General features: G+C 45.0%; 1 protein-coding gene across 1 annotated transcript; it reads right to left on the bottom strand.

The window, feature by feature from the left end:
- Positions 1–40,870: 40,870 nt before the first annotated feature.
- On the bottom strand, positions 40,871–43,568 carry Phox2b (paired like homeobox 2B). Its single transcript, XM_038317722.1, has 3 exons — positions 43,328–43,568; positions 42,306–42,493; positions 40,871–41,386 (listed from the first exon to the last, which is right to left on the bottom strand). The coding sequence occupies exons 1-3, from the start codon at positions 43,566–43,568 to the stop codon at positions 40,871–40,873; spliced, it is 945 nt and encodes a 314-aa protein (XP_038173650.1).
- Between the last annotated feature and the right edge of the window lie 28,521 nt (positions 43,569–72,089).

Below are 72,089 nucleotides of genomic sequence, written 5' to 3'. Positions count from 1 at the left end.
GCTGGCCCTCTGCTTTCTCAGTTCAACTGCAGCCAAGGCTAGCAGGACAAGGATTCCAAAAGTCCCAACCTTACTTGTTCTCAGTGCTCTTGGGTGGAAGATCGCTGGTCGTGGGGTAATGACACTGTGGGTAAAGCTGGTGTTTCTTAGCATCTCCCGGAGAGATGATTATTTCAACATGCTTTGTGAGTTCAGAACATGTTGACGGAGAGACAGTTGTCAGAACAAGCCCTCAGAGGCTCCTATGGACACGCAGCTATCTGGAGCCCATGGCTGTAGTCCCCTCTTTAATTGGCTGAGGGGGAAGTATCACTAGAGGGCAGGGCTTGAAGCTCAGTCTGGGCACCTTGGCAAGACTCTGGCTGAAATGGGAAGAGAGAGCCCGTCCTGCAGAACACTGCACTTGTGCTCCGTACAGATATTGAATCAGTTACCACCCATGCTCCAGTCTGGGAGCAGTTGGCTGTTCCTCCTGACCCTGAACAAAAGTAATCATAACTGATCCTGCTTTTCAATACCAAGAATCCGGAAGCTTAATCTTGTCTGTGTTACAGCACGCTAGGAACCAAATGGAATGCTTGGTAACAGAATGAATGCCTCTCCTGGTATGGTCCATAAAAGTTCAACAAAATGGGGGTAGGGGGCCGGGCTGTGGTGACGCACGCCTTTAATCCCAGCACTCGGGAGTCAGAGGCAGGCGGATCTCTGAGTTCGAGGCCAGCCTGGTCTACAAGAGCTAGTTCCAGGACAGGCTCTAGAAACTACAGGGAAACCCTGTCTCAAAAAAAAATGGGGGTAGGAGAGAGATGGTCTTACTGAAGAGTAAAGTAGCTAAGAAGATAACAATAGACAGAATGTTTATGGGGAGGCATTGCCAAACTAACTGTATTTAATGTGGCAAAGAATAAAGGTCAGAGACACCCAGATAAACAGCATTTTGGAGTTCTATAATATTCATAAATCAGTGTGACACAAGGAGTAGTTGATTAATGTCATCTCTTCTACAATAATACCAACTCCACATGGGTCAATCCTCCAATGCTTTTTAAAAATCAAAATAAGAATAAAGGGTTTAAGTATGTTTAAACACAAACTTTGAAGAAACTTAAGTAAACTCTCAAAACTAATGATAAACTAGAGGAATATATTTCCAGTAAATATGACAGAAGATCGCTATCAGTAATATGGAGACATACGTTAAATTTTTGAAAGTCCCACAAATACAAATGGGCAATAGACATAAAAACAATCCTCGGCATTTTTAGTGACCAAAACAAGCACAAATTCAAGTAACATTTTAGGGGCTGGGGAGACGGCTCGCATTAAGAGCACTGGCTGCTCTTGCAGAGACCTGAATTTGGTTCCCACCATACACACAGTGGTGGTCAGCCGTCTGTGACTCCAGTTCCAGAGGATCCAACACTCTCTTCTGGCTTCTGGGGGCACCAGCCATGCAAGGGGCAAGCAGATATGCATGCAGGTAAAACACACACACATAGAAATAAATATTTTTTAAACAGTTAAGACAAAATCTCCCCAAATAGGGAATCATTTCACTCTATTAAGAACTTACTTATTGCACAATGAAAGCAAAAAACAAAGGTGGCAAACAAGATATTTGTTGCACATAGAGTTAGCAAAGATTTAGAATAAAACATATATCAAGAATTCTAACATAACAAAGTTTAAAATATCCATTAAAAGCATAAACCATTAATTGAAAAAGACTGAAGGCTGGGTGTTTCGTGGAAAATATGAATCATGGTCTGACGGTGGTGGTGCATGCCTTTAATCCCAGCACTCAGGAGGCAGAGGCAGACGGATCTCTGTGAGTCTGAGGCCAGCCTGGTCTACAAGAGCTAGTTCCAGGACAGCCAGGGCTACACAGAGAAACCCTGTCTTGAAAACAAAAACAAAGAAAATAGGAATCACAGAACAGACACACTTACTTGGTTGCTAGAAAGGAAATGCAAATTACAACCAATAGGTGTTCCATTTTATTCCTTTTTTATTTTTTAACGGTGCTGGGCATTGAACCCCTGGCTCTGAGCATGGTGGGCAATCACACCACTACTGAGCCACATCGCCTACCACAGTGCCATCAGACTGTGGAGAACTCGGGCTTTGTTGGAGCCAAAGTTCAGCCTTTGGTGAATGAGGAACAAAAGGACAGAAGCTCTCTGCTGATAAGAATGCGTATTGGCAGCCAGTCATGGTGGTGCACACCTTCAATGCCAGCACCCAGGAGGCAGAGGCAGGTGATTCTCCATGAACTGAGGTCACAGGGTCCTAGGACGGCCAGGGCTACATATTGAGACCCTGTCCATTTGGGGCAGGTAATCTGATGGCATTGATTGACATGAAGAGTTCTCTTCTGGAGCCATGCCTAAGCCTACACTCAAGAGAAGCTTAAGAAGCAGCCACACATGGTCCAAGACACATGGCCAGTAATGTTCTCATAGCACACTATTTGCATATAATTATGAGGGGAAAATTAGGAAAAGCAAGTGAAGATCAGATCACATATTCAGATGTATCAGGAAAAATATAAAGGACTACAATAAGACACCTATTAATATGTATATATACTATATATATATATATATGCACATAGCATCATCGATGGAACACCCAGAGACAACAGAACAAAGCATGTAGTCTCCATACAATGCAGGCTGAAGCAAGGGAAGAACTCAGAACTTGGGATAGGAGAAGGGGGATGCTACTGAGGACCCTGTGAGGGACCGCCAACTTCATTGCCTTCTTAATTTTTCACATTTACTTTATTATGAGTTCCTTCGGAGACCAGCTAACACAGAGTGATGTTGAGGCCAACATGGGCTACATAAAACCCTGTCCCGAAATAAATTAGATAATATATAGCATACCATATAGTGTTCTTAAGAGGATAATGCATTTAAAATAGGGTACATTCTAGCTTATAGGAAAATGTTGGCCACTTATATTAGGATTTCTGTCTATTACTATATGTGTATGAGTATGTTAAAATGGTATAATAATAGAATTAGTTGCCCATTATTTACATAGTTTTACATTTTATGTGTATGGGTATGTATGTCCGATAGAGATGTATATCTGATACAACATGGTGGTGGGTGATGGAAATCAAATCCCAGATCCTCTGAAAGAACCCCTTTTGTACCACTCATAACCACTGAGCCATCCTTCCAACTCCTCTACTTGCTTTTTTTTTCCAGTATGTAAAAACAAAAACACAACAAAGCAGAGCAACAAAAGAAAAAAAAACTCAATTTCTCTCCGTGTTGCTGGACAGAATCACCAGACTAGATCCTCTCGGGGAGAGTGACCCCCAAACAAATCCTAATATGCAGCATTTGGGAATACCAAGAGTTCAGCAACATGCTCAGAACACTGCCACATAAATACGTGAGTGAATGGCATTGATGCCCTGGCAATGCTGAAGCACGCATGGGCAGTTCTGTTGAACCTGTCCATATTGGGTTTCATGGTCTAAATTGATGAGGACAACTTGTAGTGTGGAGCTGTGGGCCAGCTTCTCGCCGCCCAGCTCCCAGCCACCGGCTAGCTTTATCTGAAATAATTACACGGAAACTGTATTCTTTTAAACACTGCCTGGCCCATATTAGTTTCAGCCTCTTACTCACATCTTGACTAACCCATATCTAATAATCTTTGTAACACCACGAATGGTGTCTTACCGGGAAAGATTCAGCATGTCGGACCTGGTGGCTGGCTTCATCGCATCTGGCTGTAGAGGCAGGGCAATTGTCTGAGCCATCTACCTCACTTCCTTCTTCCTGTTCTGTCTACTCCACCCACCTAAGGGCTGGCCAAGGCAGTTTCTTTATTAAAACAGAAGGCCCTCCCACATCAACAACTGACCGGGTCTCCTTCTCAAAAGGGCACCAGATCTCATTACAGATGGTTGTGAGCCACCATGTAGCTCCTGGGAATTGAATTCAGTACCTTTGGAAGAGCAGGCAGTGTTCTTAACCACTGAGCCACTTAAAAAGGAAGAAAACAGAGACAGATCAACCATAATACTTCCAGCAGTGGTTACTGTTGGTGGACTTGTGGCTGGCTTACTATAGCTATATGCTTTGGTGTTTGCTGCTTGGGAGGGTTGTGGCTGACTTACTCCTAGCTGTGCACTTTGTGTTTTACCCATTGTGTCTCTCTATTGCTCTCACATATGCCAACATAGAGATATTATAAAAATAAAGACGACTCTGTCTTCTATATCCGTGCAGATAGGAGTGTCTGCTGGAGCTGGTTAGACAGTCAAATCCTACAGGGAAATGTAGCAGAGGCTTGAATGGGACCGTATTTATCTGAACCCCGAGCCCTGACAGAGCCTTGCCATCCTTGGGCCGTGTGGCTGCGCTCAGAGGCTCGGGCCTGTGAGCTCTCCAGCTGCAGCCCCTTAGTGTACACGGAGTTCCGTCCCACAGGGCAGAACAGAACTGCATCTTAACAGAACTTGGAACTGGCACGAGATCCTCATCTCATTTGCATCTTACATGGGCAGCTTCCACCCGGGCCTTAAGAGCGGGTCACAGGAAATGCTTCCTCCTCAGGAACCTGGAGCGGCAGCATCACTGCTGTCTGAGGTCACTGTGGCCTCCGTGTATTTAGATGGCAGGATACACCATTAGGTGGATAAAGGAATCCAGTTAAAGGTGCATGGAACGTGTCCTCTGCCCTTAGAAAGACAACAGGAACGATGGATCAGTGACATCCTTAGATCAGATCTGCTATCCTGGAAAGAATCACCTTCAGGCCTTTCCCCTTTCTGTTACTCTTTAACGGGGGTTTCAAGCTTTCCTTGATGGATTTCATTGTGGAATAGCATCCTAGAGGCCTCTAATAACACAGGCTGACAAAGGGCACGTAGATAATTGACTTAACAGAAAGCACGGGGTTTGGCAGGGAGGCGAGGAGCGTTTCCCAGTGTGCGCTGGTGTGCTCTGTGAAATGCTGTTCAGGAGGATCTCAAGGCCAACATGTGTCCAAACATAGCATGTTCTTTTCCTTGGGACTATATGAGGCATATTAAAAGATGGAGTGGTATGTATAAATTTGTCCAACCCATGTTTTCCTAAAGCTATCTCATCAAGAAATTCTATTTCAGAGTCGTCTCAATTTGGGCTCCACAGGCTATACTTTGGAAATGATTAGATGTTAAACACATTTGGGGAAAAAACACTCTGATTCTTTGGTAATGTGCACTCAATGTTTTTAAATTCTTAGGGCCATTTTAAATTCTGAATTCCCAGCCATAAGATTGTCACCAGCTTGGAAACGCCTCTCTGGAACTAGGAAAGCAGGACTGGGGGGTGGAGGGCGGGCTCCTGTGGCAGGGAATAGGCAGCTGTGGGCCGAAGGAGTATGGATTGCACAGACCCCTTGATTCCAGCCCTTGAGAAACATCCAGTGGAATATGGTGCTTATCATAACTAACAAGATGACATTGTTCTTATCTAACAACAACTAATGACGCCATAGTTTATTTAGGTAAAAATAAAAGTAAAGTAAGAAACTACCTTTTGCTTTTGTGAATCATTCATTAAAGCGTTTAGTAATGTGAACAGAAACATGACAGTTCCTGACTTCTGTGCCCCCGCTCTTCACCCTTTGATGTTCAGTTCTGGTTTGTTGACTCTGCTTTGGGTCACTGTGTGGTTCTCAGTTCTGAGTCACGGGAGCGCATGAGGAACACGGAGGTTCTGCTGAGCATCTCAAAATCGCATTTGCCCAACGTGTGTCTGAACAAGACCCCAGTAAAAGCCCCAAGAGTCCTGAAAGCTTTAAAGTTACTATTGTGCCATTCATTGCCTATTTCTGGGAGTAAAAACCTACAAAACTAGGGACTCTTGAATCCACTGCCTCCGGGAGGGGGTACGGGGACACCCGGTGGTCTTCCCATCACCCACCCCACAGTGGTCATGTTATTGAGTGGGATTAGCAACCCCACTTGGTTCTAGGGCCTGGTTCTGATTGCAATAATCCATCAAAATAACCTCACCCCTTTGCCATTCTTATTGGTTTGAGTTAAATCAGTGGACTCCCGAACCTTCTGATAGTGTTGAGGAAAATGTCCCCTTTCTCTAAATGAGGAAGAAGCTTGTGTATCTGCTTGTACTCGGCCTGAAGATGTGATGATGTGAGGCATTCCCATACCCAACTCTAAGTCCACATTGTGATTCCTAAAACCTAGAAATTCCTTTATCGCTTATTTCAATGTTGGCCACGTTTCCTGTTCCCTACCAAGAAAAGCTTCCTAAGCGAAGCAGAAGTTAGTGTGTGGCTCAGACACAAAGCCACATCAGAATGACCAGAGCTCCTGTGATTCTGCCTTTAGCTGTGCCTAGGTCTGAGGTTTTGTATGGATATATGATTAAGTTCAAATCTTAATAGGTCCTGGGTTTTTCTCCTCGTGACATCCTACCTTTGATGTAGTTGGTTTGCAGTTTATTCTCTATCCTCTTTACAGCGGGAGCAATAAAAACAAGGGGGGACTTTAGTAACTCTTCTCAAGTTGGCACAATTACCTTCCCCCATAGAAACTCTGGGAGTTGTTTTGGTTCACAGATAAGGCAGCTCCTTTGATTAAAAAGGGGCCCAGGTGATAGTGGACCCCCCCCCCCCACACACACACACACTTCCTTGGGTCAGCCGTATAATGGAGAAAGGGTTTTGTCCCAGGGAAGTTTTTTTTTTTTTAAAAAAAAAAAAAATGAAATGCAAAACGAACAAATAAAAACGGGGTCAGTTGAGTTCAAATTCAAATCCGTGGTCCCTGTCTTTATTAATTACTTTTCTTGTTGTCATCAAATGCCTGTCAGGGAGCAGCTCAAAGGAGAAAGGGCTTGCAGTATAGGAGGGGACTCAGAATGCCCGAGTTCTCCTTCAGTGTGGACCTGGTATCTCTTTGTGAAAGAGCAGCTAAGGAGCTGAGGAGACCCCAGGGCTCACCTTGGGCAGCAAGAAACCCAAGGGAGGAATCAAGACTAAGTATTTGAAGGTGGTGGGGACGGATGGCAGTGGTGCAGTTAAGATGAAAGGCATCTACCATTTGGTAAACCAGTGAAAGCTTGTTGTGAACGACAGGCTAGGTCAGGGAGGCAGGTCAGGGTCTGATCTGATGGGCAGCCTATCACAAAACAGACACAGCTGCGAAGATGGAAACGGAGGATGGAGATGCAGTGTAATGGCACATTCCAGTCGCAGGAGCATGGAGATGCAGTGGAGCACTTCAGTCACAGGAAGATAGAGATGCAGTAGCGCAGTCCAGTCGCAGGAGCATGGAGAAGCAGTGGTGTACTCCAGTCTCAGGAGGATGTAGATGCAATGGCGCACTCCAGACGCAGGAGTATGGAGATGCAGTGGTGCACTCCAGTCGCAGGAGCATAGAGATGCAGTGGTGCAGTCCAGATGCAGGAGCATGGAGATGCAGTGAAGCACTCCAGACGCAGGAGGATGGAGATGCAGTGAAGCACTCCAGACGCAGGAGCATGGAGATTCAGTGGAGCACTCCAGACGCAGGAGGATGGAGATGCAGTGGTGCACTCCAGTTGCCCAGTCGCCCACAGGAGGTGTCTACTAAGAAGTGAACCTGCTCCCTTCCGCCAGAGTTATTACGGACCAAGAACAGTCTCATTTAGAAAGTGCAGTCTGGTTCCAACACGTCCTGCTCACTATAGCACAGTGTTCTCTAGTCCTTTGTCTCCCCTTCCCCATTCCTTTACTGGACATAAAGTAACTGCTGTGCTTGCAGAAACATATTGTGCCTTAAAAAAAGAAAGAAATGGCTGATGTTTTGTTTAGATTGACATCAAATGAAGATGGTCCAGGGAAGTACTGGTTTGGGGCAATATCTCCTTTCTTCATTAGTGGCATGCTCACTCACTTCTTATCTTTATATTCCGGTGAGTTATTTTGTTTTAACACCAACAACAAAACCCAACAATGTAAAATTCTTTACATATCATGTTCAATTGGAGAATTTTAATGTTTTTCATTTATCATCATAAAACCAAAGACAGACAATTTTATAACTTTTGTACATAGCTGTTCCACACAAGGCAATCTGTCTTTAGGCGGGGTGAAATTACTCTACAGGCAGGGAAAATGGTGAATCCTAGATAGTTTTCCTTTCAAGTCAAGTGTCCTGTTGTTTAAATAAATTTCTCATTTAAAATTTTTAAAAGAAGAGATACAGTCTGCCCTGGCAGTAGAGGCATGGTAATAGGAGCTTAAAGGAACCAGTCACATTGTGTTGACACCACAGAGAAGAAAGCAGACCGCAAGTGAGACCATGGTGTGTACTAACTCACCTCCAACCAGGCTCCCCCTCCTAAAGCAATGGCTCTCAACCTGGGGGTCATGATCTCTTATGGGTGGAGTGACCCTTTCCCAGGCATTGTCTGAGACCAGCAGAAAATACAGATATTTACCTTACAATCCATAACAGTAGCAAAATTACAGTTATGAAGTAACAATGAAGGTAATGTTATGGCTGGGGTCACCACAACATGAGGAAGTGTATTAAAGGGTCCCAGCATTAGGAAGGTGGAAAGGCACTAACCTAATGTTTCCACACTTCCAAAGACACCATCCCTCGCTGAGGACCAACTGTTCAAATACAGGAGCCTATGGGGACATTTCACATTCAAACCACAAGATCCTCACAAATGGGACCTGGGACTCCTTTGATCTTCCAAAACCCATATCAGTTCTTCAGTTGACCTTCTTAAGATGGGGGCAGACTTCTATGGGAAAAAGATTCTAATGTCTAGTAGTAGTCACATCTAGAAGCTTCTCTAACTCTGCTTCCACTGTGCCCTTTGGAAAGCATGCTGCCCATCTTCCCTCATCAAGTCACAGGGCAAGTCTCTGATGGACAACGGTTGAACCAAAGCCCTGGAACAATGAATTGTTGGGCATAAGAGGACACATGGGTACTTAACACTGGGGAGTCCTGCTATTTATTTCCAAGCCAAGGTAATTCCCATCAGCACCCTGTGCTGAAGAGGGGAGGCTAAAGGGCACGGTTAGCAAGAAAGTAGGAGAGCTATTTCTACTTGGTGACTAACTCCATTTGATTGTCCTAAGTGCATGTGACTTTTTGAGTGTGCTTTTATTTCAGATGATTATGAATGTTCTGAGTGGGCTCTTTGCAGCCACCTGGCTTAAGGACTGTGAGGCACTTTGGAAATCTAATTTCAAGAGAGAAGATTGGTTCGAGAATCAGTGAACAAGGAGAACCCCTCCCTGGGAGGAGCTGCTGTGTCAGAGTTTCCCTCATTAGCTTATGGCAAGTAGAAAAGAACAAATTAAGACATTTAACTGCCTAAAATTTGAGATCCAATTGCTTTTAACACCGCAAATCTTGTTACCAGAGCTGTGAGCTTACCTTCCCCTTGTGTGAAGTCTGCTACGTACCAGCAAATAACATTTCTTAAAGCCAGAGTCTGAACATGGGGTAAGTGGATAAATCACTGGTCCGTGCTCTCTGCTGGATACGAGAAGGTCCTGGAAGACCCAAAGATTTTTTGATAGTAGATTTTTAAAATTTCTGGGGGGGGGGGGGGGAGAAATGGTTCTGCGATTAAGAGCACTGACAGCTCTTCCAGAGGACCTGGGTTCAATTCCCAGCACCCACATGGCAGCTCACCACTGTCTGTAACTCCAATTCCAGGGGGTCTGGCACCATCGCCACTGCACATAAAATAAAAATAAATCTTAATAAAACAAAATCTCTGTGAGAAGAAGACGTTAAAATCACCTTCTCGCCTGGCTGCCATTGCTAAGGCCAACGTGCTTAAATTAGCAGCAATTATAGGACTGTTCACGTTGTACGCTTTACTGTACGAGACCGTTCAGACGCTGGAATTAGCCTTCCGAATTGGCTCTCATAATGAAAAAGCCATTAAGAGCTGAGTGGTGTTCCAAGAACTCTTCAAAAATAAAATAAAAAAATCAAAGGGTGGGGGAAGTGGCTACTTTCTCTTTAGCCAGTCACTCATATTTTAATCAAATTTTGATGAGACAATGACGGTTGTACTGTCTTTCCATCCTACAAGCTAAATTAACAAGACCGTCTTGTTTCCTCCTCTGAAGGCCCACGGAGATGGGTTTCTGCTAATTCGACATGAAGCAAGATGTGAACATCTCCAACGTCTTGCTTGGTGCCTGGAGTCACCATTTTCCCCAAGCGGGTGCTAGGCTGGGTGCATATGATTTGTGGAAGAGCTCCGCAATCATGTTCAATCAGGTAGCAAAAGTCAATCTCAGTACTCCTAACACATCCGCTAAAGCATTTTCAGCTTTCTAACACTGCTTTTTAAATACTTATTTGCGTACCTTTATGGCGAGAACACGTCTCTAATGCTGAGTGCAGGTAGTTCGTATTTGTCTGCAAAGCCATAGTGATGAACGAGCAGTCGGGGGAAACGGATGATCTCAGCGGAGCCTAGCACACAATTACTCATCCACTTCCCAAGCTTCATGTGTCTAAAAGACTTGGAAGGAAAACCATAGCCTAAACTTTCTGGCATTCTGAATAGTTTTAAATTCATCGGTTTGGATTGTGACCCACTTGCTAGTAGTATGAAGGGTCGGGAGAGAGGAAAGGGATTCCAGCTTTTCTTTTCGGAGTTTGAATAGCTGGACATTCATGGCCATTTTTGCTTTTTAAATTTCCAAGTGTAGTAAACCAGCACAATCACTAAAAACATGGTGCTTCAGTAGTCTGGTGCACAGAGAAGCAGGATGCCACCTACCAGCCATCTGCTTTCTACTGGCAGGAGGGCTCAGATGCACAGCCCTCAGGGCACAGCCCTCACAGAAGCCTCGTGATTGTCACAACACCCCTCAGTTTCAGGGGAAGACGCGGGGCCAGAGTTTATGTTTTCTCTAAGATGAACTGAACTCCAGACATCCTGAGAGCCAGACCTAAATTTTGGATGTGAGGGAGGGGAGGCACGTGGTCCATGGGAGTCATCTTTGAAGAGCAGATGCAACACGTAGTGACATATTGACTGAGGAAAGAATGATAAGAGGAGAAGCAGGTTTTGAGGAAGGAGAGCTCTTAAACTAGATTTTGGATAGGTTGAACTCGGGATCCACAGGAGACATCCAGTAGGCACGTGTGTGTTTGGGGAAAGTCTGGGCTACGGACCTAGATTTGTGAGTCCTCATCAGGTAGGACGAGAACAGGGTGTCAAGAAGAGAAGAGAGCTCAGGGCAGGCAACTGAGAACCTCCAGTAAAGACGGGGAAAGGACAAGAGCATTTTCCAGGAGACTGGGGATGTGGAGCTAAATCAGTATTAGGAGAGTCAACTCCGAATCACATAATCTGAGGCAGATTGACAGTCAGACCTCCAACGATGCTGGGAGCCAGAATAAACTGGCTGCCAATGCAGTGGCAACCCAAGCCCCAGTCCTAGTGACTTGGTACCACCTGGCTCCCTTGTACTCAGTCTGCCGCAGGACTCGGCAGCCCACTTGCCTCCTAGTGGTGATCCAAGAGCTCAGACTTGTTCCAGGGTCTCTGCCACATAGGATAGAAGCCAGCAACCATGAAGACGATGCAGCAGAGTGTCTGGGTTTATGTGCTTTGCTTCAGCGCAGAGGACATACTTGCCTCTTGCCCTTCAAGGTTCTAGGCAGAAATGGGTTTTAAATTGAGTACAGGGTTACAAAATATCAAAGTCCTTTTATACATCCAGGAAGAAGATGATAGAATTAGATAGATGATAGATGATTGATAGATAGATAGATAGATAGATAGATAGATAGATAGATAGATAATAGATGGATAGATAGATGATAGATAGATAGATGTATTAGATAGATAGATAGATGATAGATAGATAGATAGATAGATGTATTAGATAGATAGATAGATAGATAGATAGATAGATAGATAGATAGATAGATGTATTAGATAGATAGATAGATAGATAGATAGATAGATAGATAGATAGATAGATAGATAGATAGATAGATAGATAGATAGATATATTAGATAGATAGATAGATAGATAGATAGATAGATAGATAGATAGATAGATAGATAGATAGATAGATAGATAGATGATAGATAGATGTATTAGATAGATAGATAGATAGATAGATAGATAGATAGATAGATAGATAGATAGATAGATAGATAGATGGATGGATGTATTAGATAGATAGATAGATAGATAGATAGATAGATAGATAGATAGATAGATAGTAGATAGATGATAAATAGATGATGTGATAGATAAATAGATGATAGATGATAGAAGGATAGATAGATAGATGGTAAAAGATAGATAGATGTATTAGATAGATAGATAGATAGATAGATAGATAGATAGATAGATAGATAGATAGTACATAATGATCAAATAAGGTAAGAGGCAAAAAAGCGCCTCCTGGCTGCATTAACAAACGTCTCTGAATCTTAAGCAGATCCTACTGGTGGGTCCTTAAAAAGCACAGTTGAGTAGTGTCCCTAAATGTCATTCTGAAATACTCCCTAATCGCTCCTCTAGCCCAAGGGCCTTGGCTTTTGATGAACAGATCTTTTAGTCTCTATTACACCCACCGAAAGCATGAGCCATCCATAATGTGGCTTCCGTCACACACCAGGCGACGTGGATGAGCCTGCGGTCAGGCTGGCTGACTTTGCCTTTTCAGGCAGTCTACAGTATGAATCAACGGAGGCAGCGGCTGCGTGGAGGCTCCAGTCTAAGCCAGAATCTTTAATTGCATTTTCTCCTCTCATGACAAGTAATTAGGAATGACTGTTTCCTACCAGTCTAAATTACAAGATGATCATTTCCCTGTTACAGCCACTAGCTGCTTGGCACTGCGAGACTGTGGCATTATTTTTTTAAAGTATACTGGCTATTCGGGGGGACATAACCAATAAGGAGCAATTTTCCAGCTTCTGGGACAATTTTGGTCATAAAGAATGGGCAGAGTGGGGGTATGGTCCATGGACACCCCACGTATAGGTATTTCAACAGATTATCTTGGAAGTATGGGGAAGTCACTGTCAAAATCTACTTTTTTAAACTAGCTCCCTCCCTCTAGTTTAAATAATTGTTATTATAAAATTATTATGTAAGATAATAATTTTAATATTTGTTTTTAAAATATAAAACAAATAAAGGCAAAAATAAAAACAATGAACAAGACTGCTGGTCACCTAACAGGATGAAAAGGTCAGTCACTATCAATTAGAGATTTCAACCATGCCCTTCACCAGGGAGGAAGAATTCTAATTGTCAGTAAATGCAAAGGGAAGAAGCCTGGGGGTGACTTTATGTGTAAACACCATGTGATCATGCAGATATCATTTCCTCAATGGCAGAAAAAAATCAGTCTTGTAAAAGAAAATTTACAGCCCTATACAAGCATGTGCTCTCCCCTTCAGCTCTGTGTGTGTGTGTGTGTGTGTGTGTGCATATGTGTGTGCATGTGTATGTGTCTGTCTGTCTGTCTTAAAATCAGTAATTAACACATACTCCAGGGCCTCTTCTCAGGACATTTCTTCTTCATCACAATCAGGAGCAGCAGTCAGAAGGGGGTGCTCACAAACCGCCCTTGCTAGGGGTTGGGATGGTTTGTTCAGGGGTTATGTATTGAAGACTCCACCTCCAATGTTCTGGTGCTGACAGGTGGCAAAACCTTCAAGAACGGAAGCCCTATGGGTGTTAGGCAGGCCAAGCTCATCATCCTGAAAAGAGACTAATGCTATCTCTCAGAGGTCCAGCTCTTATAAGGCTAGATGAGTTCTGGAGCTGAGAGACAGCTCAGGCCTTAAGAGCAGTCACTGATCCTGCCTGATGCTAGAACCCACATGGCAGCTCACACAGCCTGTATCTCCAGCTCCCGAGCATCCAGCTCCTCTTCTGACCTCCACAGGCACCTGCAGACAGGTGTGCACATCTACTCCTGTAGATGCACACAAGTGCATATGTAAATATGCAAATCTTTTCTAATGAGTTCTTACAAAAGAGGCTTCGTCCTTCCCTCAACCATCCTCTGTGTCTGTCATGCCCCACCATCGCACACTCCCACCCCTGTGGTACTTACCCTCCCACCCCCCCGGAGGCTCTCTCCAGGGCTGAGGAGATGCTCCCACCATGTTCTTAAACTCTTGAAACTGTGAGCCTAATAAACACCTTCTCTTTATAAAGTTACTCAGTCTCGGATATTTTGGGTGTAGCAACATAAAATGAACCCAGACAGCCACGTAGTAGCCACAAACCACTACCACAAGAATGTAATAAGCTGTGATTACCAAAACAATAAAAGTGAAATTATTTTAAAAAGAACGCAATAAAGGAAAAGGTATTTCTGATGGAAAAGTCTGATCCAAAAAGCAATCTTGGTGGTGTAACAGTGATCTAGCTACAAATGAAATGACTGAGGAAGAAATACATTGACGTGGAAAGCGTGGCCTTCTTCCTTATGAACAAAACCATCCCCGTGTGCTAAGGAAGGTGACAAAGTGGCTCGCATTCCGTGACTCTGTCAATCCCAGGAGAGTAAACCCAGTCATGGCTGTGTAGATTTTCTTTAAAATTGTGTTTGCTTGTCTTCCAGTGTGGTCCAAATAGGCTCCATGAATGAGGTAATATTTACAGGAAAAAGGTAAAAAGTATGTGAGTTTGCAAAATGCAAAAAAAAAATGTATTCAGAAGGGTGAGCCACACAACCCTTAGAAAATTCTTCATTGATTTTCTATTTTCCATGGTTATATTCTCTAAAAACAAGAAACCACTTTGACAGGGCTGGGAATGTAGCTCAGTTGATAGTATTTGTGTAGTATGTATGAAGCCCTGGTCTCTGTCTAGCACAAAACAGCCATGGGGGTACATGTTTAAAATCCCAGCACTCGGGAGGTAGAAAGAGGAAGAGAGAAGTTTCAAGGTTATCCTTGGCTATACAGGGATTTGGAGGCCAGCCTGGGCTACAAGAGACCCTGCTTCAAATGAACCATGACAAGAGGTGGGTTTTTAGTTTGTTCTTTATGATCTGGCCAAGTTCATGGCTGTAGAGTTGAGCCCACCTTCTCTGTGTCCACCCTCACTTTAGGTCATAAATGGAATGTTTTTATCTAAATCATATTCATACATCAAAGGAACTGATAGCAAGTAGACCAAAAATAGCCTCATAGATTTTTAAAAATCCATGATAGTTGATAGGTAGGTGGGCAGGCAGGAAGGCAGGCAGGAGAGTTCCTCTGTCTCCTGGTCTGCACATACATTGTGACTGAATAGAAGCATAGTTACAGGAAGTACTTCAAGGGCTGGCTGCTTTGTGTTGTTTCATTTTGGCCTGATTGGCTCTTGAGATAGGGTCTCCCCAGGTAGGCTGCTCTGGAGTTCACTGTGCCTCTCAAGTACTGGGATTACAAGCATGCTTCACCGCTCCCAGTATGCTTGCTATTTTTGATGAGGGATGGATAGAAGAGGAACAGATGAGGGAGCTAACGAGGGCTCAGTGGGCAAGAGGGCTTGCCGTACAAGAATGGGAACCCGAGTTCAGTACCAGCCTCCATGTGAAAAACTGGGCACTGCCATGCTGTGTACAGGCTATGGCCCTGTAACTTCAGAACTGTATGGGCGAAAGGGGGAACTTGGGGGCTTGCTGCTCTCCAGCACAATCAAAAACTAGGGAGTTCTGGGCTCTGTGAGAGACTCAGAGAGAAACATGGCATCATCTGACATCCTCCTCTGGCTTCCACACACATGCACCCATGAACACCACATACGCACATACACACATGTGTACCGCACATACACATTATACACCACACACACATACACACATGTATATCACACACATACATGTGTACCATGAATATACACACATGTATACCACATACTCATATTCACACACACATGTTCTGAAAATAAATAAATGTTGTACGAGATAGGACTTTTATTTTTATTTCATCCATTTAACAATTGCTTTTTTGTTTTGCTTTTGTGAATGACTACTACTTTGGTAATTCTTAACTTTTTTAAATGAAGAACTAAATTCATAAAGACATTCACTAATGGTAGTGGCAATCTTTTCTAAAAGATAAGCTGTGTCTTTAAGGCAATGTGTCTTTAGCTCCTAAAATGTGACTTGAAAGTTAGTCTTGGTAACTTCCAGCAACCTAGAGAGATCACTAACCATCTAAATGTAGATGGACTGCCACATACTGGGGAGACAATCTTGTGGTTCAGCAGAAAGAAGGACATTGGATATGAGGTCAGTTTCACCTTTATTGGTTTTGCTAGAAGCAAATCTCTCTGTAGAGACTCTGAAGAGATGTTCTGAGCCAATGGGCATCTAGGCCACCATAGCTATCACGTCATATGCAGTTCTGAAGCCTGGTTTTAATTCACCTTTTACAAGCACCACTTCTATGTACATTAAATAAGATAATGGTGGTGGTGGTGGTGGTGGTGGTGGTGGTGGTGGTGGTGGTGGTTGTTGTGGTGGTGGTGGTGGTGGTGGTGGTGTGGTTGTGGTGGTGGTGTGGTTTTGGTGGTATGGTTGTGGTGGTGTGGTTGTGGTGGTGTGGTTGTGGTGGTGGTGTGGTTTTGGTGGTATGGTTGTGGTGGTGTGGTTGTGGTGGTGGTGTGGTTTTGGTGGTATGGTTGTGGTGGTGTGGTTGTGGTGGTGTGGTTGTGGTGGTGTGGTTGTGGTGGGGTTATGGTGGTGATGTGGTTGTGGTGGTGGTGTGGTGGTTTGGTTTGTTTTCGTGTAGGGGAACAGAACTTCTCAGGAAAGAAAATGAAATCCCAGAGGTATCTGCCAATAGTCTAGGACAGACAAGAGGAATGTGCTAAAGGAGCCCTATGCGTAAAGACAAGGGGTAAGCCAGCGGAGTAGAGGAAGCTGGATCATAGCTACTGGAAGATAAGAGGACTGTGGGGAGCAGAGCAGAGCCTTCAGGAGGGAGAAGCGGGCAAGTAACACAGCTTCATCAGAAGGTGGGGCGGTTGTCTCATGGTGGCCTCGTTGTGCCCCCTACCTCAACTTTTAAATGAGTAGGGAGGTTTTTATTTTACTCAGCAATAAACTATTTGCATTATTGGATCCTCTAAGTAACTTGCGAAGTCGATGCAGAGGATTCCTTAATAGCTTCCATTTCAGATAGGACTTTTCAAAACGTAAGATAACCGAGAAGCTGACATCTCCTCCAGATAGTGGGAAAGGATGCGCGACTTCTAACCTCATAATGGGGCAGGGGCACAAATTACAGTCACTTTGAACAAGGATGTTTTGTATCTAAGATCTTCAAAGCAGACATAGTGGCACACGCCTTTAATCCCAGCACTTGGGAGGCAGAGGCAGGTGGATCTCTGTGAGCTCGAGGCCAGCCTGGTCTGCCGAGCAAGTTCCAGGATAGCCAAAAGTGTTTCACAGAGAAGCCCTGTCTCAAAAAAAAATCAAAAACAAAAACAAAAAACAAACACACAAAGGATCTTCAAGTCCTGTTGGGGCCGGTTACTCATTGGGTCTTACTGACCTAGCAAACACGGCTCCCAGTGTGTCTTAGAAGCCTGTAAACCAGAAGCTGTAGACTCCTTCTTACTGACTGATACTTAACAATATTGATGCCAGTGTAGTGGATTGACTGGCTTGTTTTAAACCACCCCGCTGAGTGCAGTACTTGGCTTGGAAACAATAAAATAATAACAATCATCATTTTTCCTCTCCCCCTTTCAGGCTTTGACCAGGAGAAAATAACTACAAGAAACTACTAATTTACAAAATGTGCAGATGGCCTACTTTATTCATAACCATAGGAGTTTTAATTTATTAAGCAACAATTTAATATGAGCAGTGCCTAGTAATTCTAGTTTGCTGTGTGTTTTGTGGGAGAATAATGTATTACTTAATGGAGAGGATAAATTTATTATTGGGAAATTTTAATAATGAACAAAATTATGTTTGGGTATTTTCTTGGGAAGTAATTAGTTGCACAACTGTCCTTCCCTGAAGTGTGGCGGTATTGGTGGCAATTGCTATTTAGTGGTGAATCCCCTCCGAAACAACCTACCCATGCCTTGCTGCAGTGGTGCAGGAGGACTGAGGGATGGAAGAACCTCCTGGCCTGGTAGGGAGCTCACTAAAATAAGCCCCTGGCTTCCAGTGGCTCTACTGGCTATTTCTACCCATACAAGACAGACCCAGAGACAGAATGGAGGTCACTGGTTAGGGCTTTTGCTCCAAGATCCAGATGACTTGAGAGGCTATACAGCATCCTGGGGCCCCAGACAATCTTCCTTTGACTTGCTGAACTGTCTGTGACTTGTTCGTCCCATTGAAAAGACTCCTTTATATCGAGACGGAAGCTCTAGAGGGTCACTGATAGAATGTAAACATTAAACTAGAATCTGTGAATAGTTGGGCATTAATTAGTAATTATGCTTGGGAAGTAGCGTGTGTTATTGAAGCGCTGCAGGCAAGAGCCCAGTTCACAACAGCTTAAGCAAATAAGGAGCTCGCTGGCGCATGGAGCTGAGATGAAGCCTGGAGAGATCACAGGCATGTAAAGGGAAAGTGTAAGAATAGGTTGAGACTAGTGGTCTGGAATCAGCAACGCAGCCCTGCCAACATTCTCTCAACCCAACACCGGATGTTGGTATAAAACCCTCTGCTAAGACAAGCTTTCTCCGCACTGCCAGGGAGGAGTGTGAGAGGCCAGTTGGTCCTCTCATCAGCTTAGCAACATCAGTGAAATGGTGTAGGAGGTCCTTCTGTATTTGCGTTGCTTTCATTGGTTGAATAAAGAAACTGCCTTGGCCTTTTGATAGGGCAGCCCTTAGGTGGGCAGAGTAGGCAGAACAGAATGCTGGGAAGAAGGGAAGTGTGGCAGATGCCACGATTCTCCTGCCTGAGACAGACGCTGGTTAGAATCTTTCCCGGTAAGCCATGACCTCGTGGTGATATACAGATTATTAGAAATGGGTTAAACTAATTTGGGAGAGTTAGCCAATAAGAGGCTAGAAATAATGAGCCAGGCAGTAATTTAATTAATACAATTTCTGTGTGATTATTTTGGGTGTAAACTAGCTGGGCAGCCAGGATGAAAAGCAGGCCCCCGCTCCTCCTTCAACAAGATTCCTTCCTTTGCCTAGCATCTCTGTATTAACCAGCATTCCTACACTATAACAAAATGCCTGAGATGGTCAACTTAAAAGAGAAAAGGTTTTGAGATTCTAGTCCACAATCAGTTGGACCCAGGTCTTTGGACTCATGGAAAGGCCCTCATGTCTCAGAAAGAGCCTGGGGCAAAATAAAACTGCTCAGCTTCGTGGCCACAAAGCAAAAGAGCCACTCCCATCATGATCTAAGGACCTCTCACAAGATCTTACCTTCCAAAGTTTCTACCAACTCTAGATAATATCACCCTCTAGGACAAGCCGTTATTTAACACATGGGCCCTTTGGAGCCATTCAAAGTTCAAACTATAGTACTATCAATTCCAGGAAGTGACCTGGACCAGTAGGTTGTTCTTCAGTGATAGAGTCCTAAGCCAGAGGAGGCCAGAAGGTAAGAAGATAAAGGAAGACAGAAAAGCTGGGAACAGAAGGTCTTGTACAAGCTATGCCTTATGCCAAGCAAGTTTATTCAGAAGTACAACTTCTTATGTACTATCTGCAGAGGGAAGTGGTCCAGGTCAGCAGAGAACTAAGTCAATAATGTTGGAAAGAAAACACAGCACACCTCAGACACGGGGGCTTTAGGAATAACCACAGCCCAGGGGAAGCATTGGGTCCCCCCCCCCAACTATAACTTTGTCTCCTTTGAGGCACAGACTCCAGCTTCAGACTGGACCTTGGCCAAGTCCACTGCTGGACAAGGACACACACAAATGCTCCCTTTGTCCCTTTATCAGGGCCTTCGAGAAGGTCTTGGGTTGGTCTGGTTCCCAACAAGGAAGATCATATGTAATCTAATAGACAGTATCTCCATCCGCTGGACCAATAGCTGTTGAAGAACACTGGCGAGTCTAGGCAGGAACACACCTTCCTAGAATCCCCACAGAGTCCCAAAAAGCATAGTAACAGTTCTCGCAACAGAATAACCTCCCCCCCGAAGACCCAAGGAGACCAAGAGCACAAAGTCTGTGATCCATGGCAGGCCAGAGCTCTAGGAATGAGAACTTTAGTGATGAGTGCCTTCTCCAACACTCAAATTTAAAACACTTCCCAGAGTCTCCCATGTATCTGACTCCTGATAGCAGATCAATCTAACAATCTAAAATTTCACTTCTCCGGCATTTTTACCTGACTGATAACAAACGCTGTGATAGTATTATATATCAAAATCTCTGATTGGGTGTTGGTCTATGATATTATGTATCAGAATCTCTGATTGGCTGTTGATCAGTTTCAAATAATTTCTGGATCAGAAAGACTTTTCCTTTCCTCTCCCTCCTCCTCTTCTTTATCTCCTTCCTCCATCTCTCCCTCCTTTCTTCCCTCCCTCCCTCCTCTCTCCCTCCCTCCCTCCTTTCTCCCTCCCTTCCTTTCTTTTTCTTTGAGACTGGCTAGCATTGGTTGCTAATTGTGGTTTCTTAAGTGAGTGGAGACATCTAGGTACTGATGGGCATTGCAAAAGAGCAACTGGCACAAGAGAGATGTTCTTTGTTTTAGGGGAGAAAAAAGTTTCACAGTACAGGGTCCATATGGGATAGGCTCAAAGGAATCCCCAACAGAAGACTGAAAAGCCACTAGGGACACATGTGTTTGGAAAAGAGCCGACCACAGACTCTACAGCTAGCATCTGGAGAAACTGAGTAGGGAAAGAAGGGGAAACGTGAATGGAAAAGAGTTCCCACCTTGACAGCAGGAGGCCTCTATAATCCAGCACCATGGCAGCAGGAGACTCTATAATCCAGCTCCTCTGCCATCCCCAGTTCCCACCACGGCAGCAGGAGACCCTAGAGTCCAGCTCCTCTGCCATTCCCAGTTCCCACCACGGCAGCAGGAGACCCTAGAGTCCAGCTCCTCTGCCATTCCCAGTTCCCACCACGGCAGCAGGAGACCCTAGAGTCCAGCTCCTCCTCCTTCCACTCTTTGCCAGGATGCTCTCTACTAAACGCTGGAGACCACCAGACACATCTACAAACTGGGTTCTGTGTTAAACCCTACAAACTGGGTTCCATGTTAAACCCTTCAAACTTCCCTCAACCCCCACCAGCCTTTCCTCAACCACTCCTCTCCTAATGCCCTAATCCTCCTTTCTTGTTCAGTTAAGGCCAACATAGTTTTTTCCATTTGCTTTCCCACAACAATCCTGTCTCTAGGAGCTCAGCCCCTGGTTTTGCCCCATACTGATCCGTTCTCCACATCTTGTGTAGATTTTCTAAAATGGCAATAGACTCTTATTATTCTCTCTCTCTCTCTCTCAAGACTTTGTACTAAGAAAATAAGTCACCAAACACCACCTATGACACTAGTCTCTCTGCCTGTCCACAACCAGGTGCCACCCCTTTATAGTCAAGTCTATAACTCATCAGCAGCCCCTTGGAGGTAACGGCTCCAATTCGATGAATTTAACAAGCTGTAGTTGGAAAAATCTTTTCAAAAGTGTACCTGTACTGAGTAAGAATGGGTCTTTTTCCTTGCCATTCCTGAAACAATCGAGTATAATGCCTATATACATAATAACATGTGCAGTTTGGTAGAAATGTAAGGGATCTAGAGATGATTGGACAGATACAGGAAGATGTGTGTTGTTATATGCAAATACTACCCCATCCAAGATGTTGGTGTCCTGGGAGTCCTGTAATCAGTTTCCACAGAGGAGAAGTGATGGCTACATGTCATTCATAATTGCCAGAGTTTGAGATTATTACAAAAGAAAGCAACAAGCAACAAACTCTCCTCTCAGTAGGTCCATCACATAATCCATTCTGTACCCACAAACTAACACTCTCTCTCTCTCCCTCCCTCCCTTTTAAAGCCTGATGAATTAATTGTATTAGTTTATTTTTACCTTTATAGCTTTTGTATGCACTGTACCCTTTAAAACAACCCCCTCTGTTTCATTTTCCTTTCTTTTCTTCCCACTCCTTTCCTTTTCTTTCCCTCTCTCTCTCTCTCTCTCTCTCTCTCTCTCTCTCTCTGTCTCTCTCTGTCTCTCTCTGTCTCTCTCTCTCTCTCTCTCTCTCTCTCTCTCTCTCTCTCTCTCTCTCTCTCTCTCTCTTTCTCTCTCTCTCTCAGCTAGCACTGGCCTCAGACTTGCTATGTCACCCATGCTGGCCCCGAACTCTCCATATACTCCTGCCTCGGTTGGAAAAAGGTTGGGATGACAGGATCCTCCTTTCATCTATTTTCAAAGGTAGTCAGCTATGGAAAACTCGCTGATTAATAATACAATCGATACCCAACAGACAGTATTTGAGGCTCAAGGAAAATGGGAAATCTAGGAAGAAAAGAGTGGGTCTCTTTTCTTGATTAGCTGCTGCTACACAGTGTTCATCGCCGAGACGTACAGGAAGGCCAAAGAAAGATAACTCCTCAAAATGACATTTAGTCCCTTTTGTCCTCATCAGAATCAATACCCACCCAACAGAAGGACATCACCTGCTGAGGGAGGTGACAGCAGAGACTGTATGTTAGAGAAGATGACCAAAAGTACTAATTTGTCAGTACCGGCTGTTAAATATTCAAATGCATCTGAACCCATTGGCAAAAAGTCACTCTGCTAAGTTCTGAATTGCTGCCTGCCCACTCCAGCTCCTCCTCCGGGACACTCAGACTTCCCCCATGATCCTGCAGCCAGAGGGTTTGTGTGTTGCATACAGGGGATTCCTGGAGTCAGATCCCGACTAGCCAATGATTTTTGGTTCCTTAATAACACCCCTGGCCAGAGAGCTATTACCTAGGAGCCCTCCTTAGCCATCCTATCTACTCCAGGACAGGGACAGAAGTGGGATGGCTATGGACTGCTGAGCCTAGTCCTTATTTTCCCTTTGAAACCTTGCTGTTACACCAGAATTCTAAAGTCGAATTGGATTTCCAGGACCCATACTGTATGTGGCTATGACCTCAAAGAACGATTTTTAGATTGATAGAAGACAATGAAACTCAGTTCAGGAGTGAGAGGAACATTGATATTATGTTAAAATAATGCAGAGAAACTTGCAAGAAAGCAGCCGGTAATAAAGTCAAGATTGATGTAATATGCAGCTCACCAAAGGCTCTCTCCACAATCCTGCATCTTGTCAGGGTGAAGGTATGGGAAGGGTGAAGGTGTGAGAAGGACACCGAGTTTTGTCCCAGACCACCTGGATCCCTGCCTGCCGTAATAGAGGGAATGGTCCCTGGTTACATCATGTGCAAGTAATTTCCACAGCTATAAAATGGAGCGTACAAATATTTAACACAAATAATTATTAGGTTAAGATGGAGAGATGACTTAGCTGTTAAAAGCACTTACTGCTCTCAGAGGACCTGAGTTCAGTACCCCAGCTCAGTTATGGTAGCTCACAAACATTCTTAGCTCCAGTTCCAGGGGATTCAAAGCATCTTCTGACCCCCTCAAGTACCAGGCATGCACCTAGTACACATACATGCTTGCAGGCAAGATACTCATGTGTAAAAAATAAGAAAGTATTTTTTTAGAAAAGAGCTATGAAGTCAAGATTAAATGAATGAGGGCAGGTCAGGCACCTGGCATACAGTAGGCACTCATTAAAAGCCAGTTCACAATTCCTTTTGTTTTTATTACCATTTCTTATCCTCTCCCTACCTGTAAGCCTTCTCCCACCTACTACCTACTACTATCTAGCCCATAGACTATTGCCCACAGACATATACTCACCACACACACACACACACACACACACACACTTGCATAGGAATTTGTAATGTCACCACGGCCAGTTGACATAACATCTTTAAGTCTCAATTTTTTAACCTGAAAAGCAAGCATAAGATAGCATTTCCTGAGAGGAAGGTGAGGTTATGAATATAAAGTAGGATATAACTAGGAAGGGTTGCTAGTTGTGCTCAACGGGGGCAAAAAGAGGTGGCAGACCGGGCAGTGGTGTTGCATGCCTTTAATCCTAGCACTTGGGAGGCAGAGGAAGGTGGATCTCTGAGTTTAAGGCCAGCCTGGTCTACAGAGTGAGTTCCAGGACAGCTAGGGCTACACAGAGACACCTGGTCTCTAAAAACCAAAACCCAAACAACAGAGGTGACGGATCTTCATACCTTCCATGCATTTCTCTGTCATTTCTCCAGCAAGACTTTAAACCCACGTACACTAAAGATTTCTGTGCTAAAGTGAGGCTAGGTAACATTCATTACACCAGCCATTGCTACCAACGACTCTGCCTCTAACTGATGCCTGTCCCAGAGCGATTACTCGGATGGGAAGTGCTTCATGGAAGGCACGGTGATGAAGCTATACATTTTAAAGCAAAGACAGTTTAACAGAGAATAGATTTGAGGTTGGCGTGGGCTTATGTCACACCAAAGACTATTTTTGAACAAAGAAAAATAGATTATACTGAAGTTTACCCTTCTCCAGCTGGTAATTGCTGTAAAGGGAGCCTTCTGCCTTAATCATTGTCAGCTGGCAGATGAAAATGTATGCTTTTCCCGATGTATATTTGAATTTCTAAGGTCTTGCATTTCACACCAAGAATTATATTTCAGTCAATATCCCTACTTCTTAAGAAGTCATCAATGAGTCAGCTTTTTAAAGAAAAAGAAAGAAAAGAATTACTTCTGGGGAAGAAGAAGAAAGTTATACATGATTCATGAATTGGCAAATGATTTGCCAGAGTTGTTTTAAGCGTTGCTCAAATGAAACACCCTGCCCAGGGGTGCAAACGCCATCCCCTCTGTGGATCTGTCAGACGTGTTTGAGTATCTTCTGGACTGTGTGATGAAAAAGTCCCAGGAGGCAGTAAAAATGTGTCAGGAAAAAGGGAAGAAATGAGACTAAGATCCTCCATATTAGGTTTGGTTGGGGGGGACAGTAAATTTGTGGATAATATGTGACTATTATCTCATATGGCCCTATTAAAAAATGTAGACATTTTTCCACGAGCGCAGTTTCCCAAAGTGCCTCAGTTGCAAAGATTAATGGGATCCAGTGTGATACTTGTGAACATGCATGCATGGTGCTCTGATCAAACCAGCTGTCTTTTTCCACCCTTACACCATGTGGGAGTTTGAGTGTAATTGCCCCCCACCCCCGTAATCTCATAGAGAGGTGTGGCTTTGTTGGAGGAAGCGTGTCACTGTGAGGGCAGGATTTGAGAGGTTTCCTATGCTCAGGATACCGCCCAGTGTCTCAGTTGACTTCCTGTTGCCTGCAGGATGTAGGATTCTCAATTACTTCTTCAGTACCGGTCTGTCTGCACATTGTTGTGCTCCCCACCATGATGATAATGGACCGTTCTTCTAAACTGGAATTGAGCCACCCCAATCAAACATTTTCTTTATAAAGAGTTGTCGTGGTCATGGTGTCTCTTCACAGCAATAGAAACCCTAAGACACTCCAGCCCCTCCCCAATATCTACAGATCACTATTCTACTTTAAGATCCACTTTTTAAAGTTGTCACACATGTAAGAGAACAAGGGGCTAGAGAGATGGCTCAGTGGTTAAGAACATTGGCTGCCCTTCCAGAGGACCTGGGTTCAATTCCAGCACATGGCAGCTCACACCTGTCTCTAACTCAGTTTCAGGAAATCTGACACCCTCACACCAAAGCAGATAAAATAAAAATAAAATTAAAAAAAAATACCACATGGCAACTCACATGTAAGAGGACAAGCAATATTCATCTGTCCGTGTATATATGCCACCTTCTTTGTCTTTGCATCTGTTGGCTGGCACTGAAGATGACCCGTTAGGTGTTGCAGGCAGCATGGCCACCCCGGTATCTCTTCAGCAGTACCTTACACTCTGTCCTAGAGCAGCACGGAGCCATTGAAGACATTCGGTGGCCCCTCTCAGGTGATGGGGAAGTTGAACAGACCGATACTTTGAAAAGACGATGCTGATCATGTGTGCAGGATGAACTGGATCTAGAAGCGAGGAGCTAATTACCACGAGAGCCCGAGTAACCAATGCAGCTGCTCTCAGGCCATCTCAGGGGGGTGCTGATTAAAAGGGGGTGTAGGTGCTGTTCGGGGGAGTGAAGAAACAAGGATCTGAGGACAACCGGGGAAAGCATCATGAGTCAGAATTGCCAATAAGACACAAATGAGTCTTAAGTGGATTTAAATGATAGATTTCTCTCAGAAATGAAGTGAGACAGTTTTCCATTTAATCCCGTCTTTGAGAGCTGCTTCCACGGCAGAATTAGTTAACTTCTATTTTGTGTGTGTGTGAGCATGGAACTCAGCTCTGATGTTTACTTGTCTAAAAGCTAGTGTTGTTTGGAATTTCTCATCTCTTCTAGTCTTCAGATTTGGGGAAGCCCGTCCAAACTCACCCCTTCTTTACAGGCCCTTGTGTTCACGTGGGGCCCGCTTTCAAATGCCCTAACCTTGAACTGTTTTGTCTAGAGAGAAGATGACGGGTGGAACAATGAGCTTACATTAATAGAGTTTATATTTTAGGACCTCAATTAAAATTATGGTTTTTATGGTTTTGTTTGTCATTGTAACCCAGAATGTCCTCAAACTTTCCAAGGACCTTGAACGTCTGATTCTTCTGCCTTTACCTCCCCAGTGCTGGGATTACAGGGATGTAGCACCACAACCCATTTGTCTGGTACTGAAGATCAAACTCAAGGCTCTGTGCATGCTAGGAAGTCACTGTACCTACTAACCTATATCCCCAGCCCTGCTGGGTTTTTGGTTTTTTAATAAGGAACTTAAGGACCCTGACAAAGCCTATAGTATAACTGTATAACTGTGCATTTTCTAAATATGACCTTTATACATACCATTGGTTTAGGTAATGAGTCGAAAATTATGCTGATTTTGTTTCTGAAATGTCCCTAGCTCCTTGTCGAATCTTTCTAGTTATAGCCATTGCTCTCGTCTACGATGGTGTGAGGAGGTTTCCTTCTAAATAACTTGACCTATACAATGAAAACTAAGTTAAGGGAAAGCAAAAGCAATAAACAGCACAGGAGGCTTTCTGTGGGGAACAGTGAAGGTGCCCCAAGAGCTGACGAAGTTTGGTGTACAGTTGGTGATTAGGCAGAACAAGAGGTTCAAAATCAGAATATCCCAACCCTGCCTGGGCCCTATGGGTCTATGCAGCAAACGAACTGCTTTGGTTTTTCCTGACTCTCACCTGTGAAATGGGGAGTGGCATCCATTTTGGGATGCTACCTGGGAGGGATGGAGTGTGCGGTGGCACCTTCCAAGCCACCCCGTAGGATTGGCTCTCATTGTCCTGGACAGATGCCAGGCTGCTCAGGTGCTGATTTACAATGGCTTTCCCAAAGACTGAGCTGAGGGAGTTACCTCCCCTCTGCCAGCCCTAAAATGCATCTGTTGCTTCCTGATGGTGTTATCCGTCTTTAAGGGAAGGAACAGTATTGATCTGTTTCCCTTAGAAGTGCTTCTGCGAATTGATCTGGCCAGTTTAGATGTTGCAGGCTTGCTAATGCCTCCACCATCCCGGCTGTGGTTGGAAATGATCCTGCTGCAGGGAAAAAGGCCTGATCGGTCTGACATCCTCCAGTCTGGTCTGGCTCCTCCAGGTCTGAGCAGCCAGGGAGCGGATGCTTAATTCCTGCAAGGACTTTGTTATTCAAAAACAGCAGCAGGAACCTCAGAACAGAGTTCTCTTCCCAGCAGTGGGTGGCTGGGGCTGCTGGTGGATCGGTATTTTTATGTTTTGATTTTTTGTTGTTGATGTTTCTTTTACAATATCAAAGACAGAGAAGCAAAACCCATCATAGATCCCTGAAATAATTAAACCATTGCCATCATTTCCCCCATTCCCATGGGCTCAGAAAAATGCTTTTTTTCTAAATTATTTATACCAAATAAAAAAATTATTTGGTATAAAAGGCACGAAGTTTAAAAACCATATCTCTGTCACTTATTCTGAGCAACCTTAGGCAAGTCACCAACTCTCCCTCCATGCCAGAGTTTCCACATTTGGAAAATGGGAGAAAGGCTAAGCCTCCACCTGGAGTGGCTGTGACATCTCTAGAGAGCAACACAGCGGAGTTTCTTGGGACCCTGCTTTGCCTTGAAGAGGTGCAATCCTTTTGTTACCAGCAGCAGACATCGAAACCCTCAGATTGAAAATGCTGGTGTCTGTCAGCCATCCTAAATGCAGTAGTTATCAAAATGGGCTGACCACCCTAGCCTGGTGCAGGAGAAGAGGCTTCTCTGCTCCCCTGGGGGAAGTCTTGGCCCACAAAGAGAGAACCTGATGACGTCATCTGTCATTCGGAGCCAACATCTTCCTACACAAACCTCTGTTGGCTGGCCTGCCATGAATTAGGCTCTCAAATAGTAGGCCTGAAGGAGAAGTGATGGGCAGGAATAGAAGAAAGTCCTGTGGAAATGGGTTAGCATCCAGAGTTAGCTCTGGGGCAGGGGAGAGAGAGAGCATCATTTCCAGAGTATTGCTAAGTCCTGACTGCCCAGCTTCTCTGGTTCATAGATAGTTCACACAGATAAATACTTGGTGAGCACGAGAAGGTGTCAAGATGGGCTGTAGAAACTTCTACATAAAACAAAACTCTCTTGAACAACAACAACAACAACAAAATCAGACGGGACTGTGCACAAATACTGCTGTTATGCACAAGAGTTTTAAGGGATTAGAAAGAACGATTTTCCTAGGGCATGCATGAGCACACACCTGCTGTGTAAGAGCGGATGCCGTGCTGGGGAGCGGGGCAGGTGGAGTAGAGAGAGAGTTAAATCAGCCCCCTGGTTTGTTCCTCCCAGCTGTGGGAAGTTGAGCAAGCCAGTCCACCGGTATTCTTCAATACCGGTTTCCTCGTGTCCAAGTGAGGTGATCTTACTACTCTATCTCATACGGTTGTTGGCTCGATTAAATGAAATAATGCATGAGAAGTTCCCAGCACAGTTTCTAAGCCATGAAAGACACCACCAGCCACACTGCTGGGTTTCCTTTCGCATGAAGGTAAGATGTCTTTCCCTGCCTCTGTGCAGGGGGAGTGAAAATATGCACACAGTCTCATCATTTGTGTTAATTACTTTCCTCACTGCTGAGACACAAATCCCTGAGAAAGGAAGGGTTTGTTTTGTTTCGTGGGTGACAGTGGTACAGTCCATTCTGGAAGGTAGCGCTGCGAGGCTGCTGGTCACCTTGCATCTGAGGTCAGGACAGACAGACAGACATGCACCCGGTGCTCACCTGGTTTCCTTGCTTGTTTCCCCAGTTTTATTCAACTGGACAGCCACACTACCTTTAGGAATAGTTTCGGGTGAGATTCTTTTTTCTTTAAACCTTTCTGGAAATGATTTCACAGACACATCCAGAGATGTATCTCCTAGGTTATTCCAAATCCAGTCATGTTGACAACAAAGAGCAGCCAGAACAGCCTTTGTGCTCACATGGGCCTAATAGGCCCTCTTCTGTTGCTCTAGCTGAATGCCAGAGATGGTAGTGTGTAAAGAATACTTGTTTCTTTGACTCATGCTGGGAAGTTCAAGACTGGACAGCAAAGGCCAGTGAGGTCCCTTGCTGGTTTGCACTCTGGAGAGTACAGAGGAACACAGGGCACCTACAACAGGGCAGAGGGAAAAAAAAAGTCAGCTGCTTCCTCCTCTCTCCCTCCCCCTGCTTTTTTTCTAATTGTGGGGTTCTTAAATTTATTTTATTCTCATTGATGATTTCCTGTATGCATGTCTCTGTGGGGATGCTGGATCCCCTGGAACTGGCAGTTGTCAGCTGCCATGGGGGTGCTGGGAATTAAACCCAGGTCCTCTGGAAGAGTAATCAGTGCTCTTAACCACTGAGCCATTTCTCCAGCCTCCTCTTGTGAAACCACAGTCCTATTGAATGAGGGGCCTCCTCTTACGGCCTCCGGCCTCCGTAAGCATTAATAACCTCCCAAAGGCCTGTCACCAAATGTTGCAGACTGAGTGTTCCATACTCTTAAAACCACACAGTGAAGATTATATTTCAAGGTGAATTTTAATGGAGATATTAAATAAATAAAAATAAAAGCAAAATAATTTTTAAACAGGAATCCTACTACCGCTGTTGCAGAGTGGTTACGGACTTCCATGGCAAAACTTCTGAATCCACTAAATCATTCTCCACTTTCCTGACTCTTTTCATTTGTAGTTCTCCATCTTTACAGCCTGCACACACACAGACAGACAGACACACACAGACAGACAGACAGACACACACACACACACAGACAGACACACACACAGACAGACAGACACACACACACACACACACACACACACACAGGGTGAGCAGAGTGCATGTAAATAAATAAAGAGAGGCCGTCTGTTTTTCATCCTAGGACAGTCTCACTAGGTACTCCAGGCTGACCTCAAACTCATAACCTTCCTGGTTTTGCCTCTCAGTTACTGGGATCAGGCACATACCCCATTGACTGAAGGAGGTAGTTTTCAAGACACGAAGGCTACAAATGCCAGAAACATTTTTTGGGGGGGGAGAACACCTCACTAAACTTTTCAGTCATTTAAAGTTGTACCCTGTGTACATCACACCTATGTAAATATTTAAATTTTGAAATCACTAAACCATTCAGATTTTTTTATTACTTATGCCAAACTACTTCTATAGGTAGGCGTGGTCGCAGAGAGTCTAGTACTTACTGTGCTGTGTGACATTCCTTCCTAAGACCTCAGTGTGGGCCTGCCTGGATGGCTTGGCTCTGCTGGCTCTCACACCAGGCACAGGCCCAGCCCACACTGGCTGGGACATGGGATTTAAGACCTGTGAACTGCATGAGAAAGCAAAATTCTCTTGAATATAAACACATGGAGGACTGGGCGCCAGCACTGTGCACAGCCCAGAGCAGTGATTTCAACTTGTATTAAAGAGCTGAGACCCTTTAATACAGCTCCTCATATTGTGGTGACCCCCAACCATAAAACCATCTTTATTTCTACTTCATAACTGTAATTCCGCTACTGTTACGAATAGTAATGTAAATATCTGATATGCAAGATGTCTGATATGTGACCCCTGTAAAAGGTGGTTCAACCCCCCCCCCCCCCAGGGTCACGACTTTCAGCTTGAGGACCAATGGGCCAGCGCTCAACAGGATCATGAGGAAGCTTCAGACTAGGACACAAATGAGCATGGGCACATTACATACAGAACACAAACTGAAGCTTTAGGGATGGGAGAATCCCAAGAAAGACACGCAGGACACACAGAACAGCTTCCGAAGTCAAGTCCTCTGGTTTCTGCTAATGGATGTCTGTCAAACTTTAGTCTTTGAAGGATTTTTCAAAGTCAGACCTGCTTCTGTTACAATGGACAAGATGGAACATTTAGCTTAAGAAGATGAATTCCCTCAGACATCTTGAAACGACTTTTAAGTCTAGATGTGAGTCTTTCCCTTCAACCAAAGGCAGTAATTGTCCTAATGAGGGGTTTCTATGCCATAATGTCCTAATATGCGGTCCAGGATATAGACTTAAACTATCTAAATATTTTAATGTCTTTGGAGTTTCAACAAGAGATCTAGAAAAACATTCCTATGATATCCAGCAAAAGCTACATATCTTAAAAATGTCCCCAATGTTAAAGTAATTTTAACATAATTTAAAATAATTTAAATGAATATACACCCTTTCTAGCCTCAAAAAAATAGATAACTGATTTAGAAAACAGATACATATAGCAGATATTATATATATATACATATATATATATATATATATAAATATTTTCTCTCTTCTACTTTACAGGAGCCTAAGTTAAGACTAAGAGAAGATGTGTATGAATCATGGCCATAGGAAATCGATGACATGGAAGAAATCAAAGAGCTGTTGGGTTCCTTACTCGAGTCTCTATTTTTAACTGAGTATGATTCATGTGCTATAAAATCTCCCCTTCCTAAGGGGAAAGCCGGAACATTTCCACCTTCCCTCTGTCCTTGCCAACATTTTCCTGAGGCGTCAGCTAAAGGCCGTGCTGTGTCCTGGGCAATGACTCTTCTCAACCTGGGAGGTTCTGGAAGATGAGACTTGGTGTCGAGGTGACAAGGGCTTAGAACTCAGTTCTGGTGCTTATTCACCTTGAAATCTGGAGCAAGCTGTTCTCTTCTGTTACTGGAATCTCTTCCACATCTGTAAACTGAGAGCAGTAACATCTGCACTCAGGATGCTTGAAGGACCGCCATAGGCAGCACACATGAAACAGCTGGGAGAGTAGGCACCATGCTGTTAGTAGTTTTAAAACGCCCTGTGTCTGGGCTGCAGAGATGCCTTGGGGGCTAAGGGTACCTGCCGCTCTTCCAGGGGACCGGGGTTCCAGCCACTTCACAACTACAGTTCCAGGGGAACCTGATGCCATCTTCTAGCCTCTCACCCCCTACACACACACACACACACACACACACACACACACACACACACACGAAAACTAAATTTAAGTGGGAGGGGGAGTTCAATATGCTATGTCTCAAGTAAACAAGGTTTGTCTTCTGCTTTTGCCCAAGGTGGCCTTAAAGAAATTAAGTTTCACACCAAACTCTTCCTGTTCTAGAAATCAACACTTATACCATCTGAGAAGTCATCTAGCAAGCGGTCATCCACTCAGTTCCATAATGCAATTATGCCCAGGTAACAGGCCTTTATTCCCCCTGATGTCTGGCTTTTCCCACAGGGAGGTCTTTGACATGAAGCTATACCTAAAGTAACATCATTGCTATATTACTGGGCCTTGCGATGTCTCAACAAGCCAAAGAGCTTCAGATTCTGACCTCCCCAAAAAAGGTGGGTAAACATCTAGGTAGACGCAAAATCTCCTTTGCTGTGTTCTTTGTAAAGCCATGTCGTTAACGTGTGAGCAGGGGAAGGTTTGAGTGGGATCCTTTCTTCCATGTTGCTAATTGTGTGACCTTGGGCAAGGCTCTACAGCTTTGGAACTCAGGAGTGTGGGAGAAGGACGCAAACGCCATCCTATTCCTGCAGGCTTTCACTGAGCAGAGACTCACTGAGCCCAGGGTCAGGCTCCTGTGACCACGTGGAATAGTGAGAAGAAGCCCACATCTGCAGAGACCAGGTCTCCTTGCTCTCTCCTGCTGCTACCCCCACCTTGCCAGGAACATTTAAAGTCCTAGAACAGGGGTTCTCAGTCTGTGAGTTGTGACCCCTGGGTCACAGGGATCTCCTAAGACTTAGAAAACACGGATCTTTCTGTTACAATTCATAACAATAGCAAAATTACAGTTATGAAGCAACAACAAAAATGATTTTATGGTTGGTTGGGGATCACCACAATGTGAAGAACTGTATTAAAGGGTCCCAATATGAGCAAGGTTGAGAACCACTATTTTAGAGTCTTCTCTGGATGGCTTTAGGGTTTGTTTTATTCTGTTTTGTCTTTTGAAGGAATGTGTGATTCGACTTAATTTTCTTTAATGTTGCTTCTACCGATAAAGTAAAGTGATTGCATATTCTAGTCCCAGGGACATAATCCCCTGCTCTCATTGATTGGCCAGGAGCCTGTGTGAGTGTGTGTGTGTGTGTGTGTGTGTGTGTGTGTGTGTACGCGCACGCGTGCGCGCACGCGTGTGTGCATGCATGCCACAAACCCCTTGGCAAGATGATTATGCCCATAAACCCTTTCTCAAAATAGCATGCTTCAATGAAGAAGACCAAATGAAGTGGGAGGAATTAGAGGAGGTAGTGGCCAAAGACTGAAGCACAATTAATAAAAACACAGAGACAGATGCTGGGGTTCAATCTGAAGACCAGAAAAGGAAAGCAGCCAGCCATTGGTTCTTACCTCTACCTCAGTCCGAAAATGGTGATCCTGTCTCCAGGAAACCTCAGAATGAGACTGAGACTGAGAACTGACTCCTCCTGTTTTATAATCCTCTCTAGTTCTGGGATTAAGGGCGTGCACCACTACTGTCTGGTTTCTATGGCAAGCTAATGTGGCTACTGGGATTAAAGGTGTGTGTCATTGCTGCCTGGTCTGTAAAACTAGCCAGTATGAGTTTAATCCCAGCACTTGGGAGGCAGAGACAGGCAAATTGCTGTGAGTTCAAGGCCAGCCTGGTCTATAAGAGCTAGTTCCAGGACAGACACCAAAGTTACACAGAGAAACCCTGTCTCAAAAAAAAAAAAAAAAAAAAAAGGAGATATCTAAGGGAAGTGTATAGTTCTGAGAGAAAAAGCCAGTTAAAGAAGTGTTATCAGAAGTTGTTTTTAGCCAGTTGTGGTAATGCATGCTGGTAGGATTTGCTGAAGGAGGTGGAGGCAGAAAGGAGGATCATATGTTTGAGGCCAGCCTGGGCTACACATTAAAAAAATGTCCTTAACAGACTGGGATGTAGCTCAGCAGTAAAGGATTTGTCTAGAATATGCAAAGCCCTGTATTTGATCTCCAACACCACAAAGAAAAATGTAAACAGTTTTTGTTCCTGCAAGTTGTTTGCTTCTTTATTAATATATTCAGTAGTAACATGTAATGACTAGTCTCATAAGTATCATAATCTTCAATAGTGATGGATGTAAAGACAGCTGTAGAAGCCCCACCATGGCATGCAGGTGTCTGGGACTTCTACTGATGGCCAAGTCAGAGTTGCTGACAATGACTGCTGTGGCCATGTTCCCTAAATCCATCACTTAGGCGATGCAGGTAGAATTCCTATGCCGTATGTAGTCTACACATGATCTAAGGTGGGAAAATTCAGACTGTCTACTGCAGTGCTGGAGACCCGATTCTAACCAGCCTGCCTGCTGTATAATGAGCTATACAGGTCCCTTGCTGTCCCACCTGGAAGCATTACTGGCTGGAGATGACTCATCAGTATACAGCCACAGGGATTGAGACCAGCCATCCCGAAATCAAGGCTAAAGACGAAGAGCTTCAATGGAGCCGTGTGTCTGTCAGGATGGTGATAAATGAGCCTCCAGGGTAATGTCCATTCCCGTTGATGGATCCATGTTCTGCCCAGCATCAGTATAACCACCCTTTTCCCTTTCTTGTTCCATGCCTCTGGCTATTCCCTGTCTCGTCCATTTACACGGAGATGTAACTGGGACTATGGTGTCTGGCTGAAAACATTCTCCCTCCTCCAGGATTGTTTCCGTTCAGGCCTTGGCTTCGCTATAAGTTCCTACCCCAGCTCTGCTCTTCCTGCTGTCCAATCTCACATTCTCCTGCCTCTCCGGCTCTCCTGGGTCTGATAGCAAGCAACCTCATGGGCTAACGCAAATCCGTTCTTGTCACATTGTAAAGAACATTGATGAAAGAGTGAACTCTAGACTCAAACCAGCTAGGACTGGGCTCCTGACACAATGTTGCTAACCTGGGCTTGTTGCTTAACTCGTAAGTGTCTCAGTTCCCTCTCAAGAAAAAAATGAAAATAGACCTTTTCCCCCACAGAATAGTTGTGGGAGCTAAATTCATTAAGGCTTGGGAGCCTGGCATATAAAGAGGGAGGAAGTATTAGTAGGAATTCCTCGTAAGCCCTCAAATGACTCTGCTGTTGCTGTCCCTCCCTCCCCGAAGTTCTCCAACCCCAACCTTTGTGCTTTCGCTTACGCTGTGTTTCCAGGCTGTTGACTTATTTGAAGATCTCTGTGGTGGCATTTCATTTGTATTTTAATAAATAAAGCTCGCCTGAAGATGAAAAAGTAAAACAGCCACACTGGCCAGCCTTCCAGACCAGGCAGCAATGACATGCACCTCTAATTAATCCTGGTAGTTACAGTGACACGCACCTTTAATCCCAGGAGCCACACCAACTTGCCATAGACACCAGGCGGTAGTGGTGCACGCCCTTGATCCCAGACCTAGAGAGGAATATAAGACAGAAGAAGACGGCTCTCGGTCTCAGTGTCATTCTGAGATTCCTGGAGGCAGGATCGCTATTTTAGACTGAGGTCGAGGTAAGGACCAGTGGCTGACCGTTTTGCTTTTCTGGTCTTCAGGTTAAACCGCAATTTCTGTCTCTGAGTTTTTAGTAATTATGCTTCAGATAACTCCACTCCTTACTGGGCAGAGTAAGCAACCAGGCATTACCCTTCTTGACTTTCCTGTTTGAGTGTTAGCTAATGGTTCACTGTATTCCAGGCTACCATCCCATGCCTCGCTATCAAATGTCTCTGAAGGCTTTCAGTAACTGAGACCTGAGCCAGAAAAATCAAGAAAGGACCTGGGGCATCTGATCGTTATCATCATTATCATCTACTGAAAACTTACTGCCATGCCAGATATCTGTTGGATAATATTTTTCTTAACCACCCTACCAACCCTCAGCCTTATTATTCAAATTTATAGTTGGTGAGTGAGTCAGGCTCCAAGTATTAAGGTTCTCAAAGTCATACAGATATCTGTTCTGAATTGAGGATCATTTCCAGTTAGCCACGCACTGCCCTCCTTAAGGTCTGAGGTAGCTGCGTCTGGAATGTGCTGTGGGCAGCTAATATGCTGGGGTATCAGTTCCTCTATGCAGCCACTTGGGTTCTCTGGACTGGGGTGTTTTAGAGGAGACTTAACTTCACGATGGCCCTCTGGCACCAGTTCACAACGCTTTTGTGAAGTCACATGTGGTCTCGGGGTTGCCAGGAAAAAGGATGCCTTGACGAGCCAAAATGCAAATGCCATAGGAGAGGAGGAGTGAAAGTGAGCTTGTTCACACTGTGCCGGGCTCCAAGGAAATGACACAAATGTGAGAGACACGGCGTCCTGCCCGTAGGCTCCATCATATTACAGGGACAGTTTCGCATTTGATCAAAATCTTCTCTTCCAACAAGTTGCTTCTTAGGTCATTAAGAGAAGCAGAGGTAACACAAACTAAAGTCACATGTGACCCTTTGGGAAGCCCTGATACTGGGGAGCAAGAGTTCCCCCAACAACCCTCAGAGTTTTCTCTCATCCTAGAGACTAGACACTCAAAAGTAGCTCTGAGCTCTGAGCTAGGAGAAGAAAATATGAGGCCCTTCACCCATTTGTTGCCATCTGAAAAGATCTCCAGGGTCTTCACTAGGATGTCTAAAAGTCTCTTTAGCTGACTGATATTTCCTCTTCTATTTATTTACTCAGAGTTTTGAGACAGGGTCTCATTTAACTCAAGCTGGCTTCAACCATAGGCTAAAAACTGGCTGATTCTCCAGAACTGAGATTCCTAGACATGACCTGGCCTCCGCAACTGCCTCTCTCTCTCTCTCTCTCTCTCTCTCTCTCTCTCTCTCTCTCTCTCTCTCTCTCTCTTTCTATCTCTCTCTCTCTCTCTCTCTCTCTCTCTCTCTCTCTCTCACATACACACTTGTCTCTGCTCATTTTGCCTTCTCCAAGACACTTGCCCCACTGGCTCTGCCTAAGCTCAAGGATTCTTCCCAAACATCCCTCACTCTCTAAGAGAGGACAATCTTCCTCTAGCCAAGATATGACCTGATTAAAATGCTCTTTAATCAATAACTTTCTCTTTTCTTTGCCTCCAAGTTACATTGACAACCAAATACTGAGCCTGAAGAGATCTAGTGATCATTGGTATTTGGGTCAGAACAATTAAAGACGTTATTGATAAGCAGTGTAGTCTTGGTCTTTGCTAGGGGGTATTTAGAGATGAAAACTTTCAAAGACTATTTGAAAGCCTTTCTCAATGATGATTCCAAACCCGAAGTTTTGCCTGTCTTGGAAAACTATATGCACATGTAATGGTTGAAATGTTTCCCTTTCAAAGAAGAATCACTATAGCACATATAAATATATTTGGAAATTTGAAGTATAGTTTATGATCATTTGTTTTCACAAATGTAGTCCAGAAAGTTCTAAATGAGCTTTGTCAAAAACAAGCCTTGTTTGGATGCTAAGATGAGAAGCCTTTGCTACATTCAAGGCATATCTACTGCTTATATTCAGACTAGAGGAGGCAGGCTGTTTGTTGGCTAAGCCTCACCTAAGGGAACTGAATTGTTATTTGTTAAGGCAAAACCAAAACCAAACTGAAGGGTCAGAAACTTATATAAGACTCCTGCTAGAAAAAGTAACTCAAACAGTTCAAGAGAGAAAGACATAGAGTGGTGTCTTGGGGCTGTCCTGATTACTTCTTTATTTGAAAAAGGGACCATCACAGCTATCAGAACACATGTGTGCACTCACACACACACACCCCTGCTTTGAATGTAGTTAGAATTCTTAACTTTCCCTTTGAGTTACTTACAGAATATAGTATAGTTCATTAACTCATAGTCTTAGTAAAACCAGTAGGAACCAGTCACTGGGCCTCACTCAGAGTTAACTAGGATGGGATTTAAGAATACATGCACACAAATCCCTGAGTAATGTTGATGCTTCGGGCCTGGGAGCTACACTTTAAGAACCACTTGAATAGTGAATGATAGGTTCTACCGTTGGGTTCTGGGATCCACATGTTGGCTCACCTTTCATCAACAGGAAGACTCCTGAGCTGGTTAAACTCTCCATTACCTCTGTGTTCCCTCATCCCGTCAAAAGGAATTGCACCTGCTGTGTGGCCCCATGTGGGTAGGACAAGGCACAAAAGCACAATTGTTACAGGCAGTGTTTCCCCGAAGCCCAGTTGTTAGTGCTATTTCCCCTGGCACACCATTACCGCAAGCTGCTTCATGGTCCCAAAGCCTGCACCTTGACCACAAAGAGGTCTGGGTATCTCAGGGTGACAGCAATCCCGGAGGCCTGGGGGGTCTCTGGATTACCCAGAGCTAATTTATAGATCCTACAGAGTCCTGCACACAGAACCCTAGCTTTAAGGACAAGTTCATGTCAAAGACCAGTTCTCAAATCATACCTCAGATGCTTATGAGTCCACGGCAGCCAGGAGCACCCTGTATGTACTTTTATTGATGGTTAAAGGCCCCTACTGAGAAACAGAGCAGAAGCACCCCCTGTTCCCTCAATTTGAATGCTTGGATCTATAAGTCAGGCACCTGGATTAAAAGTTCGGCCCTCTCAATGCTTAGTACCAAGTCTTCTGCTTAACACTTTCAAATTAGTTGATTTAAATAAGAGAAAATCGAAGAGTTCAATTGCTTATACCTGTTTTTTGTTTTTATTATCAACAATCAAGTTAATGGTACACTCTTGGAAAACTATATGCACATGTAGAAATATTTCCCCTTTAAATAGAAGCATTCATTATAACACGTATAAATAAATTTGAAAATCTGAAACATAACTTATGACGCTTATGTTCACAAACATAGTCCAACGAGAAGAAAATGAAATCAGACAGACATGCAACCTGATAACAAAAATATATACCATTGTCTGAATCTGGTCTCTCTAAACACAAAGGAATTGAACCCGTGAGAACCTTATTACGCCATAAAGACACACCATAGAGACTACAAGAAGAGAAAAACATTATACGGTCACGTAGAGGAGACGGTCTGTACTGAGAGTAACACCATACAATTGAGTCACAGAACACAGCTGTAGAAAGACTCCGAAAAAGTTAAAGCCTCAACATTCAACTAATATCTATAGTTTGTGCCTTTTAAAATAAAATTAAAAAAAATCTCAACAGAGATGTCTAAACTGCGCATAGAAGGGATCATCAATATACAGTCCGTCCACCCTACAGGTTGAGTCCAGCTCGGATCACTCAATCAGAAATGCAAGCCGAGACACTTTCTGCAAACGTGTGTGTGCCTTTCCCTTGCTGGGTAGATTTCTCTGCAGCCAGCTCCATGGGACTGCAACTGACTCCGATGCAAAGCGGTGCCAAAAAGTTCCGTCAAAGCTGGTGGAAGAAGAAAATGCCGGTGGGGGTGTCAGGAGAGAAAAAAAAGGAGCGCTGTGAAATATGAGACACGGTTTGCAGAGTCTGAGGATGAGAAGGCATCTCATGTACAGGGCGTCTTTCAGGGCCAAGCGGCTGCGAAGATTCGGGTTTGGGGATAGCAACGGTGTGGCTATCAGTTGCGCTAATGGCAGAATGGTTTCCGGCGAGGTGGGGGACAGGCAAGCGGGCTCCAGAAAGTCACTTTGGCTGCCAGGACAGTCTGAGTGAGCCATCTATACGGTGGCCGGATCCCAAGGACCTGAGGGGAACCAGGGCTGGAAAGACATCAGTATTCCTTCCTAAAGAGGAGCCACGAGAGCCTGTACAGTTGTGAGCACGAGAATTTAAGGGTTCGCAAGACCAAATCCTCAGCGCCAGCCACAGTCCTCCCTTGCCCACTTTGTAATTTTAACTTGTCCCCTTCATTTGGTTCTGTTTGACTTTTGTGATTTATTTTATTTTACATTTTATCGTTGCCGTCTTCCGAATTTTTCATTTGTTTCTAAGAAGTCACTGAGTTGGTTGTGGCCCCCATCTCTCCCTATCACCTACTTGGGGCCACAGACACACATTCTCCGAGACAAACATACACCCGACACTCAGACACAGCCCCCTGAGAGTGCCCCGAAGTCCAGGCCACGCTGCTCACACCCCCTGGGCAGCAGGCGGAGCCCTGTCCTGTGCGCAGCCCGAGGCAGGTGCGAAGCCGGGGAAGTTATTTTGTTTGTTTGTTTTGTTTTGTTGTGGGAGGGGGGTTGAGGAAAGGGGTAGGAGTGGGTTTGAAATGGGAGCGACGTCATTTTCTCGTTATTCGAATCGCGATCATTTTAGGCCTTCGATGAAAAAGCCACAGGCAGCAGCGACACTAGCCTTGGGTCTACCCACTCGCCCACTCGCCAGCCCGCGCCCGGGCTCGCCCGCCGCCGCCGTAGATCGCAGATCAGAACATACTGCTTTTCACTAAGGCGGCCTTGGCACCGTTGGGTCTTTGGAGCGAAGACAAGACGCTGGCGAAGGGGCCCCCAAGTGAATCCGGGATGGAGGTGATGGGGCCCGGGCCTGGAGCCCAGCCTTGTCCGGGGCCCCCGGCCGCAGCCAGGCCTCCTGCCGCCGCCGCAGCAGCCGCCGCTGCCGCCGCAGCCGCCGCAGCAGCCGCCGCAGCCGCACCACCCTTGCCGGGTTCGCCTCCCGGGCCCCCCGGGCCCGCCGCCCCGGGAGCTCCGGCCGGACTGGGCCCTCCGCCGCCGCCGCCGTTTGCCCCGCAGCTGGGGGTCGGGTTGGGGTTCGGTCCCGGGCCCCCAGTGCTGTCAGGATCGGTGCTCTTAGCGTCTTTGCTCTCATCGTCCCGGGAGGAGTCAGACTTCTTGCCCGAGGAGCCGTTTTTGGCTGCAGCGGCAGCTGCGGCTGCTGCGCGCTCCTGCTTGCGAAACTTGGCCCGACGGTTCTGGAACCACACCTGCCCAAAGAGAGGGAAGGTGATAAAACAGGGGAAGAAACCCAGAGAGCAAAGTGGTGCTTGGGACGCCCCAGTTCGTTTCAAATCACACACACACACACACACACACACACACACACACACACACACACACACTCTTCGCGGTATGAATGGACCATTGACATCACCGCAAATGCCCAGTCCGACAAGTCTGCAAACCTCGTTGCTAGTACCTCTTCTGAGAAACTTTTTTAGGGGTCAAACGAACGTGCCCGTGCCGGGGAAATGACACCTAAAGGGACAGGTACAAAGGCCGCACAAAAGCCCTAAAATGAAAGACTTTCTTTTGATGTACTCTTAAAAGCGCCCTGCCTACTCCTAACCCTCTCAAGTCTAACTGGCGAAAGGAGAGTGCCTTCCACTGTGGTGACCATAGCTCTTCCTTGCGCTGCCCGCAGAGGAGCCTTCCATGGAGAGCGCATCCTTGCACTGGGCTGGCTGACCAGCTCCAGAATGCAACTCTGCTCCTAATAGTTAGGTAGGATCCCTTCAGGAATCTGTTTCAAGCCCTAATTGCTAGGAAATTATTACACCGTGCACCACGGGCGCTACATTTTCCAAGGCGCTCGAGTTAGGAGGCACTTGGCAACCGAACGCTGACGCTGACGACTACTAAGGCTGACAGAGGTGCAGGCAAAGTCTGTGGTCTTCCCCTCACCGAGCACTTTCTCTCTCCCCTTCAAACTCCCAGCCCCCCTGCTCTGGTGGGAAACTCTTTGCAGCTGTGAATCAATTGTGTGTCCTTGGCCCGCCTCGTGCTCACACAACACTCCAAATCCCATTTCTCCGATCGGCACCGGGTCCCTTTGGAATTCTGAGCATCAGTACCCATCCATCCCTCGCCCTACTGCTGCCGCCCTAGCCCTCGGTTTCCCCGCACCTGAACTCTCGCCTCGGTGAGGTCAATCTTCAGCGCCAGCTCCTCCCGGGTGTAGATGTCAGGGTAGTGCGTCTCAGCGAAGACCCTCTCCAGCTCTTTCAGCTGCGCGCTTGTAAACGTGGTGCGGATGCGCCGCTGCTTGCGTTTCTCATTGAGGCCGCCGTGGTCGGTGAAGAGTTTGTACGGAACTAGAGGATGACAGAGGAGGCTAGAGTGAGTAAAACAGTCTGAAGTTTGAGGGACTCCCGGGCCAGGACGTGAGGACCCAAGGTCAGGTCGCCCGGGAGCCGCTAAGGACTCCTGCGGCGTCTGGAAGTTTTAGGAGCGGCGACCTGCCAAGAAACCCAACAAATTAGTAATATAGAGAAGCAGGGGCACGAGTGAGACTTTATGTGGGTTCTTGTGGCCCAAGTGCCTTTGGATGGGTTGAAATAGCAATTTGGAGACCACTTGAACCCCCGAACGGGGTATAGTGCATTCAGCGTGATAACAGTCCAAAAACATCACTTGGAATATCAGAAAACCAGGGACCAAGTTACCACTCACAACCACTCTTGCAACTTTTCAATTCTCAGAAGTTGACGCCGCCCGAAAGTTGGGGGATAGTGCTGTAAAAAACAATAAATTCAAGAAATGATCATAAAAAGGACCGGCCAAAGAGGTGTGAGCCGCTGTCGGTTCTTAAAAAAAAAGAGAGAGACACCGCCAGTAATGAGCTTTACTCTTTGTTATTTAATTATTTTCTAAGCTTTACGTCTCATCGCAAAGTAAATAAATTATGCCTATCATTTTGGCAGCTTAAGATAATTTTGTTGGCGGTTCGGGTGTGACTAGGATAGTGTAACCCTGTAAGTGAATTACCCCTCCCTGCAATCGCTTCTAACGTGATAAATTCTTTCATTTGTGTAAGCAAATTTCGTTTGGTAAATACTAAACACATTTCCATTTTCAAATGCAATCAAGGCTTCCTATATACGAGCGGAAAGGCGGCTTCTTCCGCTAAGAGAGCTAGCGGTCCTTACCTGCGGCGTACGGACTGCTCTGGTGGTCCCTGAGGGTGCCGAGGCTGCAGGATCCCGGCGTGAGGGACGGGCAGCCGGACGTGGCCCCAAAAGTGGTCCTTATCGGGTTATACTGGAAGCCACTGGCCTGGCTGCAGGAACTGAAGTCTGCATAGGCTGAAGCCAGGCTCGAGGTGTCCATCCCGGCCATACAGGACTCGTAGGCAGAGGAATTGAGGTAAGAATATTCCATTTTATACATTGAAAAGGTTCTGGATGGCTCAGCCAAGTGGAAAAATGAAATAAAAGATGGATATGGAGTCGGTGGCTGAGTGGGGAGATGTGCACAGCTCAACGCCTGCCTCCAAACTGGCCTCCTTACTACCAGCAGAGCCTAGTTTTATGAAAAAGCCTCCTGTGAGATGCCTTGTCTGAGGTCTCTAGAGCATATAGTCCTCATAATAAACTTGGCTCTTTCCACTTGGACAATAGCAAAGCGGTTGGTCTTATTGCTGGCGCTTTTTACATGACAATAACTCATCCGTCTATTGGGCTGGCACTGGGGAACTGAGCTGTCCAACCTCCCTATCATTGATTCCTGCATCTCTAATTAGAATTTAATACCACACCATTACGCACCGAGCCCCCGATCCTCCCTTCTAACCAGCTCCTGCCCTTTAATTCAATCACGCTACTTGGAAATAATGAAAGTTGGGTGACGATTTTCCCTGATCCAATTTCCAAGAGCTTTTAAGCCTTTTTAACTGATCATATACCTTAGGCATAAATTGAGATAGTGTGTATCCCCCCCTTCTTCGTCCTTTTTTTTTTTTTTCTTGGTTAGGGAGAAGAAACCTTGATGTCATAGAAAACCTGTTTTGTAAGAGTGTTACACGCTCAATTTAACAACAAGCCTACCCCCCGAAGTGCATGAAATGTTATAAAGGACTGGGACATTGGCAAGACTCAGGCGCCCTGTAACGTAGCGTAAGGGGGCCAAGGGGGGTTTTTATGTGAACGATAAGGATAAGCGGATTTCTTTACAATACACCTGGTCGAAGGGGATGAAAAAAAAATAGCATCTTATCAATTGTGTTTCTCCTCGAAGCTTAATGTGCTTTTCCAGAGACGTGGGCAGACAGCCCCTTTACAAAAGTAAAATAAACAACCGAGTAAAGCTCTCAAAGGTAAAACATCTGGATTCCCTACCGAACGTTTCTCTGCGCTCAGCGCTGTCTGTCTGCGTTAGTGTAGATTTGGAGCGGTGAGTGTGAAACTTCCCCGCGGTGGTTGTTCATTTTAATTACTCCGTAGCTACCATGCCCAGCATGAATGCACCCAAACGGGGTCTCCTTTTCCAGCCTTGTCTTCTCTCCCTCTCGCCTCCCGCTTTTTCAAGCGCTCACAATCCCCTTTAGACCTGGGAATTTTCAAAGAGGATGGCGATCTTGTTTGCCTTTTAGGTTTTCGGACTTCACTGAGCGGCACCCTAGCTCTTTAAACAAACAAGGCAACGGCTTGAGGCAGCGTACTTTCCTAGTTCGATTCCTGGGGCTCTTGGGTTCTGGCGAGGAGGCGCAGACAAAGAAGCCAGCCGTGATTTGTGGACCTTGGTGGCCCCATGATTTAAGCGGAGGGTAATTTTCATTTGGTTCGTTAGACTCTAGCAGAATAAAGGGAAATATTTCATTAAATCCTTCCTCTCGGTGGACAAGAGGGGGGAATGCTTAGTTGAATCGCCGTGTGGTGTAAACAAACCCTGGATATTTTATATGAATTAAATGTGTAGATAATTAGTTTTATTGCATTCATTACCCCCTTTATGTGCTCTGTAACAAGTCAGTAATTAAAGTAACAAACTCATAAAGTCTTTATAGGGGCATTTAGGCGTTCAGTGTTTGCCAAACTAAGTGGTTTAATTCGATGCTAGTGCCGGGGAGTGGATGGGCGCCCGCTCTCCACTGCTACCCTGCTTTATTACGCACTAAACCACTGCAGACTCCGTAATGGATTAAACCCGGACAGCGGCCCCCAGCCTTTTCAGCTTCCACCCAGGTGTTTGCGCATCCTCTGGACATAGGAGCGCTGAACTGGCAAGTTCAGGCAAGGGAACTTACCGAGGAAGCTGGTGATAGTTTTATGGGGAGGGCTGATAGTTTTATTGCAGTTGTACGTTGTACAATGCGTATTTGATAAAGAAGGGCCCTTCGTGACCAATGTGCACTTTTTTGTGCAGCGGGGAAAATGAAAATAAATGCGTCCAAGGTTTGACTGCGGCGGGAAACAAATTACAACACTCTAAATGGTTTTTCTTTATGGTCACCAGACAAGAGGAGAAAGGGGGATGCAAACATCTGTCTTCAGTCCCTGAACCTAAAGGCCAGCAAAGACGGATGCGAATCCAAGGGTCATTACAGCGCGGATTTGTCTTTATTTATCGCCCCCTCATGAATATGAATCTGCATCTGGACCAGGAGGTGCTTGTACCCCCACGAACTCCACATGGAATTTCCCTCACTGGTATTCTCCCACTGCCTTCCACTTCAGGGAGGTGGGGGATAAGTTACCAAGCACAAGGCTACGATTGTCCAACTTTCTCTGTTTCTGGTACTTAGGGGTGAGGGGATTTGGAAATGATCGCATTCTGGTTTTTCTGAAAGGGTTGTTGTAGCTCAGGCCAGCGTTCTGAGGATGCCAAGGCGTGGGATTTTAGGCCAGGTTAGGCTACATTAACACTGGCCAGCCAGCTCCTCCTGGCAGAGGTGGGTTTAAAGCTATTTTTCTGCAAGAGAGACATTTAGGGGGGTCTGGGAAGAGGTGCACTGAGTCTCTAAGGCTTAGGTTTGCTAAAGCCCAGGTTCGCAGCCTGCCTGAGGTGCTTCTTGGGGTGTTCCACTAGAAGCCACCCCGACTCCCGGCAGCCGCTCTTCAAGCCCAGAGCCCTACGCCAGACCTGCATGCCACGCATTTTCACGCTGCGTTCCAGCAGCCTTCACTTGACTTCAGCTTCAGCCGACTCTAGGTTGAAAGTTGAAACACACACGGGGCTGGTTTTTGAAAAGGAGTTTGGGCAGAGGTCCTGGCTATGCTGTTCAGGGCGCTGCGGTCTAGATAGGAGGAAGAGAGTGGGGGTGGGGTATCAGGAATCCCGGACAGGGAAATGCCTTCGGAAGAGGGACAAGCCCAGCCAAAGCCACCACAGGGCGCCAGCCCAGGGCTGATCCCTCCCTGCAGTCTGGCTCCTAGCCGCCTCCACTTGGTCGCGCCAGGCGTCTTCCGGGTGCCAGCCCTGCTCTGTAGACCATCCTCGGCCTCCTTCCAGACGCCCCCTGGTGCCCATCCTCTTGTGGCCCGTGCGCTGTGCGCCTCCTTGAAGACCTCTCTGAACTAGAACCGCACGGTTGGATGAGCAAATGCTCTTGACTTCATTTTCCCCTTTGTAGGATTTGTAGGTTTATTTGGTTCAGTGTCATCGCCCCTCCCACCCGCCCCTTCCCCGCCGCTGGCCCCTCTTTTGTGGCTCGGGGTCCCGATTCTGCTCAGCAATGAAAGGCTTGTGAGCCTGGGCCAGGCCAGAGCTCCAGCCCCAGCTCCCTGCTTTGTCCCAGTTGAGCTTTCTACACGCGAGCTTCTCCCCTAAAAGTTGTACCAAATGGTTAATTTAATTATTCCAACTATAGACCAACTGCTTCAGCAGCCGCCACCACGCGTCTGGGAGGAAAAAAGAAGCCATCTATAAGAAATAATCTAATAAAAGTGAAGTGTAGAAAAACCCCTCCTGATTTTCAACCGGCACAAATAGAATTAAAGGTTCAGCATCCTTTTCCCAAACAGACCTTTTGTCCAGATCACAACTTCAGCCAACCAGCAATGTGGACCGTGCCTGCTATTTATTTTAATAGAGGCGGGTGGGAAGCGAGATGGATTGATAGATAAATGGCCACATGGATAGATGGATGGTTTGATCCATCTTCCTCTGTGTCTTTTCTTAGTATGTGTACACGGTTGACTTTTTATCCCCCTGCCAATTTCTAAATCAATAATGGAAAGGCAATCCTATGTGGCAAAAGAAAAAAGAAACACTATTTATTTAAAGGACAAGGAGACTACCCGCACATATACTATGGGGGGGGGGAGGGTGTTTACATGCTACCAATTGGAAAAGGTTGAGAGTTTTTTTTTAAAGTTCCTTCCCTTGTCTTTGCCATTCATAAGAGCGTTTCTTTTTCTTCGTCTGAAAGTCAGAAAGAATGTTAGAAGACAAGGAGACAAAACCAGCAAACAAAATGCCATTGTATTGTAGTAGCAGTTCATGGGAAAATGCTTGCCAGCCTCCTATGCCTCACTCCTAGGAGGCTGTTTTACCCCAGGCAAGGCAGAATAACACAGCGACAAATAAAATATTAAATGCCGATGAGAGTTTCGGAGGAACTTGCTGTTCGCTTTATTTAATGCTATGTCTGAATTGCCTCCGCACAGCCAAGCCCATGCCTGGTGGATATGCAACTGAGAGTCAGTGTTCTCTCAACCAGAGAATTAGAGGGTGAGATTTGTCCTTGGCTTTCTCTGCACACAGAACGCTGCAGGCTGCAATTTTCCCTCCTTACCTGCACTGAGAAAATCACCCTCACAGAATTTGCCAGGGCATCAGCTCCCAGAATGTAAAACAAAGCAGGCACAACAGCCCCCAACCTGATGGCCAACTCTATTCACCCGGCATTTGAGAATCTTTACTACAGACAACATTTGCGTAGCAACCCAAATTCACATTTTCCAATAGAAACCTTTTTAGGTTTTTGTAGGTAACCTCCTCAGACCATGGCTGTAATAATCACTGAGTGCTTGACAGCATATGTGAATCGAGTAACTGAGCTTGGCACTTGGAAAGAACCCGGTGACGGTTAGCCACAGGTCTTAGGGTGATGTTGATGACACTGGGAAGGTTTCTCGGTGGAGCCTTTTAGGACTGTGGGGTGAACGCTGGATTTTGCATCTGGATGAGGCTTCGAGGCATGTCTTTCCCATTACTTATCTCGAATGTGAGGACAGGATGGTCACCCAGCAGCTCCAGCTTATCACTGGATTGATTGTGAGCAATCAAACATGAACATTCTTTTTTATTTTTTAATAGAAGATATATAAATACAGATGATAAGTTAATTCTCTTTTAGCTTACATTATGCACAAAATTTACTTGTGGTTGATACCCTGGTTTATTTTTGGATGCAAAGGCTGAGTGGTAGAGGAGCTTGTCCCTATAAGAACCGTGTCTTTGGCTCGCTGGGTGGGCTTGGGCTGGAGTTTCCCAGATGACTCCTAGATGGTGCTTGTGTATCTAGATTTGTTTTGAAGGTGCCTCGTACGTAAGTGCTCTATATTGGTGACAGAGGTTCTTTAAGGACCTCCTCGTGGGCCATGCCTGCTTCCAGTCATCTTCCCCCTACTCCTCCCTCCCCCATGTAAAGCCATAATTAGCAGAAGGGACAGTCCAGTACCTTTAACTGGAATTTGTTGGATGGTAGCAACATCTGCTGGTCTGTTGGTTGGGGAGGCACAGGGCATTTGATCAGAGTCACAGATGTAAACGTGACATCTGCTTGTAACAAAGAAAGGAGAAACAAAATTAAATTAGGCAGGGAGCCCTCTCTGCCTGAGCAACAGCAAGGGGGGGGCGGACTATTTGACGGAACAACGGGGCGGGGGGGACTATTTGATGGAACAACGGGGCGGGGGGGGGACTATTTGATGGAACAACGGGGCGGGGGGGGGACTATTTGACAGAGAGAAAAAAGTGGAGAGGCTTGTGATCATCTGAGCCTGTGGCTGCCAGAAGAAGTAGCAGTTTCCTACAGAGTAGCAATGTTCTGAGCCCTTGAAGCTCACATGCTCCAAAGAAAATGGTCAGACAGGTTTATTCTCAATCAAACAGTACCCTAACCTATGTGGGTAAGCTATGAGCTGAGAAGACTGAAGATCTGGTCATGGTCAAATGCCTCTGGGGACACTGATACCCCAGGTCATCTCTGGATATGTTTGGGAAGAACTGGATTTTTACTCAACAGCTGTGTTAGAACTTCTTCTGTCAACTACAATGAATGAGTGTATGGGTTCTGGCTTATTTGTGAGTCCAGACATTTGTTTGGCATTAAAACCACCTACCTACATGGCACCTAAGGTAGGGCTCACCTTGAGGGGCATTCAGAGATAATGGTTTAACATTTTCCAACCTGGCAGGCTCTACCTCCCCTGCCAGGTGCACATCTCTCTGTGTGTATGTGCACATGAGCACAATGTATTTCAGTGTATCTGTGAATGTGTGCGTGCACATCTCTATGTGTGTGTGTTTCTGTGTATCTCTCTGTGCATGTGTGTGTATATACATACATACATACATACATACATACATACATATGTTTGTCTGTCTACATCTCATTTCCCAAATTTCTCCAGGTGCAGTATATTGTGATTATACAAAGGAAATTCCAAATGATAGCAAAATCTACTGCACAACAATTCCCTACTTCTCAGTCTCTAGAGCAAACCATTTCTGCACCTGTTCCGTTCCCACTGTGCCGCTGCTCAGAGGAGGACGCCTCATTCTAGTCTCAGACTCATCTCGTCACCACGCTTTGGAAGTCAACACCTTCCCCTGGCTGAGGGACCCATCTAACCCTCTCACAGGTCTTCAGCCTCTAGTGCTTCTGGAAGTCAGCAGGCTAGCCCCAATCATACCCCACACTAACAGGCTAGCCCACACACCCCACACTAACAGTCAGGCTAGCCCCAATCACACCCCCACACTAACAGTCAGGCTAGCCCCAATCACACCCCACACTAACAGGCTAGCCCACACACCCCACACTAACAGTCAGGCTATCCCCAATCACACCCCCACACAAACAGTCAGGCTAGCCCCAATCACACCCCACACTAATAAGCTAGCCCACACACCCCCACACTAACAGTCAGGCTAGCCCCAATCACACCCCACACTAACAGGCTAGCCCACACACCCCACACTAACAGTCAGGCTATCCCCAATCACACCCCCACACTAACAGTCAGGCTAGCCCCAATCACACCCCACACTAACAAGCTAGCCCACACACCCCCACACTAACAGTCAGGCTAGCCCACTCACACCCACACTAACAGTCAGGCTAGCCCACTCACACCCACACTAACAGTCAGGCTAGCCCACTCACACCCACACTAACAGTCAGGCTAGCCCACTCACACCCACACTAACAGTCAGGCTAGCCCACTCACACCCCACACTAACAGTCAGGCTAGCCCACTCACACCCACACTAACAGGCTAGCCCACTCACACCCACACTAACAGTGATGCCACCCACAGTGTGCTAAGCCTTCTCTCATCAATCGCTAATTAAGAGAATGCCCCACAGGCTGGTCTGTAGGCAGAGCTATGCAAGGATTTCTTTCCTCTTCTCAGCTGACTCTCATTTGTGTCAAGTTAACAGAAAACTAGTCAGACTATTGATTGTCACAGAGTCTTATACCTGGAGCCTTCGTCACCATTTTATTGTCTCATTCCTCCCCAGTGTGCGCAACAGTCACCCCACATGTGGGAGTTGTCAAGGTCTCCACTCTCACTCCACTCCAGGGAGCTTCTTAGCCTCCTCTGAGCTTGCTAGCACTTGAAGAACCCTTCCCCCATGCCTCTACTATGTACTAGAGACCTCCCTGATGTAAACGTGGGTCAGGTGATCTTGCCCGATTTGGAAATGGAACAAAGATGTGCATGGAAGGGGAACCACCCGGCTGAAAGTGGAGCCCCATAACACAGTGTAAGAAAGTTTGGCCGCAGATTTGAAGGCGCTGCACTCACGGTGGCCATTAGACAGACCCATTGCTGATCACTCTGGACCAAGACTGCCATTGCCTCAGGGACCAGCGTGAGACTTTGAGCGTCTGGTTTATTCCTGACGTCCTGTGACCTGAGTGGTGGGAAAGTGTCTGGAAACCTCCACTACATAATTTTCTCTATGAGAGAAAGGACTTAAGGGGCCTTGGGGACAGTGGGAACCCAAGGAAGGTGATTTAGAGATGAGAGGGCATGAGGTGCAGAGAGCAGGAGAGATGAGTAACTGTGGTCTGGCCCTCCAACCCTCCTTGGGGTTTTGTGTGTTGTCCCCCTGGACATAGTCTCAGATGAGGCTACCAGTAGTGTCGTAAGAAGCAAGCCCTGTTATGACAGAACAAGCTTCTCGAACTACTTCAGGTGGAACTTGCTTCCCTGTCTATTACTGTTATACCACACAGCTCTCTGTTCATTCCTTGCACCCCACCCCCTCCACAGGAAATCTTGCCTTGTTCCTGCTTCTCTAGGGGTTCTCTGCTGTCCCCATGGCACCCAGATAAGTTCCAGTAACAGGGTCTGCCTCTTCAGTCACCCCAAGGAGTAGACAGTTAGGCTGTCTACTGTCTTCGAGTGCTCAGCCTGAAAGACAGAAAAATGAACAAGAAAGTATCTCAAAATATTTTCCTTTCTGGGCTTTCAAAAGGTCCTGCTGTTCCGGGCTCTTCCTCTCACTGAATGGCTTCGCTTCGGAAGTTTGTGGGGTTTGCCGGTAATGCGCTGCAGCACTGTGCATTTTAATGTGGATTTCAGCTGATTCAGAGTTTAGAGGCAAATGCAGCAAATGCAATCCGGTACTCAGGGACTGGCTCCTAGACCTCAGGAGCCAGAGACAATGAAATAGTAACAGTGTGTGCGTTTGCAGGATAGAGTGGGAAGGCTCCTTTTCTTTTTGAAAGCTTAGTTCTTTCCTCTAGTTGTTTGTTGGCTGTGGTGAGTTAGCAACATTCTAGAGAACTACAAGTCGCAGGGTTCCCATCATAAGCTCCTGTGAAGACGCTTGCTTCTTCATAGAGCTTTCACTGTTTGAGATTGGGCTTGAAGACAAGAAGTGGGAAGAGAGATTCTGAAGGAAGAAATGGGAAGGTTGCTGTGGGGAAGTCAGGTATGACAGTAGATCAAACAGCTCCCCAAGTCACTGCTAGAGACCATGGAGCAGAAGTCACCAGCTCCAACCCAAACAGTGCTCACAGTTGCAAGAAAGCCACAAAGTCTTCAAATGGCCTAGATTGGGGCCAGAACTATGCCTCAGAGACAGGGTTGAGGACACACTGGGCCTCCTGGACCATCCTTGGCCAGGTCCACATTCAGGAAACCAACGTCTTCATTAGCTTCTGTTAGGCCTCCCATTTCCCTACCATCTGCTGAAATGTTCTTGTAGTAAGGGATCCCTTAGACCACACCCAGTTCTCTGTGCATGCAGCAAAAACAAAATAAAACCAAAACCAAATAAACAACACTCCCAGGAGAGGCTGAGGGCTGCCCTTGAGTGCTGGTCAAGCCAAAGAAGCCAACCCCTGTAGGTGGAGACTGCCCGTTCGTTCCTGGCCACCCAGACCCAAATAATAACACAGAAACTGTATCAATTACAACACTGTAACTCTTACATCTGAAGTTAACCCATTTAACCTATTAATCTGTGTATAGGCACGAGGCAGTGGCTTACTGGTAAGGGTCTGTCTTTCTCCTTCGGCAACTACATGGCATCTCCCTGACTCTGCCTGCTTTCTCTCTATATCTCTGTTCGGATTTCCTGCCTGGCTTTACTCTACTAAGCCATTAGCTGAAACAGCTTCTTTAATATCTAATGATAATAAAACATTTCATAGCATACAGAGGGGAATCCCACATCAAACACCCAACAAAAGACTTGTGACACAGTCAGAGCCAACTCCTTCTTTCTTATTCCTGCTTTTATTTCATCTCATTTGTATTGTGAAGTAATGGATGTCTACAGTGAACACATTGTGGAACGCCGAAGACACAATGAAGAGAGAAGAAAGCAGAGGCTCTAACTTTCTCCTCCTGCTCATACACAGTCTTTTAAAAATGAAATATGGTTATTAAAAATTAGGAACATACCCCATGGACTACTTTGTAACCTTTCTTCCTCAACAATAGGTCATGAGCATTCCCATATTGGGAAATTCCCAAATAAAAATCTTTTTATGGTCACATAGTATTTCAATGTGTAATAAAGCCATCCTTTGTTTTGACAACCTCATGTTGTTAGACAGTTGGGTTGCTCCTAATTTTTAGAAATATCTTTAAAAACAATTCTCAGGACGTCCTCTTAGGTAAGTCTCTCTGTACATTCATGCCCTTAGGATTAGTTGATAACATGGGAACGCTGCCATCATAAGAGTGCATATGTTTTGAAAATCTCCAAACACACATTACAAATTTGCCTTCTAGAAGGGTGACACTGTTGTACTTATGAAACAGAACATGAGACCCTGCATCTCAACTCGCACCATCACTGTGTGACACCAACAATTGTGCTCCAGCCCCCGTTGTGGCATTGTGAAGAAGCAAAAACTTTTCAGAAACGTGAAAGGGTTGTCCGAAGAAACCAACAGCCCCATGCGAAGGAACGAAGGCAGGAATACGTAATCCTAAATATTAACAGTAACCTACAAAAACAGAGTCAAGATGGCAAGCCTTCAAAATCTAACGATGTCAAGGGGGGCCTCCGTAGGCTCGAAGCCAGACGACAAAAGGGATAAATTCCACCTGGGATTGATTTTTTTCAACATTGAAAAATGATGAAGAAAACCAAATAAAACTCCTATTTTGATTCTGCCTTTGCTGTCAAAGAGAATAAACTTCAGTAGGGAAGGATTAGTGTGAATGCCAGCGACAGGGACAGAGCCCGTGGGCTGTACCTGACCTGGCAGGGTCCTGACCATTTCTGTGAGTTGTTACAGAGCTTTGAGGCCCGGGAAACCATGCCAGAGGGACCCTGAATGACTGCAGTTTTGTGGGACCATAGGGGATGAAGCAGGACAAACTGGGGAGATGACTCAGTCTCTAAAATGCTTACTGTTCAAGCAGAGGGACCCAAGTTCAATCCCCAGCACCCACTTTAAAAAGCCCAAAGTCGGGTGCAGTGGCACGTTTGTGATCCAAACAGTGATGAGATGGGGATAGGTGGGTCCCTGGGGCTTTCTGGCCAGCCAACCTAGGTTACACAGCAAGTCCCAGACCACTGAGAAATCCCACCTGAAAAATCAAGATGGATGACCCCTGAGGAACAGCACCTGAGGCTGCCCTCTGGCCTCCCGATGTTTATGCATGCACACTCACTCACACACACTCTCACAAACAGTCACACACACACTAATACATACACACACTCTCTCGTTCACTCACACACACTCAGAAACACACATTCAGTCATTCATACCCACCCACACACATGTACTCTCGTTCACACTCACACTCATTCAGTCACACACACACACACACACGCACACTCACACACAGGCCTAAAGCAGGGGTGGAAAGGCGATTCTTCTGGTGAGCTGTTTCTTTTTCAGAAAGGAAACCCAAGTGGGCTCTGACGGCAGATGTGGCCACAGCAAGTCCGAAGAGGATTCGAAGTGAACACAAAGGATCGTGGGACACGTGTGCTTATCCACAGGGTCACGGACAAGACGAAGGCAGAGTCAGCAGCCTCTAGCCCAGAAATGTCAGCTGTCTGTCCATCACAGTCACGTTCCACGCACGTCCATTCTGCTTCCATTAGGTTGCTAAGAGAGGAATCCAAGGCACCAGAGAATCCCCTCCTGAGATAGTCTCATATTTTCTCTAAAAGACAGGTCTTTTTTTAAAAAAATACATAATCTCAGTGCTATTCTCACACTAATAACAATAATAATAATTAACAATGTCTTCCTGTCCTTAATTACCCAATGTTCTTTTCCCCCTGATGAGCTCACACAGGAGATTTGCTTTTTTCCTAAGCATTGCCGTTTGATTCAGAACCCAAGCACCGCCGACTCACGCAATGCTCTTTTCACCTCTGGTCCTCCTTTTCTCGTTACAAGTTATAGGGTAATAACAATTAATTGTTAAAATAAGAGTCTGTTTTATTGTAACCTTGCAGCGCCATGGATCAAGCCTAGGCCCTTATACCTGCGAGCCAAGTGCGGTACCGCTGAGGTACCTCCTTCGCCCTTCTGATTAGATAAGAAAACGAGCCATATTTGCTCTCAACTTTCCCATGGGGCCATCTTGCCCTAATCTTGTGTAGTGGCTGTAACCTGGTAACTTTCTCTAGAGGCCTTATCAGCTGCACATTAAAGGTGAGTTTAGTTTTGGGTTTTGCTTTGCTTTGTTTTGGAGACAGGGACTCACTGTGTAGCCCTGGTTGGCCTGAAACTCACTGTATAGACCAGGCTGGTCTTGAACTCATGGAGGTCCACCTTCCAATTGCTGGATTGAAGATGTGAACCCCAGCTCTCTGGTCCTGCATGTTCAGGTTTTTAACTAGGATACTTTGAAGGGGTCCTGTGTTATTCCTTCTACATGACCTTTGAAAGTTGGTTGTCTTCTATGACATCAGACTTGCTCTGTGCCACTTCCACATTCCCAGCTGGGACTGTTCCTTTTAATGTTGCAAATCCCTTTTAACCTAAAGACTTTAGAAGTCATTAGTTAACATGGCCTAGATTATATTACTTCATTTATTTAGAGAGCACAAAATGGCAAAGTTCTAATTATTGTGCTTCTTGTTAACTTACTAGCTAGAATGCTATTGGTGGGGGAAGGGACGGTGCTGGGTGGGGTGGTTCATTCCTGTGACCCCATGACATCTGCCCTGGGGAGCTGAGGGAGGAGCTCGTGAATTCAGGCTAACCTGGGCTACACAGTGATACCAACTTGGTGATACTAATTCCAAAGGAAAGGAAGAAGGAAACACAGGATGGAGGGAGGTAAGAAAACCTTTATCGGGGTTGGAGAGATGGCTCAGCAGTTAAGACTATCACTGGCTGCTCTCCCAGAGGACCTGAGTTCAATTCCCAGCACCCACATGGCAGCTCACAACTGTCTGTGACTCCGTTTCCAGGGGATTTGGCATCCTCACACAGATATACATGAAGATAAAACACCAATACACGTAAAATATAAATAAATGAATTGTTTAAAAAAACCTTTATCAATCCTTAGATCACTGAGCTGTAGTAGGCATGGGAAAGGCGGGATAAATGCTGAATTCTTTGCCTTTTACAGAAAATGGAGCCTTTTTGTAGGCACCCCACATAGCTAATCAGTGGAGTTTTTCTTTTCTTGCAGTATTATCCACTCACAGATCTAGATATATTCTGCATATTTCTTTCACTGCCGTGACACACCGTGTGTGCGCACATGTGTGTGCACGCGTGCATACGTGTGTGTGTGTGTGTGTGTGTGCTTGCACACGTGTGTGTGTTCATGTAAGTGCTCACGGAGGCTAAAGGTCAGCCTCAGGTATCTCTCTCAGTTGTTCTCCACCTAATTTTTGAAACAGTCTTCCACTGAACTTATCAATTGGCTAGACCAGCTGGCAATCCCACCTCTCTCTGAGACCCTAATACTCAGGCAAAAGATGCACACTCGCCCAGATTTTTATGCTGGGGCTCCAAACTCAGGTCCTCATGCTTATACATCAAGCTCCTTGCTGACATAGCTGTCCCCTACCCCATGCGGTGGCATTCTTAACATTCAAGTTAGCCTAGCTCTGGCTAGTGGGACTCTCTTTCCAGTTTCTAATTCAATTGACAGACCCCTAATGGCTCCCAGTAGCTTCCTTTCTGGACGGAACAACAGAATGGTCCAGCCTCATCTTTCCCACCTGTGCCTATACCTGGCACCAGCCATTTCACCAAGAATCCTGCTCTTTCTTATTAGGAATTAGCATTTAGAGGCCACCTCGGGTGCTTGTACAATTTTGGAATGAGTGATATGTTAGATAAGAAGTGGCCGTCAATAGGTCCAAAATCTAGTTGAACTAGTCATCAAATAAAATTAGATGTCTAATTCTAAATGAGGGTGAGGACCATAGGCATACATAGCCTGGGAGAAAACATTACATTCAAGGTTTGGGGGTGGGCAAGCCAGGCACAATATGCCTGGAGTCAAGAAAGAAGGCTTCACTGCAGAGCAATAAGCAATAGAAATAAGGAGGAAGGAAGGTGGGATGCTGGGCAGAGCAGAGAACAAAAGCACAGACTGAGCACCAAAGTGCACGGCGTGCTTGGAGAGTCTGATTTGCTTCATTTCCTTTGACAGGGTGAGTGGATATAGAGCAGGGCCAAGTGCCATGGACATAATGTATCTGACTTCAGCAGAGCATTCGTCCAGGCCTGTCACAATATCACTGTGGACAACATGGAGAAATAAGGACTAAACAGTAGTACCATTAGACGAATTAACAACATTTAGGTGAATGAATGAACCCCAAAGATGCTGCTTAGCAGATTGATGTTAGCATAGGGGAATGGTCTCAAGTGAAGGGACAGAGGCCTCTCTCTGGATGAATCTCTTCAACAATATAGTAAAAGCACAGGGCAAATATTTAACGAAGGTGCCAGTTACACGGTGTCCTGTGGTTTGCGTAATTTTAGCGGTAACATCTGCATTCGGGTAGATATTGGCAGGTTCGGGGAGCTCTCTCAGTTGCTCTCCAACAGTGTTTTGAGACAGAGTCTCTCACTGAACCGAGAGCTCATGCACTGGCTAGGCTGGTTGGCCGTCAAGGCTCCACAGATAAAATTTCTAGAGATGAAAGTGAGTTGTCAGAGCTGAGTTTTAAAACTAAGCACTTGGTGCTTACAGGCATCCAGATGACCTGAGCAGACTGCAGTAAGCAGAGTCCTTGGAGAAGATCGCGGAGCTGCAATCTGCACACTGTGTTTTTCTTTACACCCTTGCTTGTGTTTGCGCTGGGGATGGAACCCTGGACCCCACTCTTGTCAATCAGGTGCTCCACCCCTGAGCTAAATTTCTGTGCCCTTCATGGCACACTGTTAATGTATATGGATAATAACATAGTGCACATAGTGTTGGTGTGCATGAATGTGTGTGTGTCTGTGTGTGTGTGTGTGTGTGTGTGTATGAATTGTGCATATGTGTGCTAGTTTGAAAGAAGATGGCCCCCAAAGGGAGTGGCACTATTGAGAGGTGGCTTTGTTGAAGTAAGTGTGGCCTTGTTGGAAGAAGCGTGTCACTGTGGAGGTGGGTTTTGAGGTCTCATATATGCTCAAGTCACACTCAGTGTCTCAGACCTCTTCCTGTTGCCTGCAAGAACAGCCTGAGTAGAGCTCTCAGTTATCCCTCTAGCACCATGTCTACCTGCATGCTGCCATGTCCCACCATGAGGATAATGGACTGGACCTCCGAAACTGTAAGCTACCACCTCAATTAAATGTTTTTCCCTTATAATATGGTCATGACATGCCCTGGTCATGGTGTTGCTTCACAGCAATAGAAACACTGATTAAGACCTGGTATGCACATGAGAACACTAGTCAAAAGTGGGCTGTGCAGACCAAGCACAGAGAATACTTTTAAATTAGTTAACAAGCTGGGATACATGAGACCTGATAAACAGAGAGCATTTTAATGAATTGCAAACCTGAAATTAAACAGTCTTAGAGTCTCACGCAAAAGACAAGAGAAAATCATCCCCAGCATCACCCTAAAGCAGCCAAAGACTGCAACCAGGAAGTCACCCAGAGGCCATCAGGGAAACAGATTTCTGCTCCACGGCAGAACTTTCTAGAGCAGTGGACCTCAAAATTATTTTCTTGCTGCTTCATAACTGTAATTTTGATGTTATGAATCATAATGTAAACATCTGACATGCAGGATATAGACCCTGGAATCTCAGGTCAGGGTCTAATTGCAATCCTTATCCCTACTCCTCTTTTCCTGAGGGACTTTAGCAGGCTGGATCTTGATGGTGTCTAGCAGGAGTCACTGCTCTTCTGTTTAAAATAATGGCTGTTTATGATGGAAGAGAACATTGGACACCCGTCCACTGCGCTGGTCTCTGCAGTAAACATTTGAGGTACCTCTCCACCTTTGAGGCCCCCAAAGAGCTTTTGTGTATAAAGGCTATGTCTTCTGATACTTTCTATATGAGAAATAAAAACTGAGGGGAAAAGCTTACAATATTCACTTAGCACTTTATTTAAAAATAACAATGAGACCCCCCTAAATGTTAACACAACATATTTAGATGAAATAATATTTTGAAAAATAAATTTAAAAATGACATTTTCTTAGTATTTTGACAATTTCTTAGTATTTGATCTAATAAGGAAACTACTATATTCACATCTGTTTCTACATTCAAAGTACTATAGTAACACACAGCAAGTAAATTTGAGAAATTTTCACTCTATACTCAAGAGAGAGACAAGGAAAAATGAATTATTATTTTTATTATTATGAAAAAAGTCACAGCTTCATTGATACCCATCCCCACCCAAAATTAGGGAATACCAGAGGTCTTCAGATCATGTGTTAAGAGACAGTACTCTAGACCAGAGGTGATGGCACACACCTTTAATCCCAGCATTTGGGAGGCAGAAGCAGATCAATCTCTTAAGAGTTCATATCCAACCTGGTTTACATAGTGAGTTCCAGGACATCAGGACAGACCGGCCTCTGTAGAGAAACCCTGTCTCATAAAACAACCTTCCCACAAAGAAAATTACCAGTATTCCAAAGAAATGCTGCACAAAATTAATCTATATTTGTAGCTGAGAATGATAAATTCGATGTTTTAGGGAATTTGTGTTTCAACAAATCTCCCTCAGGAGCCTCGGTGTCTCTAGGACCATTTCAGAGATGCAGTAGGTCCTTTATTCGGGAGCTGTTGCTGTGTTGCTGGGCTCGCAGCTAGACTTGTCCCCTTGGCTTCCACCTGAAGTTTCTGGAAGTCCATGGCTGCAAGATGAATCTGTGAGGTACAGCACAGGGGAAAAGCAGATGAACTCAGGCCATGGGACAGCCTTGAATTCCCACCCCCCTGCTTTCACTTCCCAGTATTGGGATTGTGGGTGTGGCCCACCACACCCAGTTTTACCGGTACTGGAGATCTAACCCAGGGCTTTGTGTGTTCTGGATAAGCACTCTTCCAACTAAGCTACAGATCCACCTTTTTCTTCTTTTTATTTATTTATATTTGTCTTGGTCGTACTGGGGGGTCACTAAGCACACTTTCTACCACCAAGTGATACCCCCTTCCCAGCTCCTTCTCCTTCAGAGAATATATCATTTTTGTTTGGTGGACAGAGACAGGCCGAAGGAGTAATTAGCAAAGAATTTGAGATTACTGACTCTCATTGCCTCTACTTTCAGCAATTAGATGTAGTTCTTCATCATATTATAAGCTATGCTGAGACTACTGTATGCTTGTTTATTTTAATTAAATCATTGAAAATCAGAAATGATATCATATCTAGACTTTCCTAGCAATGTAGAGACTTCCCAGAACTTGTAGCTGCATATTTTTTTTGTAATTGCATTGTGCTAATCAACTAAAATGGCCCAGTAGAAATGTTAATAAATAAACATAGTCATAATTATAATCCTAGACATCGCCCATTGCCAAAGACTTCAAGAAGTCATTGAATCCATCCCTCTGCCTCCAGGCCTGCTTTCTCTTCCAGTCAATTCTTGATAGGAGAACTGCCACAAATATTCTACAGTGGGTCATTTTACATTTTGTTCTATATGTTCTAATATAAAAAAGCAAAGAATTTAATTTATTTATAAAATATTAAAGACAATTGATATGTAAATGTATTTTTAAGGAGATTTAACTTATCAAATGGCTCTGTATTATTATTTTTTTCAGAAATGAAGTACTACACACATTTTATGAACGGCACACAAACCTACTAAATTCATATGTACTGGTTATGATTCTGGATCCTGATGGCTGGGTTCTTTTTTATTTTTTGAGATGGGGTCTTGTTATGGATGCTGACTGGTTTTATGCCAACTTGACACAAGCTCAGGTTCATCTGAAAGAAGGAAACCTCATCAGAGAAAATGTCTCCATAAAATCTAGCTGTAGGGCATTTTCTTAATTAGAAATTGATGGTGGAGAACCAAGCACATGGTGTGTGATCCAATCCCTGGTCTGATGGTCCTGGGTTCTAAAAGAAAGCAGGCTTAGCAAGCCAGGAAAAGCAAGCCAGCAAGCAGCACTCCTTCATGACCTCTGCATCAGCTCTTGCCTCCAGGTTTCTGCCCTGTTTGAATCTCTGCCCTGACTTCATTTAATGGCGAAGAGTGAAGAGGAATCCATTAAAAGACTAATAAAACAAGACTAGAGAGATGGTTGAGTGGGCAAACTGTTTGCTACACAAGCCTGTGTGTAGATGGAAATTTCTGTCCCACCCAGTTCTGTAGCAGTTCAGTCCCAAAGAAGCACATAGAAGCTTATATTAATGATAAACTGTTTGGCCTACTAGCTCAGGCTTATTGTTAACTAGCTTTTACAGCTTAAATTAATTCATATCTATGTTTAGACACGTGGCTTGGTACCTTACTCAGTGCAGCATTCTCATCTTGCTCCTGCTGTGTCTGACTGATGGCTGCATCTCTGCCTTTTTCTCTTCCCAGAATTCTCTTAGTCTGGTTGCTCTGACTATACGTCCTGCCTGGCTACTAGCCAATCAGCATACTGGCTAACTCAATCAGCAGAGTGTGAGATTCTTAATCTCAGGGTTGTGGGTTCGAGCCCCATGTCGGGCGCCTCATGATCCCTAACACTCACATAAAAACATTGGTCATTGTCTTAGGGTTTCTATTGCTGTGATGAAACATCATGACCCAAAAGCAAATTGGGTAGAAAAGGGTCTATTTAGCTTATACTTCCACAGCATTATGAAAATTTTTTATGGCCAGATCATATGGAGACATTTTCTCAATTGATGTTTCCTCCTTTCCTAGTTTGTGTCAAGTTAACTTAAGACCAACCAGTAGAGGCATGATGGTGCCTGTGTCTGCAACACTAGCATTGGGGGGATGGGACAGATAGATGAATGTGGAAGGCTTGCTGGACAGCTAATCTAGCTTAAATAGTAAGCTCTACATTCAGTGAAAGACCTTTTCACAAAAATAAGAAGAGAGCAAAATATGAGAAATGCATTCAATATGGCCTACACAGGTATGCACACCCACGAGAGAGAGAGAGAGAGAGAGAGAGAGAGAGAGAGAGACTTAACTTTTACAAAAGGATAAAAAGGGGCAGATGGAGTAGAAATGTATCTGGCCAATATCCTGTATCTGCAATAGATAGAGAACTCTCAGAACCCAATAATATGAAAACAAAAACCAATTAGTAAGTGAGAGAGGACATTTCATTAGAGAGGAGACACAGCAGGCACATAAACATATTAACAAGTGTTCAACATCATTAGCCATTAGAAAAATTAATTAAAAATATTATAAGATATTACTGTATACCTATTAAATAACTAAACTTTTTCTTTTTATGCCTGTTGTGTGCATGCATATGTGCATGGGCACTCACAGCACATGGGCACACCTGTGTTTTCTGGTGCATATGAATATATATGTGCACGTGTGTGTGAAGGACAGAGGTTGACACAGAATGTCTTCTTTGACCAAGCTCCTCTCTTCCTGAACCAGGAACTCTCTGATCTGGCTAGTCTAGTCCACCACGTGCCCTGGGAGCCACTGTGTTTGCCTCCTGGGTACTGGGATTACAAAGTGGTTGCCATGCATGACTACTTGGCATTTACATGGGCACTAGGGCTCTAAACTCACTCCCTCACCATTGTACAACAAGCACCTGTACCCACTGAGCCATCTCCTAGCCCTCTGAAGTATTCTGAAATGTAGTAATAAAAACACTAAATTCTTTGAAAGACCCAAAAAGAAACCTTGAACTCTCTGGGAATGTAATATTACTTTCTCTGGAAAGGATTGGCTGTTTCTGATAAAAAACCAACCATGAATTTATCACATAACCCAACAACTGCCATTTGACCCACAGAAGTAAGACATATAAACCCATACTCATCGTGGTTTTAGTTATGATAGCCCAAACCCAAGACAAGCCATGTCTTTGACATGGGAATGTAAACCAGTTGTATATCCACACCTTAGACAACTGCAGAAATGAAGAAGAAGAAAGTATTGGGGTGCTTTGACAACCACTCTCAAGAGAGTAAACATCATACAATTCTACTTCTTAAACACACTCGCTATCACAACAATACAGAGACAGATGCTAGATTAATGCATACCAAAGGACAGAAGCGGAACAAACATGAAGAGGCCTGCAGGCTGTCTTGTGGAGGAAAAAGTTCATTAGGTTGATAGCTGCGAAATCTGTAGAGAGATTAAAATGTCATAGAATTCAAACAATGAAAAAGAGGGTTGTGTTGCCCAACAGTCCCAACAGTGCACAGATAGCCTTGGAAGATGCTCATCAGTTGAGAGTGCACACCGAGCAATCATCAGATGGTAGTTTAGAGCTCAGCACTACGTGGTAAGCTCAGCCTCCTACACATGCCAAGCTCAGCCTCCTACACATGCCTGTTGCTTAAACTCCAGGGGATCCAACACCCTCTTCTGGCCTCTATAAACCTTCATCCAAGTGTGTGAAAACATCCACACAGGCATGCACGTGCACACATACACAAATAAATAAACAAAATAAAATAAACTTAATTGGTGGAAGCATACACAAAGAAGGGCCTGTAAGACTGTGGGAACTGGATGAGGTCTGCAGTCAGTTTCCATTGTTGTGACGATGTTTATTTTTCTGGTTTTATACTGTGCTGCACTTACACAAGAAGCCATCACTGGAGGAAGTTGAGGGGAGGCCTTGTTGGACTTTGGTTTTTTTTTAAATATTTGTTTATTTATTATGTATACAATATTCTGTCTGTGTGTATGCCTGCAGGCCAGAAGAGGGCACCAGACCCCATTACAGATGGTTGTGAGCCACCATATGGTTGCTGGGAATTGAACTCAGGACTTTTGGAAGAGCAGGCAATGCTCTTAACCTCTGAGCCAGCTCTCCAGCCCCTGGACTTTTTTTTTTGTTGAAACAGTCTTTCTCTGTGTAACAGCCCTGGGCTCTCCTGGAACTTGTTTTGTAGATCAGGCTGGTCTCGAACTCACAGAGATCCACCTGCCTTTGCTTCCCAAGTGTTGGGATTAAAGGCATGTGCCACCACTGTCTGGCACGTGTGATTTTTTTTAACCTTCTGTGTATAATTCTTTCAAAATGAAAGTTAAAAAAGGGGGGGGGGGGTTGGGAAATGGCTCAGCCAGTAAAGTGCTTGCCTTGCAAACTCAAGGACCTGAATTTGAGCGCTTGCACCTACATGAAAGATCAGGCAGATGTGGTGTCTCTGAGAAGGTGAAAACAGCAGACATCCGGAGCTCTCTGGTCAGCTGGTCTACCCTAGTTACAGGGCTGAGGTTCAGGGAGAGAACATGTCTCAAAAGTAAGATAGACATCAATTAAGGAGACACCTGTTATCCAACGCTGGCATTTACATATGTGTATACACATGCACACACAAACATGAACACATGCATACACCAAAAGAAGAAAGAAAAAAAAGAAAAGAAAAGCTAAAGGGGCAGATCCCAAAGACAAACTTTCTCACTATGACTCCTTCTTCTTCTTCCTCCTCCTCCTCCTCCTCTTCTTCCTTCTCCTTCTTTAGACACTGGAGATTGACCCCAGCACCCTGGATATGCTAAACGAGTGTTCTCCCACTGAGCTACATTGCAACTCCTTTTATTCATCTTTAAAAAAAAAAAATACATAGGAAAGCTGCGGTGTACTGAGACTCCCCTTGCCTCTTTCTGGGAGTTCAGACTTTCACAATTGTGGTTTTTCACCCAGAAAATGGGCAGACGGCTTCCTCTGAACTATGTGAGTTTAGGAAATTTGCTATGGCCAAGGAAATGTGAAGAGCCACGACACTAATCACCTCTAGAAGAAAGTTTAAGCCAGGGTAGGATTCTGATTGCCCCGACTGATGGACGCAGCCTGTGACAGCCAGCGCAGAGACGAGGTGTGAGTGGAAAATAAACCCTGGAGCTCTTGCGGCAGGTCCACTCCATGGGACCTGAAAATAAAGACAAAACGATGTGACGACTTTGGAAAGTCAATTTGGCAAGCCTAGTTCTTTCCTTTGGCACGGGAACTCACCTGGTTGAAATAGCTTTCCCAGTTAACTCATGAAACACCAACTAAAGCTTCAGGTACAAAGATGCTGAACAAGAAGCCATTACAATCAGGAGGCCCAGGCAAGCAAGAATGACAGCGAAGCCTTGGAAATGACACAGTGTAGATGTTCAAAAGAGGGGTGTGCATCCGAGATGATGCTGTACGATACACAGTGCTATTAGCCATCATTCTAGAAAAAATGATGTTTTGGTGTTAAATGAAAAAGATTGCTTTGTGCTTATAGAGTAAACACCTAGGCACGTGTGGAAAACACTGTGTGCACAGCAGTCCCACCACAAAGAAATGAAACAAGCAAGAAAGTGGATGGTCATGGTGTTTGCAGTACATGTAACCCTAAGAATTTAATACTCAGGATACATAAAGAATTCCTGCACCCAAAATGAACCTGGCAAAGATGGAGAGAAAAAGGGAACGTCTACAGCAGTGTCAACAAGGACAGCCACTCCTCAGGGAGCTAGAAACAGAACCGCCACATCACTGCAGCGCCTACTCCTGGCCAAGTGACCCGAAGTCAGCATGAGGAGAAGACCCCTGCCCTGCAGTGTTAACTGCAGAACTAGTTGCAGTAGTTGAGATATGCATATATGCTGCAGCCAACCAAGGTGTCCACCCGCAGGTGGATCCAGGTCCGATGGGAGAACTTCTGACGTCCTACAGTACAGTAGCAAGTTATTATTGGCAGGAATTAACTGAATGTTGCAAAGTAGCTGGAAGAGAAGGTCTTTAATTGATTGCAACACAAAGAAATGATCTCTGTCTGAGATGGCAGCTCTGCCACTTACCCTGATCCATCATTCATGCTGCAAGAATGAACTCAAATGTTATGTAAATATGTAATTGTTATGCCTGAGCAAAAACAAAATTATTTATGTATCTTTCTATCTATCTATCTATTCATCCATCTATCTGGTATGGGAGGTCCTTTTGTCTATGTGTAGTTTCTATTGGTTAATGAATAACCAATAACCTGGCCTGCCGATAGGAAAGAACTTAGGTAGGCAGGGAAGACGAAACTAAGCTCTGGGAGGAAGAAAGCAGAGTGAGAGAGACGCCGTGTATCCACCGAAGACAGATGCTAGGAATTTTACCAGGTATGCCACTGCCACGTGACAATACACAGATTAATAGAAATGGGTTAAATTAAGATGTAAAAATTAGCCAATAAAAAAACTAGAGCTAATGGGCCAAGCAGTGTTTTAATTAATACAGTTTCTGTGTGATTATTTCGGGGCTAAGCTAGCTGGGCAGCTGGGACAAACAAGCGGCCTGGCTCTTCTTGCAACATCTATCATCTATCTATCTATCTATCATCATCTATCTATCATCTATCTATCTATCTATCATCTATCTATCTATCTATCATCTATCTATCTATCATCATCTATCTATCATCTATCTATCTATCTATTATTTATCCATCTACTTTTGGTTTTTCAAGACAGGGACTGGAACTCGCTCTGTAGACCAGGCCTACCTGTGCCTCCCCAGTGCTGGGAATAAAGGTGTGCACCAGAACCTGCTGGTTAAAAGCTATCAGTAGGTGACTGCAGATAAAACCATAAATGAACAGTGAAGTTGGTAGAGTGATGCTTGCCTTTTATTCCAGTGCTTGGAAGGCTGAACCAGGAGGATCTCAGAAAGTTCTAGGGAAGCCTAAACTATATAGCAAAATCCTGCCTCAAAAACAAAACAACAGAACCCACACACAAGATATTCACATGTTGGAGATGTTGAACTGTAAGTGACAGCCAGTGATGGCTTGAAGTTGCCACACTCACTGACAGCAATTTTACCCCGAGAACTCAACTCATAAAAAGCCACATGGGCATGGTGTCTGGCAACTCCAGCTTGTGAAGGCAAAGACAGGCAATGCCCACAGCAAGGCGGCTAGGGAGACTCTCCATACCCCCAGGTCTGGATCTGATTGAGAAACCACTGCAGCAGTAAATGAGGGAGAGGAAGGATGGATGATGACTCCCAATATCAACTTTTGGCCTTCACACACACACACACACACACACACACACACACACACACGCACGCACCCACACACGCACACATGTGCACACACACACAAATGGGAAAAAATAAAATAAAAATATAATAAAACAAAGCAGAGCTCAGAACAAGTCCAGCAAAATGCTGCAACAGCTTCATTACAGCGAGGGTAACCATGGAATGGTTTAGGCAAAATGGTTGGCAACAGTTGTCTCTTGTTAAGATTTGAGCAGCATTTCTTTATTGTATTCTCCTGAGATTTCCAGTTATTCCCTGTAAACATGTTATGCTTTATAACTGGAACAAATCTGCATTAACCCGCCCCCTCTCTCATTCTGTTTCAACGGAAAAGGCACTGGTTTGGTTGTTTTGCTCACCTTCTCCGGAGCAAACATTATACAAAGGTATAGAGAGTGGGAAGAGCTATTGTCCCTCCTTCCAGATTTAATATAGAAGAGTCCTTAACACCAAGACGGCAATTCACATTGTCCTCCTTTTCCCCAGACACGGTTATCTAGTAAGGGACCGAGGTTAATTTTTTATCATTACAACCAAAATCTTCCCCTCGGATGTCTGGAAATTAAGTCCTGAAACCCTGAACGGTTCTGTCATGTGGAATACCAGCACCTGCCGGATCTTGAGAACTGAGAGAAACCCTGTCCCGGTACCCAGATAGACCAGCATACTGCTAAAAGCCAAAACTGGCCTGTGACTCCCAATCTGCTCAACCTCTCACTATTTAGCATCACCGTGACCAGGTTAGTTTACCTTGGTGAGTTTAAGTTTTCATGTCGGGAATGAGGCTGTGTTAGTTTTTTTATTTGCAAAACAAATAAGACCAAAATCAAATACATGCACACATTCTCTCTCACACACGTGTACACTCACACTCTTTAGCTCTTACACGCTCGCACACATGTACACTCACACACACGTGCACTCACTCTCACACACACTCTCAAGCATAACTCACACTCTCTCACAGCACTCTTACAGACTCTCACATACACACACACACACCCTTACACACTCTCACACACACTCATGAACACTCAAGCTCCCAGAACTGCGGGAACAGAAGCAGAAAGCCGAGGAGTTCTCCTTCCTGATGTGGCCAAGGAAGTTCTCAACCCTGACTCTGGGAGCCATTTCTCCAGGCCTAGGTTATGTTTAGACACAGTTTCAGAGCCTCACCAGAAAGCAGCAAGGTACATTGCAAGGTTAGAAACAAAACAAAACAAACCCAGAATTATCTACTATATGGCACAAAACCATCAGCTTTTATCCCACAATGTTTAAGTTTTTTTTATTATTTTATGAGTGTGGGTGTTTTGCTCACGTGTATGTCTGTGCACCAATGTGTGCATGATGCCTGTTGAAGTCAGAAGAAGATCCCCTGCAACTGATGTTGCAGACAGTTGTGAGCTACCACGAGGGTGCTGAGAATCAAAACTGGGTCCTCTGGAAGAGCAGCCAGTGCTCTTAGCCGCTGAATCATCTCCCCAGCCCCTTAAAGACTTATTTCTGTGTCTGCGTGTGATGTATGATGTTTGTGAGTGCAGTGCCCATGGAAGCCAGGAAAAAATGGGTCCCCTGGAGCTGGGCTTACAGGCAGTTGGGAGTTGCTTGACATAGGTGCAGGGAACTGAACCTGGGTCCTCTGTAAGAGCACCACATGCTCCTAATTGCTGAGTCATCTCTCTAGCCCCACCCCACAGAGTTTTTTGTTTCTCTTCTTAAAGACTGATTATTATTTTAAGCCATGTGTGCATGTGTGTATGCACACACATGTGTGCATGAGTGCTGGTGGGCACTGGATCCCCTGAAGCTGGAGTCATTGTGAGCTGCCTGTTATGGGTCCCGGGACTTGAACTCAGGTCCTCCGGGAGAACAGCACAGTGCTCTTAACCACTGAGCCATCTCTGTAGTGTCCCCACAGAGTATTTATGACATGAAATGACAATGTAAGGAAGGCATTTGGCTCTGTGGCAGGACTAGAGCAAGCCCTCTACAATGTTAGCTAGCCCATGGTCCTGGTGACATCAATGGAATCTGTGCTGACTGTACTCAGAACCTCAACAGCACTCATTCTAAGCAGGTGACAGTCACACCTTTAGTGAAAGTCCTTAGAGGGAGACAACCGCTCACACACCAACCTCAGCGACCGTAAGTGCTGGCTTGAGAAGGATTCTGAGACTGTGGCTTGTCAGAAACCAGTGCCCCACTCAGTGCAGAATACCTGTGGGCCTCGGGTTTCGCTTACAGTCTCTGTTCCGCAGTCACACCCAGCACATAAAGGTGCTCAACGGTCCCGGGAAGTGGCTCAGCAGATAAAGGCGCTAACTTCAGGAGCCTGATGACCGCAGGACCCATTATGTATAAAGGTGTGAGGAGAGAACCGATTCTACGAAGTTGTCCTCTGACCTCCACGTTCCTGCTGTGGCACCCAAGCCCTGCCCCACCGCCACTGACATCATCAATTCAGTGGTTTTAAGAAAGTACTTGAGTCCTTGGCTTGACTTTGGGTTGGTAAGTTATGAAACTACAGGAAGACACCTAGATTTCCCGTTCACGTTAGGAAAGGCCATGCCACCCGTAGTTTGAGAAAGGAGGGGGCGGCCGTGTGTTGTAGTCACTCAGTGTCTACTGTAGAGTAAGAAAGCGTAGTCAACAGGGTTTTTTTTTTTTTTTTTTCACACGAAACTGAAAACAGTCATACGGGAAATTTTCCCATGGAATATTGCCAAAAATGAAACTGTGTGGGACTTGAATACTGTTATGTTCTGCTCATAGGTTTTTGTGTATTTTTTTGAATATAATTCATGGCATTTATATTAAATTCATAAATAAAATATTGCTCTGTTTGTGTGAACTCAATAAAGCATTTAAAAATAGCAATAAAAACGTCCTCCTGTCCTCTTACTTATTTCCTGGTAATTTTACTGATTTCTTAGCTCTTTAAGACTTAATGAAAGAAGTCTGCAGGGTGGCAGGTTAGTGGCAGCGCGTGTGGCCCAGCCAGTCAGAAACAGAAAGGTCTCCGGTGGTGTGCAAGCAAAGATCACCCTGGCCACACACTGACAGCTCTCTGGAGGTGGAGTGGAGCGCCTTACGTCTGTAATGACGCTGCATTACGTAGTTGCCTAGAGAGCACTGTTTCCACCATGCAGGGTGGAGACGGTGCGTTAGAAGTTGCTGCCATACTAAATGGCTCGGAATCCGCTAACAGGGGAGATGAGAAGACGAGATATAAGGGCCACAAGACCTCATGGATGACTGTGATGGTCAAAGGATGCAGGCTGGAAAGTTCTTAGCCCAAGGCAAATGCTTAATAAACAACCACCTTTGATGTCAGTATGATTATAAACAGCTCACGGGACATTTGTTGGCAGTCATGAGTTCAAGCTTGGAGATTAATGTATGGATGTGCAGATGTGCTCACACGTGGGTCTTCTAGCATGTTACTGATTTGGGACATTTGTTGGCAATCATGAGTTCAAGCTTGGAGATTAATGTATGGATGTGCAGATGTGCTCACACGTGGGTCTTCTAGCATGTTACTGATTATGTTTCATTACTGTAACAGTCTCTAAACTCTTACACTAAGAATTGTTAGAGTTGACCCCTTCACGCAGCATAGGAAAATTCTGCTTCAATCTCTTTGGAATTTTTCTTCCTTTCTTTCTTTCTTTCTTTCTTTCTTTCTTTCTTTCTTTCTTTCTTTCTTTCCCTTATTCCTATTTGGATTCTTAGGGGATCCTCTTCCTCTTTCATAGCCCTGGGTCAGGCCTGAGGGAAAATTCAACCACATAAAAGTATCTTACAAAATGAGCTGCTCACATCTCATTTAGCACTCTGTAAAATGATGAGAAGTCAGTATAACCAAACAGGCAAGCCCCTATTTATTCAGTTTTCCTGAAAAATTTTATTAGTGATTTATTTACATATCGTGTGTGTGTGTTGCAAATATGTGGTACATGTGGGTGGAGACTTGAATATATATGGAGGTCAGGGGACAAAATAAGGAAACTACCACTCTCCTTCCGCTGTGTGCACCCTGGGAATTGAACTCAGGTCCTCAGGCTTGGCAGCAAATGCCTTTACCCACTGAGCCATCTTGCCTTAGCCTGTCTTCCTCTTTTATATATTAGGTAGACCTTTACATCCTGACAGCCTTAGGAGAACCTCCGCTCCCTTCATCAGACTCCTGGGCTCCTGAAAGCATCTGGGCAGGGCTCAAGAACTGACAGTGAAGAAATGGAATGCACACAAAAGAATGGAAGTTATGGGAGGTGGCTTGAGAAGAAGCAGAAAATGTCTCACCCTATGGGTTATGTCCCTGCACCCTGACAAGCCATTTGTAAAGTGCATGTCAGTCCAGGGAATCTTCTACATAACTGGAAACTTGCAATACACACACACACACACACACACACACACACACACACACACGCACGCACGCACGCACGCACGCATACACAGTGTATATTAATCACCACCATTTCTTATTCCAGTGAGTAGTATCTACCCGTAAACTGCCCAATCATTTCATCATCAGGCATATGAAGAAGTTATTTAGAAAGCCCGCATTTATCCACTGCCCACTTTTTTCCATTTGGATGGGAACTGTACACAGGCTCCCTTAAGGGTTTTAGGTAGAAA

Source organism: Arvicola amphibius, chromosome 1 (assembly GCF_903992535.2).
Source record: "Arvicola amphibius chromosome 1, mArvAmp1.2, whole genome shotgun sequence".
Taxonomy (NCBI): Eukaryota; Metazoa; Chordata; class Mammalia; order Rodentia; family Cricetidae; genus Arvicola; species Arvicola amphibius.
Note: the sequence above shows the minus strand (reverse complement) of the source record. Positions and strands in the feature narration are given on the sequence as shown.

Excerpts from the sequence above, each read along its gene's own strand:
- Phox2b (XM_038317722.1), bottom strand. The coding sequence starts at position 43,568 with ATGTATAAAATGGAATATTCTTACCTCAATTCCTCTGCCTACGAGTCC. Across the intron at positions 42,494-43,327 it reads GAGCAGTCCGTACGCCGCAG|TTCCGTACAAACTCTTCACC; the intron begins GTAAGGACCGCT and ends GTCATCCTCTAG. Across the intron at positions 41,387-42,305 it reads TCACCGAGGCGAGAGTTCAG|GTGTGGTTCCAGAACCGTCG; the intron begins GTGCGGGGAAAC and ends CTCTTTGGGCAG.